General features: G+C 50.7%; 8 protein-coding genes across 10 annotated transcripts; 7 read left to right on the top strand and 1 right to left on the bottom strand.

Moving 5' to 3' along the window:
* The first annotated feature begins 5251 nt into the window (after positions 1–5251).
* HOXD13 (homeobox D13) lies at positions 5252–6995 on the top strand. The gene is made up of 2 exons (XM_036387055.1): positions 5252–5957; positions 6745–6995. Exons 1-2 carry the CDS (start codon positions 5252–5254, stop codon positions 6993–6995), a joined length of 957 nt encoding a protein of 318 aa, XP_036242948.1.
* A 5434-nt stretch (positions 6996–12429) lies between these two features.
* Positions 12430–13581, top strand: HOXD12 (homeobox D12). The gene is made up of 2 exons (XM_036387009.2): positions 12430–12991; positions 13343–13581. The coding sequence occupies exons 1-2, from the start codon at positions 12430–12432 to the stop codon at positions 13579–13581; spliced, it is 801 nt and encodes a 266-aa protein (XP_036242902.1).
* A 4467-nt stretch (positions 13582–18048) lies between these two features.
* LOC118689093 (basic salivary proline-rich protein 1-like) lies at positions 18049–19464 on the bottom strand. Its single transcript, XM_036387180.1, has 2 exons — positions 19256–19464; positions 18049–18523 (listed from the first exon to the last, which is right to left on the bottom strand). Exons 1-2 carry the CDS (start codon positions 19462–19464, stop codon positions 18049–18051), a joined length of 684 nt encoding a protein of 227 aa, XP_036243073.1.
* A 308-nt stretch (positions 19465–19772) lies between these two features.
* Positions 19773–21187, top strand: HOXD11 (homeobox D11). Its single transcript, XM_036386929.2, has 2 exons — positions 19773–20379; positions 20952–21187. Exons 1-2 carry the CDS (start codon positions 19773–19775, stop codon positions 21185–21187), a joined length of 843 nt encoding a protein of 280 aa, XP_036242822.1.
* A 7857-nt stretch (positions 21188–29044) lies between these two features.
* Positions 29045–31448, top strand: HOXD10 (homeobox D10). The gene is made up of 2 exons (XM_036386983.1): positions 29045–29786; positions 31171–31448. Exons 1-2 carry the CDS (start codon positions 29045–29047, stop codon positions 31446–31448), a joined length of 1020 nt encoding a protein of 339 aa, XP_036242876.1.
* A 4118-nt stretch (positions 31449–35566) lies between these two features.
* On the top strand, positions 35567–37053 carry HOXD9 (homeobox D9). The gene is made up of 2 exons (XM_036386949.1): positions 35567–36242; positions 36812–37053. The coding sequence occupies exons 1-2, from the start codon at positions 35567–35569 to the stop codon at positions 37051–37053; spliced, it is 918 nt and encodes a 305-aa protein (XP_036242842.1).
* A 4842-nt stretch (positions 37054–41895) lies between these two features.
* Positions 41896–43316, top strand: HOXD8 (homeobox D8). 3 transcript variants are annotated; one of them, XM_036386893.1, is made up of 3 exons: positions 41896–42015; positions 42292–42439; positions 43021–43316. In XM_036386893.1, the coding sequence occupies exons 1-3, from the start codon at positions 41896–41898 to the stop codon at positions 43314–43316; spliced, it is 564 nt and encodes a 187-aa protein (XP_036242786.1). The 3 variants fall into 3 exon arrangements, with proteins under 3 accessions (XP_036242786.1, XP_036242785.1, XP_036242784.1); XM_036386892.1 differs by having other exon boundaries at positions 41896–42439; positions 43024–43316; XM_036386891.1 differs by having other exon boundaries at positions 41896–42439.
* Positions 43317–59836: 16520 nt separating this feature from the next.
* HOXD4 (homeobox D4) lies at positions 59837–60967 on the top strand. Its single transcript, XM_036386934.2, has 2 exons — positions 59837–60254; positions 60663–60967. Exons 1-2 carry the CDS (start codon positions 59846–59848, stop codon positions 60965–60967), a joined length of 714 nt encoding a protein of 237 aa, XP_036242827.1. The 5' UTR covers positions 59837–59845.
* The last annotated feature ends 6556 nt before the right edge of the window (positions 60968–67523 follow it).

The following is a 67523-nucleotide window of genomic DNA, read 5'->3' as shown; positions in this document are numbered from 1 at the left end:
CTGGAGGCATCAAAGAATATTTCAGTACTCATTTATTAAATCTTACCCGGGGAAAAGGGGTCACGTAGTTTAATTGAACCGAAGTTTGCATTAAATGAGACAAACATCTAGGGCAACTTTTCACCAGTCGGAGCGTTCTTGGGAAGACGAGCGGGAATAAATGCTTCCCATCCCGCAGCGGGGCAGGCTGCCAGCAAGGCCCCAGGGCAGCGCGCAGGACACATCCGCAGTAGCGCAGGGACGCGGCCCGCGGGCTGGGAGAAGGCGGCGGTGCGGTGGTCGTGGGGGCGCGGTGGCCGTGGGAAGTGCGGGGGCGCGGGGAGCCGGTCCCGGCGGGGCCGCCCCGAGGGACCCGCGGCGCGGGGGGCCGCGCTCGGCCCGCGGCGGCACCGGCGGCAGGCACGGCGGCGACACCTGGCGGCGCCTCGGCGGCACTGCCCGCGCTGCCAGCCCGGCCAGCTCTGCCCTGCCCGCCCTGCCCTGCCAGCCTGCCCTGCCCTGCCCTGCCCTGCCCTGCCCTGCCCGCTCTGCCCTGCCCTGCCAGCCCTGCCAGCCCTGCCCTGCCCTGCCCTGCCCTGCCAGCCCTGCCAGCTCTGCCCTGCCCTGCCCTGCCCTGCTCTGCCCGCCCTGCCCTGCCAGCTCTGCCAGCTCTGCCCTGCCCTGCCCTGCCCTGCCCTGCCCTGCCCTGCCCTGCCCTGCCCTGCCCTGCCCGCCCTGCCCTGCCAGCTCTGACAGCTCTGCCCTGCCAGCTCTGCCCGCTCTGCCCTGCCCTGCCCTGCCCGCCCTGCCCTGCCAGCTCTGCCCTGCCCTGCCAGCTCTGCCCTGCCCTGCCAGCTCTGCCCTGCCAGCTCTGCCCGCTCTGCCCTGCCCTGCCCTGCCCGCCCTGCCCTGCCAGCTCTGCCCTGCCCTGCCAGCTCTGCCCTGCCCTGCCAGCCCTGCCCTGCCAGCCCTGCCCTGCCCTCCCTGCCCTGCCAGCTCTGCCAGCTCTGCCCTGCCAGCTTTGCCCTGCCCTGCCAGCCCTGCCCTGCCAGCCCTGCCCTGCCAGCTCTGCCAGCTTTGCCCTGCCCTGCCCGCCCTGCCCTGCCAGCCCTGCCCTGCCCTGCCCTGCCCGCTCTGCCCTGCCCGCCCTGCCCTGCCCGCTCTGCCCTGCCCTGCCAGCTCTGCCCTGCCCTGCCAGCCCTGCCCTGCCAGCCCTGCCCTGCCAGCTCTCCCAGCTCTGCCCTGGCCCTCCTACCCTGCCCCTCCTGCTCTGCCAGCTCTGCCCTGCCCTGCCCTGCCAGCTCTGCCAGCTCTGCCAGCTCTGCCCTGCCAACTCTGCCCTGCCAGCTCTGCCCTGCCCTGCCCCTCCTGCCCTGCCCCTCCTGCTCTGCCAGCTCTGCCCTGCCCTGCCAGCTCTGCCCGCCAGCCCTGCCCGTCCTGTCCGACCAGCCCGGCTCCTCCTTCTGCCCGTCATGCCCGCCGGCCTTACCTGATCTGACCGCTGGCCCTGCCCTCCCTGCACGCCGGTCCTGCCCGCAGGTGCTGCCACCCTTTGGCCCAGCCCTGCCCACGGGCCCTGCCCGCCCCTCCCACCAGCCGGAGGCCGCCTGGCAGGGCAGCTCCAGCGGCTGTCCCGGTGTCTGAGCACGCAGCACGCTCCTGCCCAGCCCCGACTGTCCCCTCTACCTCAGGCCGCCATATCAGCATAGGGTCAGTCTCCGGGCGTGTTCAGTCTATATTGTCTGTGAAATGTCACTGGCAAGTGAAGGACACTGGCACAGCGTGTCCCCGAGTCCCGCGGGCCCTGCACACCGTCCCTCCGGCGCTGCCCGGGCAGAAAGCCACGGGACGCTAGGCGAGTTTCGCAGTTGCATGGCTCTGAGTTTCACAGTTTCACAGTTTCACGGTGCCTTCTGAGGCTGCCTCTGCACACAGACGGGGCTTCACTCAAACGATAAAGCCCATGTCCGGTCACAAAGGGGCTCGGCCGGTGGTTCAGTTTAGGCTGCAGCCGCGGCAGGCTGCCGAGCTGGTCCAAGGTCAGGGTCCCGAGGTCCCCGCGCTGCTTCAGAGCGGAGAGGGCAGGCAGAGAGCGGCCAGCACCGGCCCGTGACCCCAGAGCTCAAGTTCAACGCCCGCAGTGCTCAGCCGCCCGTGGCCGCTGCACCGAGACCACGCGGGGAGCCCCGAGAAAACTTTCTCCGTCTCGAAACGGATCATTTAAGGCTGAAGTAACTAAAGAAGTGAGAGGCTGTGGGATAGATCTGAAGGGGGAAATAGTTTAACAATTCTCTACGTGTTGCTGTTCAATCTATTCGTTATCATAACTGGCTATTTTTTAAAGGCATGGGGGAAAATGAAAGTTCTTCTGTTCTGTTTAGCTATTAAAAGTTCATACAAATTAAAAGGTAACAATGGAACCCAGTGGAAACGGGATAAGGTTTGGGAGACATATCAATCGAGTGGTTTTCTTTGTGTTCTCTGTTTGTCCTGGAAGAAAATTTTTTTTCTTATACCGAACACTAACATAAGAAGCAGTTTCGTATCGACACAATTACCATCGGCAAATTCGGGCGAGGGAGGAGATAAAAAATCGGGGGGGTTCTGTAAGAGATGGATACTAGGCTGATGCCAAAAGCCTGTGCTAAAAGTTTGAGTGGAATCCTAGCTGTATTAAATCATGGTGAATGCACTTGTCTAAATGAGGTTGTTTCAGGATTGTAAATTTTTTTAAAAAAACCAAAACAACAAAACCCACAACTTTTTCTTCTGGGGAAGCACAAGCACGCCTGCAGCGCTGCTTTCTAGCTCATGTATTCTGCAGATTCCCATGCAATGTGTCAATGGAAAATGCGACGCGACTCCTCGGGGCGCTGGCCACCCGCGGAAGCGCTGCCCAGAGAGGACAAGGACGGCCTGGCAGGGAGGGAGACCCGGCCAGAGCGGCAGGACCTCCTGCCCTGCCCGACACGGCTGAGCCCCGATGGGAACTGCTCTCCCTGGGCAAAGGAAGCGCAGGGCTGCTCGGGGCCTCCGCTCGGCCCCCTGGACCGGGGGTGCGGGACCCATCCTGCTACTTGTAAACTGGGTGGGTGCTCTCCGAGCACCGACCTTTGCTCATGAGATCATTTATTCCTGTGTATAATATCCTGCCGTGCAAGGCAATGCTGTTTTCTACACCCTTCACAAAGCAGCTGATTATAGAATTGAAGTTGTTGGTCATGAACCCGCCCAAAGAGGTTCTTGGTACACCGAGGGGCTCTCGCTGGAGCAGAGGTCTCGGCAGGGCTGAAGACTTCTACGGGAGCCGCTGCGGCTGCACCGTGGTTTCCTTTGATGCAATCGACCTCAAAAAGCACCGAAACTCTGCTCTTTAGATGTTCCTTTCTTTCGCGGCCTTATTTAAAGGTCCTGACATGAGAGAAATTTTTACTGCATTTATTGAAAGAGGAAACACAATAGGACGTGGGAATACACATAGAAAGATGTCCAGAGAAATAAAGTCCTTCGTTTCTCTGGGCTTCTTTTACAGCAGCGTTTTCAGTAGAAAGTTGCTTGCAGCGACATAAGAGGGTGAGAAAATTGTTCCTCGACAAAACTTCCTTCTAATTACGGAGCGTTTAATGTCCTGAGAGTAAAAGCTGATTCGGCTTATAACTGAAAGAAACATGTAATCACGCCTGGCTCGCTCCTTAGCTGATTACGAAAGATTAATAGCAAATATGCGGTCAGAGCTAATGAACATGAACTCGTCTATGACATTCGGCTGTTCCGTGATTATGGGCACCCGTTTGTCATTCCAAACCCCCTTCCAGGTACCGTCGGCGATTATTAGACCTGCTACAAAGTCGGGCTGCGTGACGGGCGCTGCTGTGGGACCTGCGGCTGTCCCGCACAGCCCAGCGTCCGGGGAACCCCGCCACCACCTGCCCGGGCTGCTCGGCAAGGGCACCCCAGAGCCCCGCAGTGGTGCCGGCACAGAGTTTCACCTCCATGGCGGCTGCCTCTCCTCTCATGCGCCTGAGCCTCCGCAGGGACAGTAAACACAGCCTCAGCTCTAGGGTTTTCAGCGGCGCCGAGTTTCCCTGTCCTTCCCCGCGAAGCTGACACTTTTCCCAGCAACTTCTTGCCCTCCGCGCCCAAGAGAGAGCAAAGTGTGCAATACACAACTGCGGAGCGACTGGACTCGGTCCAGAGGGGTAGGGATTTGAGTTGTGGTTGAGGTTGTGGTTGGGGCTGGGGCTGGAGTTGGGAGTCGTCTTCGGAACTTTCTCCATTTCCAGTACTTCGCCCTCCTGCATTTCCATCTCGACTCGGTGTGAGTCGAGGGAGACGACAGAAGGATTTGCCACCGTCTTGGGAAGTGACCACGAGAACAGCCGTCAGCGTAAGCAAACTGCGTTTTAACTAGGCTGCCTTACCACGACATGAAGTGACACTGCAAGGGGAAAAAGCCACATCTAATGAGTGCCAGGTTCACCATCTTGCGCTGCACACAGCCCCCGTGCATTTTCCTAGCCGGGAGCGATATCGGGGGGGGGGGGGGGGGGGTTGGGGGCGGTAAGGGGGGGTAAAAGGAGGGTTCTCCCAGGGACCGACAGCTCAGTGAAGCCAGGGGACCCCTTTTCCCATAGAACAAAGCCCATCTACTCCATATATCGCCGGGAAGAAGGGAGGTGGGGAGGATGGAATACAAAGACTGTGTTGGGGTTTTCCCCCTCTTGCAGAGGCAACAATGAACTGGAGAAGGTCTCGCTGTGGATCCGGTGAGACCCCTGTCCGTGGCTGTAAAAAAGGCCCCCGCCGGCGGCCTCAAAAGGTCCAGTGGTACTCGGCTGGCCTTTTTGAAGCCGCGAGCAGGAGGAAGGGGGAGATGAAGCAACGGGGGCCTAGGTTGGTCCGGAGGGGCATCACCGCTGCTCGCCCGCGCAATCTCCCCCCGCTCCAGCGCCGGGGCCGTGGCGGGGCGGGAGCGCGGCGGCGGGGCGGGGGTGGGAGTGGAGGGTGGGGGCGCCGTCGGTGCCGACCGGGGGGCTGCGAGGCGAAAGGGGCAGTGCGGGCAGCGGGAGGGTCACATGTTCCGACGGCAGCCTATGAGCAGCCCCCCGGGCTGAGGCAAACTAATCTGAGGCCGGCCGCCCCCGCCCCGGTCCCCCCTCCCAACCTGGACTTCGTTTTTATAAACGTACCGCCAGGATCCAACCTGTTGGAGGCAAATAACCATCCGCATCATGCCCGGCCGGGGACCGAGCCGCCGCCGCCGCCGCCCGCGATGTGCAAGGCCATGAGCAAAGCAGCGAGCTGGGACATGGACGGACTGCGCGGCGACAGCAGCGGCGGCGGCGGCGGCAGCGGCGGCGGCGGAGCCCCCGGGCAGTGCCGTAACTTTCTCTCCTCGCCCGTTTTCGGGGCGGCGCACACGGGCCGAGCGGCCGCCGCCGCCGCTGCCGCCGCCGCCGCCTCGGGTTTTGCCTACGCCGGCGGAGGGGAGCGCTCGGGGGCGGCGGCGAGGCCCGACCCCCCGACCAAGGACTGCCCGGGCTCCACCGCGCCGGCCGCCGCCCCCGCGCTGGGCTATGGGTATCACTTTGGCAATGGATACTATAGCTGCAGGATGTCCCACGGGGTCGGGATTCAGCAAAACGCCCTGAAGTCTCCCCCCCACGCCTCCATTGGCGGCTTTCCCGTGGAAAAGTACATGGACGTCTCCAGCTTGACCAGCACGAGTGTCCCCGCCAATGAAGTCTCCTCCAGGGCAAAGGAAGTGTCCTTCTACCAGGGCTATACAACCCCCTACCAGCACGTTCCTGGGTACATAGACATGGTCTCAACGTTTGGCTCTGGGGAACCGAGACACGAAACATACATATCAATGGAGGGCTATCAGTCTTGGACTCTGGCTAATGGCTGGAATAGTCAGGTTTACTGTGCCAAAGATCAGACACAGAGCTCGCACTTCTGGAAATCGTCCTTTCCAGGTACGAGAGGGGGAGAAATGGTCTGAGCAGAGCACCCCCGCGCCTCCTCCGCCTTCCCGTCCCCTCCCCCGCCCCCGGGCTGCAGGGGCGGCCTGCCGAGCCGGACACGCCGCACAGACACGCATAGAGCAGGGTGGGGGCGGTGGATATTCTCTTTTTCTCACTCCCCCCTCGGCCGTCTACCCCCGAGAAAATCCTCACCCTCCGCTTTCCATACCCGCGGGACTGACCCCAGAACCTCCCGCCACCAGCGCCAGGGCACCCCCGGGCCGTGAGCCCCGAGGCAGCCCCGGTCTCCTTCTCCCGCTGCTTCCCTCGGTGGCCGGGTTTAGAGTCGCGTTTGAAGTTTGCAGGACGGTGGCTCGAAGGCTTGCTCTCCTCTGCCTCTCCGGCTGGCGACTGATCCGGCGGCCCCAGAGCACTTAAGAGACCGCGAGCAGTGAGGGCACAGAGGCACAAACCACATGCAAACAAACCCGGGGAACTCTCAGCAAAGCGATTTCTGTGTGTGCGCTGCCAGCGGCGAGCCGCTCTCAGCCCCCCAGCCAATGCCCCACCGCCCTGCATGCTCGGTTAGCGATGCATGCCTGAAAAGTGATGACAGTCCATCAAAGTTTTGGTGGGGCTTTACTAGAGTGCAAATAATGTGGCAGTGTAAATAATAATAAACTGTAAACAACCCGGCATTATTTATTTGCCCATGAAAACCAGTGCCCAACAAGTATCGGTTAAGCTTTAAAAGCCTGTAATAAAATTCTGATTTTTCACATAATGTCTTTTACAATAGGGGACGTTGCACTAAACCAGCCCGATATGTGTGTCTACCGGCGTGGGAGGAAGAAGCGAGTGCCGTATACAAAACTGCAGCTTAAAGAACTCGAGAATGAATATGCCATTAACAAGTTCATTAACAAGGACAAGAGGCGAAGGATATCCGCAGCCACAAACCTGTCTGAGAGACAAGTTACCATTTGGTTTCAGAACAGGAGGGTGAAGGATAAGAAAATAGTCTCCAAACTGAAAGACAACGTATCCTGATACATTAATTGCGGACAGTGATGAAAATATACACTCAATTTACCACCAGCTAAAGACTTTTGAAAAGACTTGAAAATATATTTAAATTTTTTGTCCTTCCAGCAGTGGCGAAATTTCGGGAATTGTTTTCCGTGAAAGTCAGCGTTTTTCTCTCAGTGTAAGGGAGTGTTGACAAGTCTTGAATTGAATTATAGTTTCTTCTTTTTGAAAATAATAATAATATTAATATTAATTATATTTTCTGTTCTTCCCTCTAGGCCAGTATAAACGAATTTAAATATGTTGGACGGTAAAAGCTATAATTTTTTTGATGCTTAAGTCTTTGGGGAGTATTCTGTGATTTTTCTTTTTTTCTTTTTTTTTTTTCTCTCTGAGCAACAGCCGGTGCCAGAAAGTGTCAGTTTTGATTTGGTATCGTAAACTTCAAAACACGCCGAGTGAAAAAAAAAAATCAATCGGAAATAGAAGAAAGCCGGAGTACAGACCCGTGGCAGCACCCGGCTTCTGCCAAACTTGCCTGGTCCACTGGGACCCGGAGAGAATTGAGTGGAGGGTTCCTGGCTGCAGCAGAGTTTTTAATTACTTTGTCGAGGAAGGGAGAACCTCTCCGAGCTGTTGCGGGGCGCAGAATCGCAGGCGCGTCCCACCGCGCTCCCCGCTTCCGCGGGCTTGGGGTTGAGCTTGGGTTTGTGCGTTTTATCCGCCGCAGTTTCGTTTTCAGTGCGAGGAGTCCGCGCTGCCCGGCTGGAAGAGGAGCCCCGGCTGGAAAAGGGAAGCTCTCGTGTCCCGGGCAGGGGCTGAGCGCTCCGCGGAGGCGCAGATGGCGATGCCCGGGACAGCGCTTCGGGCAGGACGGCTTGGGCAGCTCGGCCTGCAGCCAGAGGAGAGGCTGCCCCTGCAGAGGTGTGTATGGACCTGCACAGACCTGGCGGGGAATGTCCGCTCTGCCCTGTTTGTCTGGACCAGCCCAAGATTCTTCTACTTCCTCACGCCCAAAAGCTCCTTGATGGACAAGCGAAGGTCACTGCTAGGTTTTAATTTACAAAACTAAACGGGTGTTTATGACAGAAGCAATAAATAAAGAAATTCAAAAGATGCCATAATTTATATGGGCCGAAAGGCTAAGATTTTGTCGATTTTTTTATTATTTTAAACCTAGTGTGCATGCTATGATATACACAGGGTGATCAGACACGCTAATCAACAGCTAGGAGAGAGAAGCGGTATCCTCTCTGTTAATGTGCCTCATCTAATTATTAAAATGTGTTCCAAACTAGTATTATTTATTATAATATACTATTGCTCTAAACATTTTGATTATCCTTGTATGTGGTAAGACATACGATAAACCTATTTCTCCATAAACGATTTTTTAAAAATTTGTCTTAAAGTCAGCTTTTACTTTGTGTTGCAAATACAATCTGAACTTCCAAACTGTTAACGATGTTGCAAATCTTTTCCTGAACCATCTTTAATAAAACTATTTCTTTTCGCTGTATATAAAAAGAGAAGAAAGAAATTCGCCTTCTTTTGCCGCAGGGGGTTTCACGGGCTCCAGGTTTGCCTGGAATCCTCTCAGGGACACAGGACGCCGTTCCTGGCAAATGAGAGGTAGATAGAACGGGCATTAAAGGATGAGGGAGAGCATCGGAGGGTGCCTTGTCGGCAGGAAAGGGTTTTAGCGAGAAAGAAATGCTGCCGGTGAGAAGCACAGGGCGTGGGAAGCAGGCGAAGGGCTGTGTGTCCCCTGTCCCTCCGAGCCCCGCTCCGCCTGCCCTCGGCCTTTGTTCTCCCTTCCCAAAGCGTCCCGGCACTTGCTGCTTCCCCGGGCCGGCCCGGAGCGATGCCCTCCGTTTTCTCCGCAGCCGGCTGGCTCCATCGGGAGGTTATCTTCCGCCTCTTCCGCCCTCTTCCTTTCCCTTTCTACTCCGCTCGCACGTTCATGGCGTTTGTTTTCCCTGAAAGGACGAAAAAAGTCAATTTCTGAGCAGTTCAGATTTTATCGCAAAGCGCGTTTTTGTTTAATTCTAGTATAAAAGGACACTTGTGCCCCTCTTCATTTACGTGCCTGGAACAGCCCGCTCTGCTGATGCAACCTTCTTTTCTCCGAATGTTTTAAATTCTTGTCTTCTCCCCCTTGGCACCCCCACTCACCCACACATACTGCCATTAATTCTGCAGAGGTTTTCCTCCCACCGAGCCTCCCTGCAGACGGACGGCCGGGCACTGCCAGAGCTGTTTTGTTTCCCGGCCGCGGAGCCATCGCGGGCTGCTCTCTTCCTCCTTCCAGGCTTAACCTTTGGCTTTGCCGGGCTCCGCGCTTTCAGAAGGCGCAGTTTGCCGAGCCAAAGCCGCCTTCCTCGGGCAGAATGAAACCCGAACTCTCATGCAAATCGGTACCAGATGGAGAGGAGTAGCCTTTTAGTTTCCTAAGAACGTGCAGAATCATTAAGAAGCCAGCAGCTACAGGCGGGAGGAAGATGAGGCGCACATCTGCCCCCCTACCTACCGGCTGAAATTAAAAGGGTTTTCTAAGCTGGAGCTGGGGCATTGGTGAGCCTTGCTCAAAACCTCCTCGGCCACAGCTTGGGCTCTTCAGGAATCAGCTGCACGTGGGCCGGGACCGGGCTGCAGCCGCGCAGCCCCAGCCGCCCATGTTCAGAGAAGAGGATATGAAGGTTCGTCTGAAATGTAGCGCACGTTATTGCAGATAATTAACATGTACCTCGACAAAGCGAATTGCAAATGCACAGTGGCGCAGTGATGCATTGCTCGGCTCCTGTCAGGCAGCGCTGTTTCCCAGCCATGTCTGAGGCAATCCTGCCATCTCCTGGACAACCCCTGGCATAGGCAGGGGAAGCCTTCCCCTCGCTCCGGGCGCCGCGTTTCCGAGTGATAAACGAGCGAGGGAGGCTGCTCGGTCACACGCAGAGCACCCTTCGTCCGTAAACGGGAAGACTGTGCCAGTGAAATTACAGCGTGTGGTCAGCTCTGATGTCCAGGCCTAACCGGACGCCTGGTTAAAAACCAGGGCGGGGGGGGAAAGAGCGGAAAAGAGGAAAGGAGCGTGTGAAAGCAGGCCTCCGGGTCGCCCTGTTCCTCAGCGGTGATATTTCCTGTACAGACACAGGCGGGGGGACACCCGAGGCATTAACACGCCGCCCCCAAACCAGCAGCCGGCTGTGGCTGGAAAAAGCAGCACAAGCCCGTACGAGGCTCTCCTTCCACTCCACCCAGCTCCCCTCGGCTCCGAGGCCAGCCGCCTCTGGAACATGATGTTTCTGTAAATGTTTTTCCATGTAGATTTAAACAGTTTCCGTAACTGTGAGTGTCTCCAACCTCCATTTCAGCTTTTTATTATATTATCTTTTTTTTTTCTTTTTCTTTTTTTTTTTTATTAATTAGCAATTACAAATGAGTTGAATATTAATTGAAAGCTCTGTTTTCTCTAACCCCATAAAAGTTAGTTTGAAGTGTCACCTTTCTTTCCGGTAACTGGGAACTCACATCCATTCCTTGTGTTTATTGCGGACAAAAATATAGCCTTTGAACTGAATGTTCCTTTTCTCTTCCAAGAACCGAAAATAAGTTCTTTCGTAAAAGGCGATTATGAAAATAAATATATATTTCCCATCTTCTTAGGGAACACAAAGTTAGAATACAAGTCAGCTAATAAGAGGGAGATTCAATTGGTAGACATAATTCAAACAATAAAAATTAAAGGCAGTGGTCAGCAATATCCTCCAGCGGTGCTTGTGTGGTCCTGTGTGGTCCAGGAGAGAGCAATCATTTAAAGATTTTTTTCCAGGGCAATGAAATTACTGCAGAATTTCCCTCAATTTCCCATTAAACAGAAAGATGAATTTGATTAGGACAATGTCAAGAAGGGCAGCGTCTCTGATCTCGCCTTAGAAATAAAACCAAGATTAAAACTGTGATTAAGAGGATAATAACAGGGAAAATTAACCCTACATGCTAACTAGGTTCAAGTTTTTAACCGAGGTAATGAAAGTGGCAAAGCCCGGGCATTAAGGCTGCGCTTGACGCCGGACTCGCACACACCGGGGAGCCCATGGGAGAGAGGCCGGGGACAGAAACGCCCGCTCCGGGTGGCGGATCGGCCTCCAGAGCGTCCCGCGGATTTGTGGGTGGCGGGGCAGGGAGCGGCCGGCGGCGCGGAGCCCATGGGTACCCCGCTCCTTCCCCGGCCCCCAGCTCCCCGCCAGGGCTTCGGGTGAGATCGCGGGGCCTTCCCTCTTCTCTGTCTCCCTAACCGCACGGTTTGGGAAAGGACGCGAGCAGTCTCCTGTGAGGATGCTCTCAGATATGATTTTAACAACTCTGGGGTTGTGGGGAAATGAGAGAGAAATGGAATAAATGGGCTCTTGTTTGATCAATCGAAAATATAAAAATATGTGTAACACCCCAAAATAACACAGTAATAAAACAGTGAGGGATGATTTTCTTCTCATGAGAGAAAAGCTCCTCACACACAACCTGGGAGATGAGGCTGACTCTCCCCTTCCCCTGCCCGCTGCTGCATTCATACCCTCTCTGCTGAAGAGCAGACCCTGGCATTTTCTTTCTTGAAGTCTTCCTATTTTATTTATTTGTTTATTTATTTATTTAATCTCAGAGGGTTGCCCAAGCTATTCCGTGTCGTTGCTGTTGTTATTCTCTGTTTGTTGATGTTTGTTTGATTGTATTTCAAAGACGAAACAGATTCCGAGTTTTAGAAGCATTGTTCGCCAGAAGCGCTTCCAAGTGAAGATGAAAGGCAAAAGGGGTACAAAGGGCAGACGTGCGGACCTGAGAGAATGCTGGTCATTAGTGTGCCAGAATGACGATCTCGGTAATATCCCATCGATTTACACTTTATTGGCACGCATATGCAGATGCATATCATGCAGTTAGGGGCAGAAGTACATACGTGTGCCCTAAACATCCACATCTCACAGACATCACAAGTCATTTCCAGCCCTCGGTGCTCACTCTTACCGTGGGTATCTGGGTTCTGGCCCGGAGGGCGCTGCCCGCCGGCGGGCACCGCCGGCACGGGGCTGCACCGGGGCTGCCCTGTCCTCTCGGCAAATGTTTGTTTTCCGCTCATCCCTCCGCTGGCGCCGCAGCTCTGCCAACCCACCCCGGCCACTTTTATAGAAGCAGAGACCGTGGTTTCCCCTCCCCCTTGCGAGCTCGATATTTTCATATTTCAAGTGTTATCATAAGACTTTTTAAAAGTGGGGGTGAAGAGAAAGAAAAAAAAAAGGGTGGGGAGGGGGGGACTCTGTGGCTCGGTCGCTGGAGGCGGTGCTGAAATTACCGGCTTTGAAGAACCTGTCTGCAAAGTTTCGTCCAATCGTTTCAGGCTTTCCGCTTATTCCCTGTTGTAACTAAATACCGCTGTAAGAACAGCTGAAGTCCTTTGTTGGAAATGTGTGATCGCAGTCTCTACAGATCTGGCTACGTTGGTTCTCTCTTGAATTTGCAATCGCCAGATTCCTTTTATTTTCCTAATTTGCGGGCTAATGGCAGTCAATTGGCGGCTCTGCCCACCATTTCCTACCCCCGGAGCTCGATCCCCTGGACTTGCTCAAGTTCGTGCGCAGCCCAGCCGCAGAGCCACGCGTTCGGCGGCGCGGCGCAGCCTTACCTCCCCGGCTCCGTTCCAATCAACATCAGCTCCAACGGCAACAAGGAGTGCCTGGAAGACAACAATAAATATTACGCCCACGATACGAGCTCCAAACAAGAGGAGAGATGCAGGCAGAGGCAATCTTTTGCAAATGACCCAACTGTTACTCACACAGCCAACTCAAAGCCCGTAAAGTATGACCACTCGAGCCTGCAGAGAAGTTTGCATGGCTCGGCTACTCTTTTTGAAGTGAATTCCTGCAATTCAAGCTTAAAGGAGGACATCAAGAATCCCGTCAACTTGAACCTGACAGTTCAGCCCGCAGCAGTCCAGTCATGCCTCAGACCTTCAGTGCAGGATGGTATGCCTTAAATATCTCGCTTTAGTTAGGAGCGACCTAGCTATACGTTCTTTTTAAGAGATGCCTGTAATTACTTTGTAACCCTCAATGTAACTCTTTCTGAGCAAAAATCGCTTAATCTGACTCGGAGGTTACATAGAAATTGTGCTGTCATATGTGCTTTGCCCAGTTTACCGACCTAGTTTAGCTCTGATATCTTGCGGGTTTTGGTTTTTTTACTTTTTTTGATTTTGGGTTTGGTTGGGGTTTTCTGGTTGTATTTTTTTCTTCTTTTTAGTTTTTTTTTTTTTCATATTCCTACATTTACATACCCAGACTTAATCCACTAAATTATCGACGTGTTTGTTGTAGGTTTGCCTTGGTGCCCCACCCAGGGGAGATCAAGAAAGAAACGGAAACCATACACAAAACAACAAATTGCTGAATTGGAAAACGAGTTTCTCCTCAATGAGTTTATTAACCGACAGAAGAGGAAAGAACTATCAAACAGACTGAATTTAAGCGATCAGCAAGTTAAAATTTGGTTTCAGAATCGGAGGATGAAAAAGAAAAGAGTAGTTATGCGAGAGCAGGCTCTTTCTATGTACTAGAGCAGAGTCCACCCGTTCCTGCATGAACTTGTGCCCGGAGTGTTCACCCCTAGAGTAGAGCGTACGCGCCAGTGAATCGCGGGGAGTGTGTCTTTTTACCATTTAAACCAAATTCTCGAAACGCGTAGGATCCCTCCATAAATAGGCAGCGCTGAGTTCTTAGCCAAGAAGAAGAAGACGAGCCGGACCAGCACGGAAACATGTATTATCAGCTTTTTACCTTTCTTTCTCCACTTATATAGATTTTGTCCTGCATCCCACCCTCTCTTTCCCCGGAGAACAAACGGTGCTAAACTAAGATCGATTTCTTTTATCTGTATGTAAACACCATTTTGCAGCAAAATAAAGGAATAACGCCTAGTAAAGACGTCGGCTCTGTGAGTCCCGGCCGCTCCCTTCATCTGCTGCCCTGCCCGCCAGGGCGAGCCTGCGGCGCCGGCTTGTTTTGTGGTTTGGAGTAACCTGCTCGAGCAGCGATGGGGAAAGTGGTTAGCAAATAAACCTTTTTCTTTAGTCTTTTTTTTTTTTTCTCCCCTTTCCACCCTCCCCCCGCCAGCCCCCGGAGCCGCAGATCCGACCGCAGCCCGGCGGAGCGCGCACGTGACAGCCGCGCAAGGCCGCGCGTAACCTGAGCGCGCTGCCGGCTCGGCGTGGCCTCCCCGACGGCGCAGCGCGGCCGGGAGGGCCCTGTGCGCCCGCCGCCCCGGGCACGGCCGAGGGCTCCTCTGCCCGGAAAAGCGCCCCTCTGCCCCCCGCCGTGTGCCAGCCGCCTCCCGGGCAGCGCGGGGTCCCGCGGCGGCGCAGGGGCCGCGGAGTCGGGCGCGGTGCCTCCCCCGGGGGCCGGCCGGGCCCTGCCCTTGCGGCGCTCCTGACTTTGGCCTTGTCCGGGCGCTGGCCCGACAGGCGAAGGACAGCGGGCGGTGCCGGGACAGAGGCCCAGGCTCAGAGCGGCTGAGGGGAGGCTGGGGCCCAGTCTCACCCCGAGGTGCTGCAGGCACAGGAACAACACGGAGGTTTTGGTGGGACTGATTGTTTCACCAGCCAGTCCCCATGGCCGTTTCTGCATAGATTTGTATGAGGGAAAAGTGAGAACGTGTTCGGGATTTTGCCCAGACTTAGACCTCAGAGGATAACCCAACCAGAGGGGCTGGTAGCAGTGTCTAAGCCGTTTGGTCACTGTTTTGGGACGAGAATGAGATCGATTTTTCCCGCATCTTGATGGGAGGTTTTCCCTGCCGGGAGCTGCCGGCCTCTGCAACACCCGAGCAGCCAGACTGGCCAGAGCTCCAAGGCCTGAGGGAAATACACATTGCACTTAGTCTGATACCTCAGAATATGAATTCTAAAAGAAAGATCTCACGGATTTATAGGTCCGTATTAAAATGCCTTTTGGCTGCAGTTTCAACCTAAGTCTTCATTTCTTCATTTCTTAACGAAGAGCGTTTCCACGGCTCCCAACAGGAACAATAATTAGGCTGGCAGAGGCTGCCTTCTTTTCTGGCATGTAAAATAGGCTCAGATATGGTTGTTTGTGGCGTATACAAAAAGCCTGAACAACAGCAAGGAACGGCACAAAGCTGCTACCTTCCTACACAGGGCGATAGCCTTCTCAAAGGCAATAAACTGATTATTTCATAAAAAATCATATTTGAACTTTCGTCCTATTCACTCCTGTGCGTGCTCGAGAGGGCATGGTAGTCCAGATGAATTTGGAGGTAAATCCCGGATTCCTAGGCGGGCAGAGCCGCAGCCATTTTCCCGAAAGCTTTCCAGGGAGCCCCAAAGGTAACGCCTGGGTGGTGTTTCGGGGGGAGAAGGAAAACCAGCCCAAAGCGTTTGTCGCCACTCTTACCGCCCGCAGTGCCCAATGCAGACAAAACCCTACCTCGCTCATGGCGGAGTGGCTGCCAGGAGGAAAGCGGGGACGAAGCCTCGCCGGGTGACAGCTCCCCGGGGGCAAGGGATGCACACCCAGCCACCCACAGCCACAGGAACCACTCCTGGGTCCCTCCAAATCTTCGATACGTTCAGCCTCTGTGCTGGGAGTTGACGCATTGCGGACAATGATGGTCTCTTCATCCAGTGGCATTCCCTAATTAGAAAAAACTAGAAGCAACCCCAGTGATGCAAGCCAGGAGAAGAGCAAAAACCAGATAAAGTCCCTTTTCTTACCCTCTCCTGGAATACTACTCAGACGGCTACAGTCCATGAGAAATTGACCCATTGCTCTGTTCTTCCCCATCCTAGTCCTCCCCAGTACAACCCGTCCCTTTATTGCATGGGTGATATGAAATCCGAAGAGGAACCTCGGATGAAAATACGTGAAAGGCAATATATTATTTATTAAACGCATCTGATCCAAGATGATGGCTTATTGTGAAGCTCCTAGTCTAAATCGCCTACGGAAAGAGAAAAGGCAGAGGAGGTAGGATCTAAATTGCGGTTTGTTGAGAAAGTCTGTGTATAATGTGTCTCTGTGTGTGCTCGTGTATCCATAGATGCACTCATTTCAGCAGTGCCCGTTGTGTGTAACCGCGAGTGCACACTCAGACGTGCGTGTTTGTGGGCTCATACTGCGCGCAGACACATCGGCGGTAGAAAATGGTGCATGATTTCACTGGTGCCCACACTCCAGGGTTCATGCCTTCCTCGGCAGCGGTGGGCGAGGACAGCGGTTCGGTGTGGGGAGGCACACACGCGTGGCAGAGCTGCAGCCGCGGGGCGCGCCCTGCCTGTGCGGCTCTGCCTGCGCACACCCACCCACCCACCCGGGCTGTCCCCTGGGCACACGTGTGCACAAGCGTGTGCGACACGCCGGCTGGGCGCGCAGGAGATGCACCCGAGTCGGGGGGATGTACTCCACGCCCTTCCACTGGATTATTTCGGGTGTCTCATCAGGTGCCCCCCGTACCGGCTTTGCGGCTGTGCGCGGGGCGGGATGGAGCGGCGGGCACCCGCTTGCTGCGCCCACGTCCGCGCCCCTCCGCAGCACGCAGGCGACGGTTCATCCCTTTATTTACTCAAACATAAACATCTTTGCATTTCCACCGCAGCCTAAACGTGATAAAGCCCTTCGAGGAGGCTCTCCATCCCTCCTCTTTTGATAAGGCTGCAAACGCAACTTGGTTTGTTGGGAATGGCTCTGGATGCCTTTGTGCTTCCTAAAAGAGCATAAATAATAAAGTTTGGCAGAGAGGAAAAGCTTTCTTGCAGAACTGTAGTGGCAATAAATGAAATGACTCAGAATCTCTTCTCCAGTCGGTTTTTACGAGAGCTGCCAGACAGTGTCTGTTCACGTTCTCCAGATACTAGGGGCGCCATAACAAAGTTAAGGTCAAGTTAGTGTCTTATCTTGGGTGGCACAAAAATACCGCATCTTCTCCAGCCGGACTGGGTATATTTTTAAGCCCAAACGTTACGCAAGTCGCCTTAATTTCCACGGAGAGCATTTGGAAATGTCTCTTGGACCTGCATACTTGGTGATTCCAGGCAACGATTGCAGATGTTTCAAGACGCCTAACGGTAAAGTATTCGCCTGATTGTGTACATGATGTGCATTTATGTTTCGATGCTATTTAATCTGCGTAAGGGAAAAAGAAAAAAAAAGGGGGGGGGGGAAGGGTGTGTGGGGGTGTTATTGTGATGTTCAGAGCTGGGCTGGTACGGACCCCGGGGTGAAAACGCTCTGGCAGGCGGGGACCCCCAGCTCTGCCTTATTCCGGCGGGGTCTCTGCTGTGATATTGGTTTCACATTTCTCAAATTAGATCGTTTCTTAAAGGATTCTTTCCTAAAAGAGCTTTCGTACTAACAAATCGTCGCCATGTCTTTGAACTTGAATTAGTTGAAACCGGTTGGCTCCTGCGCCAAAATTTAACTGATGCTAGGCTTGTTGCATCGAAAAGAGGGTGAAAGATTCTGGCTAAGGCGCAGTTAGTTGTTTGAATGGTAAAGAAAATGAAGCTTCATAGGTTTCCAGAACCATCTCTCTTGACGAGATAGGCGATCAGAAACCTTGGGGGGGGGGGGGGGGGGGGCACAATCCGAACGGAGCCCTGCCCTGCTTTGCTGCAAGGTCCAGGGTAATTAGTGACACAGGAGCCATTTTAACTGCGCAGACATCATTTTTGGGAGGCTGTTTTTTTCTGTTGCAGCAGAACCGAGAGGGCTCGGAAGCCGATTAAGGGAGGGAGTGGTGGTTCTGTGCTTTGATTTCTAGTGATAACTTGCAACTTGCAAGAGTCTATCTGCTGAGAGCGATGTATGGCGTTTGAGGTATTTTGCGAGTGACACCAAAGCAAAAAAAAAAAAAAAAAAAACAAAAAAACCAACACCCAAAACCACCACAAAACAAAAAACCAACTGTACAAAGAAAAGAGAAAAGGAAAGAAAGAGGCGGCGGTGGGGGGATGTTAAGAATGAGCTCCATAATATCTGCCTGGCTTTGGTCTTTTTATTTTTAGAAAGGGCTAGCTGGGCTGCGGCATGGAAGCCCCTTGGGCAGCCCTGGACTGCTCTGGGGAGCCAGGGGATGCAGGAGGGGCAGTGCCGGTGCCGGTGGCGGTGGCGGGGGGCAGGCTGCGGGGCTCCCGCCCCCGGAGCCTCTCCGCATGGCGTAGCCGAGGGCGAGCAGGAGGCTCCTGGAGCAGCGGAGCCGAGTCCTCGGCGGGCACGGCTGCCTCGAGGAGCCGGGGAGCCCACGGGCCTTGTCGCTGCTTGCCCGGAGCTCTGTGGGGCCGGTTCCCCACCTGCCGGGCTCTCCGCTGGCTGTGGGAGCCGGAGGTGCCTTTGCGGAGGTGACACGGAGGTGACACGGGCCCTGCCGCCTGCCGGAGCCTCTGCCCGGACATTGCTGGGGAGTCCGGAGGCGGCCGTGCTCGGCCCGGGGAGCTCGCCCAGATACCGGGGTTATTTGGGGAGCGCCATGTGATGGAGCTGACCTGGCTATGCGGTACAGTGGCGGAAAAAACCCATTCCCATGGAGAGCTGGCAAATGTTTCTGGAATGAGGAATTGGTGGAGTATAGGGCTATTGCTGGCGCGTATTCGTTATTCTCCTCTGTTTTCAACCTTTGCGGCCCTGTTTGTGCTTGTCTGTATAAAATCATATTTTAAGGAAAAAAGGAAAATTGGCCAAAATGAGCCCTCGAAGGCAGGGCGGGAACGGGGCTGGCGGCTGCTGTGCGTGCCGCCAGCTCCCAAGTCTTGCTTTTCCCTTCCAATGAAAATGAACATTTTGGTGGGAGTTGGAGGCAGGAGAACAGAGGTCACTTTGTCTGCTACTCTGCTTCCCAAGGAAACCGTGCTTGGTGGACTACTTTTCCTGCCATAGCCCTCTGCCTTAAAGAGAGCCCGAAAGTATCTCCCTTTCGTAAATGCGGCTGCTGAGAGATGTTCTGTTTGCGTATTTCTCATTTCAGTTTGGCGCCCTGACACAAGTGCGCAGTGTTTGGGCTTATAAGCGAGGGAAAACGAGGTGATCGAAACTCAGGCTTTGAATTTCGTGACCGGTTTTGATGCCAACTGTGGATTGCAGGAGCCGGGCGGGCAGATCCGGTCATACACTCGAATGTGTGAATGGGACTTGGCTTTCCTGAGTGAACCATCACCCACCCGCTCATCAGCTGCTTGAGCGGCGGCCGGAGAGTATCGCTCGCTCTAAGGAGGAAGCGATCACGTTTCCGAGCCGGGGGTGCCGGTCCGTGAGCCCCCAAGGCTCGCTCCGGGGGCTGCCTTCCCCGGCGGTGGCGGTGCTCCCCCCTGGCTGCCCGGGAGGCCGGGCGGAGATGCGGGCGGGGGGCTCCGCGCCGGGCTCCGGCGGTGGGCAGGCGCCTGCCCGGGCGGCGCGGCCCCAGGTGATCCGCACCACCTACGTGTGTCTCGCATCGCCTGCTGAAAGGATGAGACTTAAAACCGGCTATATTTGTACAAACGGCGCGCTCGCCTCCCCGTGCTGGGAGGGCTCTTTGGAGAGATCTTAGGAGCCTTTCCGAGGGGCTGATATAGATATAAGGACATTTCTACATCGCGTCACGTGACATAATTACCACTAGAATCAATCAAGATGAATTGCACGTCAGCACACGGTGGGGATTTTTTCTTAGTTGATCCTGTCCAAACCCTCTTGTGCAATAGATGGATCTTGTTCAATGCATTGAAGCCTCCTGGTTGCTTGCAATCGCAAAAAGGAAGACATGACTGAGTTTGACGATTGCAGTCACGGCACATCCAATATGTATCTGCCAGGGTGCGCCTATTACGTCTCACCCTCAGATTTCTCGACGAAAACCTCTTTTTTGTCTCAATCGTCGTCCTGTCAAATGACTTTTCCTTATTCTTCTAATTTACCTCATGTTCAACCTGTGCGCGAAGTGGCATTCAGGGAATACGGATTAGAGCGCAGCAAATGGCAGTATAGGGGCAGTTATGCTCCTTATTACTCAGCTGAAGAGGTGATGCACAGAGACTTTCTGCAGCCTGCGAACAGGAGGACGGAAATGTTGTTCAAAACGGACCCTGTCTGCGGCCACCACGGACCGTCTCCCGCCGCCTCCAACTTCTACAGCTCGGTGGGGAGGAACGGCATCCTGCCGCAAGGCTTCGACCAGTTTTACGAGACAGCCCCCGGACCCCCGTACCAGCAGCACTCCGAGAGCGAGGGGGACGCGGAGAAGGGCGACTTGAAAGCCCAGAACAGCACTTGCAGTAAAACACCTTCCAGCCAGGAGAAGAAAGTGACACCAGCAAACAGCGCCGATTCCCCTTCTGGTGAGGCTGTTGCAGAGAAGAGCAACAGTTCAGGTAGGTATCAGTAGTAAATTGGGGGCAAGAGTACAAGGCCAACACTTTGTCAAGCCGCATTTTATGTGCAATTTTATAAGCATCCAAAGGATTTTATATATCCTATAAGATTTCCTTTACCGTTGTAAAGCGTGTTTACGATAGGAAACCAATTTAGGTGGGCTTAAGGTATTCTTGGAAGAGGATATTAATTGTTATTAAATTGTTGATTCATCGGGGGGAGACGGAGAGATTTCACAGGTAGTGCTCAGAGCTGCCTTCGGTTTAGAGCTTAAGATCTTCGTTTGTTTGGGGCGGGGGATGTGTGGAGAGGAGTTTGAGAAACTTGGAATTTTTCCAGCCCATTTAAATATCTCTCTGTATTGCTCGAAGAGCTCTCTTTTAAGGAGAAGATGGGAAATATTAGCTTTTCTTGCTAAGTCACCCGGAGATTATAAGCGTCAGGAATATTGTTTGAAGTGCTAGAGGGCTGCTTTGCAGGCAATGGGATATTATCAAAGTCTCTGATCAAACCCTAGATGAGCATGTTCGTAGCAACAGCGTGAATCAGTTTCTTCTCTCTTGAATTTCAGCAATTCCCCAGCGATCGAGGAAAAAGAGGTGTCCCTATACCAAATATCAGATAAGAGAACTGGAACGGGAATTTTTCTTCAACGTGTACATAAACAAAGAGAAGAGACTGCAGCTGTCCAGAATGCTCAACCTCACTGACCGGCAAGTTAAAATCTGGTTCCAGAACCGAAGGATGAAAGAAAAGAAACTGAACAGAGATCGACTCCAATATTTCACAGGGAATCCCTTGTTTTGAAAAACAAAACAAAACAAAAAGAAAAAAAAAAAAGGAAAAAAGAAAAGAAAAGAAAAGAAAAGAAAAGAAAAAATAATATTAAAAAAAAAAAGCAAGAGAACAGGAAGAAAGAAGAAAAACAAAGAAAACATCGGTCTCTCTGACCTACCATCTGAATGCAAAAGTTAATTTGTTTACTTGATACATCCACCCTGCGGAACTCAAAGTTTCATTTTCACGTGCAACTCCCCACACTGAATGGCCACTGGAGATTTCGGGGCTTGGCGGAGCAGATTCCTGATAAGGGGAAACTAGGGTAAATCCAACTGTCCACTCTCGAGTGTTTTTCGCCAAAGGTGCTTTTTTTTCCCTCTCCCACAGTGCCAGCAATGGACCTGCAGTGTGTCTGGTAGTTGTTGCTTACAATTCATTGAGTTCGGGGGGGGCTCTGTTGTTGCTTTGAGCTAGGATAACACTTTCCTCCCTTTAAGTGAATGCGGTTTATTTAAGAGATGGTAAATGTACGCTCGCTATATATAAAATATATATATATATGTTTCTATTGTCATCCAAAAGCATGGGCCACTGTCTTTTTCATGTGAATAAATGGTTTCTAGTAAAGTTAAGGTTATAACTTCCGTGCACTGTATGGATTTCCATCTCCGAAGAATCCTAGCGTTTTCCGGGCTAGAGCCAAGTTCAGTTAAATAATAATGTGAGGAAGCCTACCCGGGTTTTTTAAAAAGCATTTTAATTAAGGAATAGTTCAGATGGCTAACTCTCCTTTGTAGGTATGCGTACCTTCCCCGTTCGCTGTGAGACAGAGCCAACATGGCTGTCTGCAGACCATCACTTCTGATGGTGCTACCATTACTATAAACAACGAAAAAGGCTTTTCGTTTAACTGGTCAGGCTCCGAATAAGCCCAGAATCCCCAACGTCAATGACTGTTTACTTGTTAGTGAAGAGCAAGGCAGAAAGACTGAGGGCTCCAAGCTAGTCAGACAAGAGGGAGCTATAAACAATTGGCACTAGTTGGGAGGAAAAAAAAAAAAAAAAAAGAAAAAAAAAAGAAAATTAAATTAAAAAAAAAAAAAAAGGAAAAAGAAAAACCCACCGTAAACCAAAACCACAAACCACCCCCAGCACTTTTGGGAGCAGAGGGGTGGTTCTAAACGTGCTTGCCGGGCAGGGCGAGCGGAGCGCGGCGCTGGCGGAGCGGGGCTGAGCGCGCTGCCGTTCGCGGCGGGCCCCGCCGGGGGCCGGCACCCGGAGGAGATCCGCTCCGCTCCTCGCCGCTTTATCTTGCGTGACCTGGCTGGGCTGTTTACAAAACCTTGAACTGTCTAGACAACACCATAAAACCCGAGGTTCTAAACAGCTTAATTGGGTTATATTATACACCTTCTGGTGGGCGAAAAAGAGATTTCCGCAATGTGCAATAAAGGCGACGAGTGAGAAAAGAATTTGGCTTTTTTGAATAGGACGAGGTGGCTCTCGCTACTCTCGCAGGCAGGGAAGGCAAAAGTGCCAACTAAGTCAGGAAAAAACGGAGAATTCAAAAAATAGAGAAATAGAAGAGGAGGGAGGCATGACTAAAAAAAAAAAATTTAAAACACTTTAGCAAGAAAAACATAAGTGTATGCCTTTGAACTTCCAAAATGTCAAGGTCATCACCTTTAACCTTTCTGAATAATTAGGCGCCTTAAGGTTCCTCTGTTATTTTCAACCACCACCCACTCTCTCTCTGTCTCACTCTCTCCCTCCCTCCCTCGCTCTCTCTCACACACACGCACAGCCACACACACACTTTTTACCGCATAGCTGGCCATATTAGCAAATGCATCATAACGCAAAGAAAATCCCGGCTGGGTCGAGGTGAGCTCTCGGCGTCGTGCAGTGAGCGTGCCCTGCCCCAGTCCCTGCCAGCTGGAGCACAGGGAGCTCCTCACCTCCCTCTCTTTCTCTTCCGTGCCCTGGGAATTCGACCCCCCAAAATTTATTTTTTTCTTTTTTTTTTTCTTTTTTTTTTCTTTTTTTTTCTTTTTTTTCTTTTTTTTTTTCTTTTTTTTTTAGCTCATAAGAAAAAAGAGAGGTTTGCTTAGAAAAAAATAGTAGGAAATGTCTCGTAATTTAGGCACAAAGACGATATTTCTATGCGGTCTCCCCACAAAGCCCATCAATTAGAAATGCGCGAAGTCGCGGGGAATTCCTCACGGCATTTTGCCTGACCTTATAGCCAAATTCTCGCGTGTCTCCCGATCCTTAATCCACAGGGCGAGAACGAGCCGTTTGGTTTTCTGTTCCCTGCAGTGCTTTGACAGTCTATCTCAGCCTATTAATGCGCCTTCAAAATGCCAAGACACCGCAAAAGCGGGCCGCGGAAACCGAGACACCCAGCACTAATCTTGCATAAATGCTCAATGATAGCGGTGTTAAGTTTCTATTAAAAAGGAAAGGAAGAAGCCCATGACTGGGACGGAATTGAGCGGAGGAGAAAGACCGGGAGAGGAGGAAATTCCCGGTGTCTGGCGGGCAGCGGCCACAGGAGGGCGCGCCCAGGCGCTGCAATGCCGCAGCCTCTGCTGCTCCACTCTCTTTCCCCCCTAATAATAATTCCACTGCTAATAAAATATCTAATATATAAGTAACGATAAGATTTCAGGGCCTTCCAAATGAGAAAATAAAGCATCAAAAAGATTTATTAAACAAATAACCCATAACCGTGACGTGCTGGAGAAATATGCCACTTTAAAAGAATTTTTTTTTTGGTCGTAATCTTTTATAATGCATCCGAGCTTTAAAAAAAATCCCATAATTTTAAGAAAGGAAAAAAGTCAAACCCCAAAGATATTCAGAATTCGTTCCCTAGAACGAAAATCTATCTACTCTTTTAAGGACAGCCTTAACGCTGGTGGAACAAAAGTAATATAAAAAACATACATTTCCACAATTTATCTTTGATTCTTACTCGCGGATTTTCTTAAATAAACCTCTAGGTACAGAAAACATAATGTTAAAAACGTATTTTATTTAAAGGCGAGATTAACATTAGCTCTTGAGTGTGCTTATTTTTAAAAGAAAGACAGAGAGACTAAAGAGAAAAGATATTTTTAATATCCTAACATCACCTTTCCAAGGCATTGCTGAATGAAGTCCCTCTCTTTAAAAGTGCTATGGAGATCTATTAAAATGAAAGTAGAGCTTACAGAATTAAAATAATTCTTATGAATTTCTTGGACGTTCTCCAGCGACCGAGCATGTTCTGTCTTTCTGAGATTTTTTTGTTTTGTTTTAAGATTTTTTTCCTTCCAGTGTGGACTTCTGGTCAGAACCTCAGGAAAGAAAGAGTTTCGCTGCTTTCTGCTTATTTGCAGAATTCATCGAAATCTATTTCATGTTGGCTTTGCCATATTCCGCATTTTTTAGAGCCCAGTCTCTCGCGAACGCATTTGTTGGCACTTTTTCTGCTGGATTGTTGGTGTGTGGTTTATTTTTCTTTTTCTTTTTTCTTTTTTTTTTTTTTTTTTCCTTTTTAGAAGTTCATTGTTAACACTTTCCTAGAAATAGCTTTTCCGGCGGTAATAAAACGGCATTGTACAATCCAAAATCCTTGGGATCCCTGACGCCAGAGGTAGCCCTTGCAGGCAGAGCCGTATCCCGGAGGAAAATGCCCTGGTCTCTCGATGGACCTACACTTTCCTAGGGGGAAATGTTTAGCGAAGTTTTGGTGTTTGTTTTTCTTGGCATGAGAGGGCTCCTTGAGAGAGCCCGCACCAGCCCCGAGCCCATCAGGCTTCATACGAGGCTCTTCAACCCTCGCAATTACAGTGAGGCCGAAGTCAGAGAATGTGAACGGGTGATGGGAACCTGGGTGCGCTGTTAATTTTGGAAAATTATATCTATACAAAAGAACATGGAAATGCCGCTTTCTTCCTTTTTTTTTTGAACCACTGTGTAAATGTGATGATTCTGTGCGAGTCTGTAACCTCTTCTATTTTTCCTTTTTACCCTTTTCTCAGTTAAATTCCTCTAGATAGAAAAGATTGTGAGCTATTTCCAAATGTCTTTGGGCTTGTCCTTTACAAAGAACGAAAAGGGCATTTGCTTATTTTCTGATTAAAATATAAATGCGGCAGGAATCCGCCGAAAGACAAATATGCAGCACAAATACCGAGGCTGAAGGCGGAACTGGCCACCAATATACACGCTAAAATCTCATCACGCTCAGGCACCTTTGTGTGCACAAAAATATGGAAATTCAATAGGAGAAGGGCTCGGGTTTAGGGCGAAGCTGAGCGTACGGTCAGCGCTAGTGTGAGATCCTTACGCTCAGAATTAACACCTTTGAAGAAAAGATCAGCGTGCTATTTTATTTTATAGGATTTCATATTTAGGAAAAAGCATAAAGTCACCAGTATGTCGTGTCTGTCCCCTTACCTCGGTCAAAAAAATTCTAGAGAATCTGAGCCCAGACGCCGACTCTTTCTATGAAAATACGGCACAGAGAAATCTTTGCAACGTGACAGTTGCTTTATTAAAAGAAGAAAGATCACAATATCGTACCCAATTTTCTTTTTCTTAAATAAAACTATTCTTCAATGTCCCTGCGATTTAACAGCGTGGCATAAAATATACAGTCAGCGCGTTTAAAGACACCCTAAATAAAATGGTGAAATCAAGTAAATCAAAGGAAATTTACTAAAAGCTTCCGGGGTTCCAGCCTATTTTAAAAATAAGACATTTCTCGCAATACCTTTGTTACTGAAGGCATCTGCAAAATATCTGGCTTCTTCCGTACCCCTCTCCCATCCCCCTCACATAATGGGACACAAACACAGCAAATTGCAACTATGAGAATGCTCGGCACAGCCGAGACAAAAACATAATCATATCACCAGTAATAAGGTTCAGGGAGATAAGGCAGTGAAAATTAAGCCCTGCTGCCACGTCTGGTAACCTCCAGTTTTTAGCCCTGACATTTGCTAGAGGAGAAAACTGTAATGTCCACCTATGCTTTATTACAAACAGTAATTTACATCTGCATGGACCCATTGGTTGGGGCATTTTTTCACCCTCGTTCTAAAAAATATGGGGCTCTGAGAGCAAAACCTTTATATTAATGTAGATTGTATATCTCATTTATTGCACAATATTGATTTATTTATTAATGTTAATTACTTTATTCCATTTTAATATGATTTAAAACAATAGTGACATTAAATGCCCAGAGCCTAAGTCCCCAGTTCCCCAATGGCTCTCGCATGTTTATTCAACTTCTATTTACATCAAACTTAAACTTTCTACTGTTCATTTTCAATAAAAAATTGCTGCCCGTTTTTTAAATCCCTCATGATTTACCGTGAGCGAAGGGTCTTATGGAGCCGTGTGCCAGTCCTGAACGCAATATTTAAATTACTATAATCACAACAGTCATCTGAGTTTCCGTGTAGTGACATGCATGAAATTAATATTTTCAATTACAAAAAATCAAAGAGCCCTCATGTCTAATCAGGAGCCCAGAATTCAGCTCCTCCAGCAGCAGCAGCAGCAGCAGCAGCAGCAGCAACAGCAGCAGCAGCAGCAGCGAGGCCGGCGTGGAAAGCAGCTCAGCATTTGCTTATTGTTTTAACTTTACTGTTGGGCGAAACCCGCCGCAAACCTCTGGGCTGATACTTTCAGCCGGGATATTTCTGGGACCCCTTTTCTTACAGTGTAAATAAAGATTATGAAAGAACCATTTGATGGGCATAAAATTCCTGATTAGATTTAATAGTCAAGTCTTAAACTGCGTCAAGAAAAATAGTATTTTGTTTCTTTAAACTCTGTGGGTTGTCCAGGCTGTTGTTGAAGAGGAGGAAATTGCTAGAAGGCGAGGAGGGGGGGGACGCGGCGCTCGGAGGGAGCGTCGTGGGCTCCGCCGCGGCTTCTCCCCGGCGCAGGCGAGTCTTAGCCATGGCTCTGATCATGATCTTACGTGGCCACCGCGCCCGCCGCTCGGCTCAGCCCGCGGCGCCGGCCAAGCGTGCCCGGGGCGGGCAGGGGCTGCGCCAGGCGCAGGGGATGCTGCCGAAACAGCCTGCGAGCAGCGAATATTACGAAGGTAATATTTAAACTCTCCGGCAACCCAGGAGCTGGAGACCGCAGCTATAAAAGACACTGGCTCTTAACCTGACAATGATGTTGTATTTGAACAGCTGCGATAAGGTTTTAAAAGGTCTGTCTCATTGCCACCACCGCGAAATTTTAAATAGGGTTATTGTTTCCAGCGGTCTAAAGTGTACGGTAAAGTACAAAAACATCCAAATGCCAGGAAACAGAGGAAAATTCAAACCACGCTGGTGGAAAACGCATGTTTGTAAGTGTGCGAAAGACGCATTTAAATTTTTTAAAATTCTTTCACGTGCTGCTTGCTCTTGGGGATCTGAAAGGGTGTTTTGATGGTAGAAAGGCCCAAAATAAACAGGCGAACGAGTCCCAAACAAAAATTATCAACAAGTTCACTTTGTGTGGATGAGGGTCCTTGACAACATTAGTCCCAGATAAGAAATACCCCAGTTTGAAAAAAAAAAAAAAAAAAAAAGAAAAAAGAAAAGAAAAAAGAAAAAGGAAAGAGAAAGGAAAGTAAAACGATAAAGAGTAATAAACAGTTTCTACCGCCACTATTTAAAATGTAGTAGCTGCGGGTGCAAATACGGCTAAAGAGTGGGAGGAAAAACAATAAAACACGTTTAAAATGTTGGGACGGAAAACTCTGATCTGCCATGTAGACAGTTACTGTTGCCTTCTGTTGGTTGCTTTCTTTGCTGTTCGTCTGCTTTATGATACAGATGCATTCATCATTCTTATAAAAAAAGACAGAAAAAGTTGCTTAAAGAAGTTAAAGGAGTTGCAGTGAGGCTATGAGTTTCTGCATGCTTTTTTGACGAGCAACTCTACAGAAGGAGAAATTTCCTTTTTGATGCTTTTGGTTTGCAGGGCAAGAGAAAAACCCACTTTTTTTTTTCTTTTCCTTTTTTTTTTTTTCTTTTTCTTTTTCTTTTTTTTTTTTTTTTTTTCCCAGGCGGTCGGGAGAGAGCATTGTAAAATAATTTTAGGAATGTGGCTTCCCTATAAAATTCGAGTTATGACAAAAGTCCACCTTTTAATATTTGACGATTTGTGTTAAAACAAAAATTGACCTTCTCGGTTAGCAGCTAGGAAAAAAATCAATAGTATAATTTTCAATAATTCATAACGCGAACGCCATTATGCTAAATCTTAACTATTAATCTTATCCTTTACAAAGTCTCGATTGATTTGTTAATAAAATATCTTCCCGTGCGCGGCAACAGAGGGTATAACTCTTGAAAAAGCTTCAGAAGCAAGAAAATTACCGAGTAGCCCGAGAATGTAGATGAGGGTTTTATTGATCGCCCCTGATTCTCCTTAATACGCATTAATAAATCCCGCAACCTTTTGTCCCCGCACTTGTCAGCGGCGGGGCTTTTACAGGAGCCATGGCGGGCGGGCGCGGTTCCGCTCCGCGCCGGGGGTTCCGCGGCCGGCCGGGAGGCCGGGCGGGCGGGCGCGGAGGTTGCGCGGCCGGCGGCGCAGCGCGGGGGGGCGCGGTGCGGGCCGGTGCCGCAGCGCGGGGGCGCGGCGCGGTGCGGTGCCGGCGCGGCGGCGCAGGGGGCGCTGTTGACCGCGGCGGGGCGCGGCGGGGCGGCGCGGCGGGGCGCGTCAGCGGCGGGGCGGCGGCGCGCGGGGCGGCGGGCGCTGCCATTGGCCCGCCTGTCATGTGGTCGCGCGGAGGCATCCGCAATTACACGGGAATGTTTTCCTAGAGATGTCAGCCTACAAAGGACACAATCTCTCTTCCTCAAATTCCGCCCCAAAATGTCCTTTCCCAACAGCTCTCCTGCCGCTAATACTTTTTTAGTAGATTCTCTCATCAGTGCGTGCAGGAGTGACAGTTTCTACTCCAACAGCGCCAGCATGTATATGCCACCTAGCACAGACATTGGGACGTATGGGATGCAAACCTGTGGACTCCTTCCGTCTCTGGCTAAGAGAGAAGTTAATCACCAAAATATGGGTATGAATGTACATCCTTATATACCTCAAGTAGACACTTGGACAGACCCGAACAGATCTTGTCGAATAGAGCAACCTGTTACACAGCAGGTCCCCACTTGTTCCTTCACTACAAATATTAAAGAAGAAAGCAATTGCTGCATGTATTCCGATAAGAGATCCAAACTCATTTCTGCAGACGTCCCTTCCTACCAGAGGCTGGTGTCTGAATCATGCCCCATTGAGAACCCCGAGGTTCCTGTCCCAGGATATTTTAGACTGAGCCAGACCTACGCCACTGGGAAAACCCAAGAGTACAATAATAGCCCTGAAACGAGTTCAACTGTAATGTTACAGTTAAACCCTCGCGGCAGCTCCAAACCGCAGATATCTGCTCAACTTCAGCTGGAAAAGAAAATGAATGAAAACCCGAACAACCAAGACAGCACCGCTAAAGTCTCTCAAGTGGAAAGTCCCGAGCCCAAGTCCACGTTGCAAGAGGAGCGGAGCTGTCTGCCCGAAGGCTCCGTGTCCAGCCCAGAAGTCCAGGAGAAGGAGAGTAAAGGTCTGTATTACCGAGTTTAAGCCGTGCCGTGGTGTAACTCCAACACGCCAGCACCATAAAGCACGCTCGAATATACTAACGAGCATCACAGCCATCACATTTAATGCTAAGGAGTATCGGGCTGCAGGTGCTGTCTCTCTGAAGATTTTGGCAGGCAAAAATGCTACACAAAATGGTCCAAAGATTTTCCGTAGAGTTCTGCCTCTCCCGTGCACGCAGACAGCCTCTGTGATGCGGGGAATATAGCCGTGTGCTCCGTAATGCGCTGCAGCAGCCAAAAGCAGCCCCATACCTCTAAAAAAAGCGGGTCTGGAGGTTGTAAAATACGAGCAGCTCAACTTTTCTCTCGTAGTATTTCGCCTTTTTTTTTTTTTTTTCCACTGAGCCTTACTGCGGTTTGATTGCGTTTAAAGTTAATTACGATCCTCTTAAAATAGGTGAGGAATAGGTGCTACCAGACTGGGTAAAGTTGGAAAGAAATGCACAATGAAAGCAGCAGCCCGCTATCTGCCTGGTCCAAGGGTGGAATATTTCAATGTGGTGCTTTAGATAACCTTGGCTTGGTCTCCAAAAGTGCACCAGTATTTTGAAATGTTTTTGAAACCTGAAAGTGGTGGCACTCTGATTTTATTTTCCCTTTTGAAGTGCACTAACGCCTTTCTTTCGAACGGCGTGTATCGAAGAATCCCAAAACGAGAAATTTTCTGCTATCAAAATGTACTTTGCAACCTCTAGGTCAATTTTTACCCTCTGTGTGTATTGAGAATTTCTTTATCTCAATTATGTTTAGTAGTACAGGTCTAGCTTCGTGTGGGGGAGATTTCTTTCTGGTGGGGAAAAGAAAACCCAAAAGGAAAATGAAAAAAAAAATCCAAGACAGGGGGTCGTAATTTCTTGTATATCATTTTGCCTGGGAAATGTCTATATCTGTTTATAGGTGTGCTTGCGTGATTCAGCTGATGTGTGTGGGGATGCTGCTTCAGAATACAGTGCGAGACTATTTTGTAATTGGAATATTTCCGTGGCAATTGTCGTGGGAGCCCGAGTCGGCCATGGCGAGGCTAGACCCGTTAAGATGTGTCCATGGGGCGGACGGCAGGTTAAATATTGTTGAAATGTTAAACGCCGGCCGAAAACTTGAGAGACCCTTACTGGCAGGAGCAGGAGAGCGGGGTGGCCGCAGGGCAGGGTGCCGGGCTGGGGACAGGCGAGCCCAGCCTGGCAGCAGGTCCCCTGCCTGAGCCCACACCTCAGCCGGGCGCTGTTTAATGCCCACATCCACCATATCTGCCAGACGCTGCAGAGGAGGGGTCATGGCCAAGGGTACACTCTAACAGTCTGAGGTATTTTTGATTTTTTTTTTCTTCTTCTTTGATTTTGATAGAGGAAATCAAGTCTGATACTCCAACAAGCAATTGGTTAACTGCAAAGAGTGGCAGAAAGAAGAGGTGTCCTTATACTAAACACCAAACACTGGAATTAGAGAAAGAGTTCTTATTCAATATGTATCTCACTCGAGAGCGCCGTCTAGAGATCAGTAAGAGCGTAAACCTCACTGACAGGCAGGTCAAGATTTGGTTTCAAAACCGCAGAATGAAGCTCAAGAAGATGAGCAGGGAGAACCGAATCCGGGAACTGACCGCTAATCTGACCTTCTCTTAAACCCTAACCCCGGGGGGGGGCACCAGTGAGGAATGGGCACAGCACCACCACTTGATAAAGGCAGGAGAGACTCTGGCAAAACCCGGCATTTTCCAGTTTTGTTTTGTTTTGTTTTGTTTTCTGATAGAATGTGACTCTTCGTCCTTCTTTTAGCGCTGCAAGTGAATATGTATTACTATGATGAGTATATATAAAACCTAGCACGTGTAATTTATTTTTGTTCTCATCGTAATGCAGGGTAACTATTATTGAATATTATCATTTGGTCTTAACTTATTGGAACTGTCGAACATCCAAGCAATGTGACTTTTTCATGTTTTTACTAACAAAATGGTATTTATGTGGGGCTGTTACACGGGCCATAACATTTTGAGTACATTCAATACTTTCAGAAAAAGAGTGGGGGGAAACTGTGGGGGCGGGGGGAAAAAGAAGCACATTATAATGTAACTATCCTCTCAAATGAACTTAGAGATTGTCCTTCGTAAAATGGAATATTTCCTTCTTCTCCATTGTAGACATTTCCTTGTGGTGCATATGTGGAATAGTAGTCGTTCAGCAGCAAATTGTCCTTCTTGTGCATGTTCTGTTTGCATGTATAATGCAATAAACTCTGTAAACTACTGCGGTTCCTTTGGTTTTCTACAAATGTTTGAAGCACGGATACAGGTTGGTCTCCTGATCTCTCTCTATCAGCAGCTTTTTGGACTGGTGTACCTTTTTTACCATATTCTGGTATTTGTGTGTGTCTGCCTGGCATTCTTTCTTTCTTTTCCTCCATTTTTTCTCCCTTCCTTTCTTTTTTTTTTTTTTCTCTACGGGGTGGGGTGGAGACTGGGCCGGAAAATGATGTGTACCCAATTAATTTATAAGTGTGTCTGTAAACAACTGATTACTTGATAAAATGTCGTGTGATGTTCGCAGTCTGACAAACTGAATGCAAAAAAAACCCAAACAAACCAACAACAAAAACAAAACAAAACAAAAAAACCCCAAAAACAAAAACAAAAAACACAAACAAAAAAAAAAAAAGAAAAAAAAAAAGAAAAAGAGGACGGATAAAAAAAGTTGTAAAATATTATGACTTAAGTGGACATCCTCATCCAATCGACTCGTACAACTCGTAAATGGTAAGTGATAAAAATATCTTTCTACTACAAGCTGTCAGGAATATGTGTGTCATTTTATTTGATGTTCATATGTTGATTTAAAAAATATCACTCCCTGCGTGCTTACAATGTGCAGACTTTGATTTCGTGTCTTTGCTCACTAAAAATAAAAGAAGGAAAAACCAACAAAAAACCTCCATAATGATTGCAAAGCTGGGCATAAGTAAATGTTAAGGAGCTCGGTTTTCGGTCGGCTCAACAGCTTTCAGAAGACCGTGGATGGAAAAAATATTCCCTCAAAACCTTCCCAGCATCTGGCGAGGTTGGCTTTTTTTGAGCAGAAACCCTTCCAGGCGTGCTTACAAAAGTACACCAGCCTCTTCAGACCCACTTTTGTCACCGTTTCTGTTTGCTCAGAGATCGTTTTATTTCGCGCAATTCCATTTTAGTAGCACACATCCAGCTAATGACGTTCACGACTCTTAACCCTTTCTGTACATAGCTGAAAAATAGTATTAGCAGGGCTCTGCGCTGGAAGCTGAGGAAGGGTACGTGTGCTGAGAGCGGGCGAACGCCCGTGCGAGCACATATACTCAGTAGAACTGCAAATAGCTTGCAAATGAACATGACTTCAAATTGAAGTGCAAATACTTGGGCATACTTTCACCTTCAAACGGGTACTGCAAAAGTAGCGGCTACTGCTGGCGCTGGGAAACCAGCTTGCTCACAATCAACGCCCATTTCTCCCCTAAGCTCTTTCTAAATCAAGAAATTAAACTCAAGATAGTGCCAATATTGTGCGACTTGGTGACAGATACTGCTCATAATGCTGTTGGTGGCATTCTGTTTGCTCTTTCGTCGCTGATACTTAATTTAATCCAGTACTTCCTCATGTGCACATTTACTCAGAGGGAAGAGGCTAAATATTCCTCCAACCAAGGCATCATCATTTTGGAGCTGCGAGAGCCGCAAGCACCTAGGTACTTCGTGCTTCTTCCTTTTTCGAAAACAAACATCAAAACGATGCTTTAAAAAAATCTCCCCCAATAACCCCAAACCAACAAAACAACCCCTTAAATATTGCATACATTCGCACGGCCTTTTCTTTTCCTTTAAAGGCACTCGCTACACCACCAAAGAAGTTTCGGCAGTGAGAAGTAAATAGCTGGCTCCATATCAAGAGTTAAACGTATGTAAAAATGAGGCTCACTCTAATCTGCCTGCTTTACCAATTTATATCTGTTTGAAGCGAGAGGCAATTCTTTGCCATATCACAAACCCTGCTTCTAGAAAACAATGTAATAGAAATTATAAAATGGCAGAAAAAAATGCTAAAGCCAAATGACACACACAAAAAAAAAAAAGAGTAAAGGAAAAGGAAAAAAATTAAAAAGAAAAAAAAAGGGGAAAAAAGGAAGAAAACAACCTAGGAGAGCAATAAATCATTAAATAAACAGGAATTTCAGTCCCTTCCTCATAACGGCCCGCGAGTAGGAAGTGTTTTCCCAGCGCTGCTGTCCGTGCCCCCGGCGGGCTGTGCTGCGGGCTCGCCACTAACTCTCTGCGTTTCCTCCAGATCCCGACACAGCCACCGTCCCTCGCCCGGGGAAGCAGGCGTGGGCAGAAGACCATGGGTAATCCACTTTTCAGTACTAACGGGGCGTCCTTTCGCTCGGGGAAGAAAAACTAGGCCGGGAGGGAAGGGTGGGGAGGGAAGGCATGCAAAAGAAAGCGAGGGGGGCAAAAAAACCCTCACGTAGGCATTGAACGTGGCTCCCCCTGAACTAGGGGCGGAGGAGACAGCTCTGCCGGCGAGCTGGGGTCAGCGACAGCCCCGCGCCTCCGCGGCCCGGAGCCCGCCCGCCCGTGCGGCCCTGCCCGCGGCCGCGCTGGCAGCTGCGGGGCCGGGCCGCCTCCTGCGCGCTGTCTTTGCCCGCGTCCCTCCCGGGCAGCACTGGACACCTTAAAGGGGGGCTGTGTTAAGGCTGTGTAGCCCCAAAGTTCCGCAGATAGAGGAGCATGTGTTCAGCCACACGTCAGTCGTGCTCGGAGACAGAGGCTTTGCTGTTTCCATCCGTCCATTTTATTAGGGACACATTAATCTATAATCAAATACACCTCATAAAATTTTTATTGAAAGGCATAAAATCATTACAGAGGTCTTCCACCTGTTTTAAAACAACACAATGGGCATCTCTTTTTAAAAGTGTATCCTTTCCAGGGAAACTTTCTGTCCGGGGGTGGGGGGAGCGGATAATAATACCCGCACATGCTCTGAAATATGGAAGTACCGCAATGTGCTTTTACTGTAACATTTTCCTGTTTTATGAGAAGTCGTTACAGTCCCAGCTTGCGATGGTTTGTTTTTACAGGCAAGAATCCCCCTTTCCCAGCGGGTTCCCTCAGCAGCTTGGAGTGTGATTAGCAAGCCAAGGCTGTTGGATTTATTTAAACACCCTGCCTCTCATTGATTAAGAAATGAATGGCAGAAATCGCTCAACGAAGGTGAAGAAATAGTCCGCACCCGCCGCGGCCGTGGGCAGCCAGCGCGGCCACGCCCGCCGCGCCCGGGCCGGCAGGACAGACAGGCGGACAGACAGGCGGGCAAGTCGGGCAGGCAGGCAGGCAGGCAGGCAGGAGAGCGGGGAGGGCCGGGCAGGACGGGCAGGCAGGAGGGCAGCGCGGGCGGGCAGGGGGCACGCCGGGCGGGCAGGGCAGGACAGGGCAGGGCAGGGCAGGGCAGGGCAGGGCGGGTGGCCCCGCGCGGTGCGGGGGCGCGGGCGGTGCGGAGCGCTGTGCGGGGCCGCTGTTGATGATGATTTTTTTTTTAATCACAGCAGCCCCAGTTTAGCGGATTGATTTACTCGCAGTATTGGTAAATATGATCACGTGGGCTCCACAACCAATGGTTGAGGGTTGCAGTCTGCAAAATACTACGATTGTTCTCCGGGAGGGTATCATATACAGTTAACAGTGTAACCTTTTATATGACTAAGAGGGGAGCCTAAAATGTCGTCTAGTGGCACCATAAGTAACTATTATGTCGATTCTCTCATAGGCCATGAAAGCGAAGAAGTTTATGGGAGTAGATTCGTCCAGGGAGGTCACAGTGCGACCTCCAGGCCATCAGGTGTTGCAGAGAGTTCAGATTTTTCCTCTTGTAGCTTTGCACCAAAATCCACCGTGTTTTCCACCTCCTGGTCCACTGTTCACCATCAGCCGTCTGCGGCAATGACCGGGATCTACCACCCCTACATGCACCAGCCCCACTTAGGGGCAGCCGACGCTGGCCGCTACGTGCGCTCCTGGATCGAGCCCTTCCCGGGCTTCCCGGGCGGCGGCGGCGGCGGCGGCGGCGGCGGCAGCGGCAGCGGAGGCAGCAGCAGCGGCGGCTCCGCGTCCAGCTCCGGTTCCTCCAACGGGCGCCACTATGGGATAAAGCCGGAGACGGGAGCAGCCACCTCCTCGTCTTCCTCCTCCTCTTCCTCCTCCTCCAAAAGGACTGAATGCTCCTCGTCTCGGGAGTCCCAGGGGATCGGTGTGCCCGAGTACACGTGCAGCTCCTTCCTCCAGGAGTCCCGGGAGAAAGCGCCTGCCGGCAGCTCCAAGGACCCCGCCGCCTGCAGCCACAACCCCAGCCCGAGCAGCGATCTGAAAGAGGAGAAGCAGCAGCAACTTGACCCGAGTAAGTAAAAAAAAACCAAAAAAACCTCAAAAAAACCCAAAAAAGGAAGAAAGAAAGACAAGAAAAAGAAAATAAAAGAAAAAGACAATCGAAACAAAATGGGGAGTTGGGGAAATAGAGAGGAATAGCGGCAGAGAGAGAGAGAGGGAGAAAAAGAAAGAAAGAAAAAGGAGAGGAGGAGAGAAGGAAGGAAGGAAAGTAAGAAAGGAAGCAAGCAAGGAAGGAAGGAAGGAAGAAAGAAAGCGAGAGAGAGAGAAAGAAAGAAAGAAATTGCCCCTTTGATTTATTGCCGAAACCTGTAAGGCTCGAATGTGCAAAACTGATAGTTTTACTAACCTATAAAAACGTCTAGACGCCTACCCCAGCGCAAGCAGCAACAAGCACCCATAAAAGACTCCACATAACCACCTACCATCAAGACATCATTTGTACAGTAAACAGACTGGGGCATTAAGGCTTTTATGATAATTCCTCCAAAGTTGTGAAAACAGTCCATCCTTCGTTAAATTAATTTAACGACCTTTCTCTCCCCCCCCTTCCCCGTTCCCTATATACTTCCCTTCTTCCAGATAACCCTGCAGCAAACTGGATCCACGCTCGTTCAACGAGGAAAAAGCGTTGTCCCTACACAAAGTATCAAACTCTGGAACTGGAAAAGGAATTTCTGTTTAACATGTACCTCACCCGAGACCGCCGTTACGAAGTAGCTAGGATTTTAAACCTCACAGAGAGACAGGTCAAAATCTGGTTTCAGAACAGAAGAATGAAAATGAAAAAGATGAACAAGGAGAAAGGCAATAAAGGAGACTAACGCTGGGGTGGAAACGTAGTTGGAGACTATTGATTTAGTTCTGAGTTTGGATTTTTATCGGGGGAGTGTGGGGTTTTGGTTGTTGAGGTTTTTTTCTTTTTTTGGTTTTGGGTTGTGGCTGCTTGTTTTTGTTTGGTTGTGTGGGGGTTTTGGGGGGTTTGGTTGTGGTTTGGTTTGTCCTTTTTTTTTTTTTTTTTTTTGTTAGTTTGGTTTTATTCTTTCTCTGCACCCTTAGCCCCCCCATAAGTTCCTCCTCCTCCTGCGCCACTCCACCCCAGGGATTTTAAATCAATCGCGCTTTTTTTTTTTCTTTTCTCTTTTTTCCTTTTTTTTTTTTTTTTTTTTTCCTTGGTAGAAGTGAAACGTGGTCTGTGTCAGGTATTTCCGGAAATTTTGTCTTGCTCGACAACGTGTTTTTCAGTCTCTTGATACTCCCCTCCTCCTTCCCAGACCATTTAGATGACAATATTGTGAGTGCACGTTAGCTTTGGGAACTCTATCTGATGTTAAATGTTTGACATGTTTCTTAAAAGTGATGTAGACTAGATAGTTATTTTGCCAAAATAAAGGTAAGGAAATTAATTATAATTACGGTAATAAAATACATATTAAATTACAGCCGCTTAAATCAATGGGGGTTGCTGTGCTGTCCACGACCTACTAAGAGGAAATCTTTCCCCAAACTTCTGCTTTCTAGGTCTGAATCCTTCGCAATAGATGCCACAGAGAGGCCACGAGCTGCTTCCCCCCCCCTTTAGTGCACTGTTAGGAGCTGTCTCACCCTCGGAGCCGCTCGCCATAGGCCTAGCCCTGCCGGTGCCCCGGCAGCTGCCGTCCCTGCCCGCCGTGCTGTTGTATTCATTAACCGCTCCGTGTCTCCAGCCACGGACCTGTTGTAATTGTTGTCACTTATTACACAATAAAGTCTGCCGTGACCGAACGACAGCGCTGCGGTGAGAGCAGAAATCTGTGCGCCCCTCGCGATGCGCCCCGCGCCGCCCGCCCTGCCGCGCAGCCCCGCGCAGCCCCCGCGGGCCGGGCCGGCGGCAAAGGCCGGGCCGGCGGCAAAGGCCGGCCGAGCTGCCGGCCAGCAGCACCTCCGGCACCTTCCCCGGCCCCCTGAGCCGCAGCTGCTGCCGCAGGTCAGCGCCGAGGGGCCGGGTGGGCGCGCCCGCCGCGCCGTGCGCGGGCCTCAGGTACCAGCGCTCCTACAAACAGCAGCGATCCCTCGGGCTCGGTCAGGAAATGCTTCCACACCAGTCCGCAGGAGCCAAGGAAACACAATGATGCCTATTCGGTTAAACATGGGTTTTATTCCTGGGGTTTTTTTCCTACTGGGTCGCTTCTAACCTCTGCTTTCTTTAAGTGGGAGGCTGGAAGCTCTGGAGGGCACACGGCTGCTGCCAAACGCTCGGCTTTGTTGGCGAGAGCTCATTTAGCGACGCGCCTCATGCCTTCTGCATTTATAAACACACATGACTTTATCAAGATAATTGAGATGAAGTTCATTGTAAAAAATGCTTTGTTTAAAGAGCAACCATTAAAATGAAGGACCCGTAAATATTTACGAGCAGTTCGGTTAATTCAAGATTAAGGGGAGAGCTGAGAGACCTGGTGTTTAATGTTTTTTACCTCTGTGAATAAAAAAAAAAAAAAAAAAAAAAAAAAAGAGCAAGCAAAAGCATGCACCGCCAGGAAAAGGTGTTGCATTGCTTCCCATCCATTGTCGAGAAGATACCTATAATTCTTTTAAAACAGGAAGAACCGTGGTATAATAAAACCATTGAGATGGCTAGACGTCTGGACCTAATGAGTTTACGATATGCTATGGCACTTTTCTTTGAAAGCACCTTATTTTGATGTTTGTGTTTGTTAGGGGGGAAAAAAGGCAAAAAAATGCAGACAAACTAGGTCTTAAAACCTTGGACTATAAATTTCAGTATGTCAGCATTGGGCCAAGGCAACAGACTCAAAAAGGACCTGAAGGTCATGAAACAGAGATTTTACGAAGTCCACTTATTTGTTGAAATGTATTTTATTGGATATTTTGTTGCAATGAATCCTATGATGCCAGCCTCAATATTTTCGCAAATACCCATGGCGGGGGGGTAGGGGGGTGGGGTGTGTGTGATCTGTAACAACGCATAAACAATATCCTTGTACATAAACTGCATTGTGTTGATCCCAGCAGAGGCTCTGTTAAGAAATTTTCACCAAGCCCACACCATCTTTTAATATTTTATATCAAGCAGATTGACACATTTAACCTCGTATATTTTTTTTCTTTTGTTTACCTGCGTGCATTTATTTCAAAATGGCAGAAAGAAAACCAAACATCTCGATCGATGAAACGTTGTTCATCTATGGAAATTACTTTTAGTGTCAAACAGAATAATTTAATTCCTACCCGTTGGTTGTGTTAATATATGTTTTCACATATGCACAGTCTCGTGCACACGCATTATACCGAATAATTCACAGGCATGTGTGATGAAGGAGGGGGTGAACAAAGATTCATCTTTACTTTTGTTTACATAAATCAATCCATAAATACATAAAAGCGCGGGCAAACAAAATAACATCTTCAATACAAAAACGTATAACTCTGAAACTACCACACATGGAGATTTCATGCTGTAATATGTGGGGAAACATGATCGAAAACGCGATAGCAGTCGTCTTCAAAGCTCAGGCCTCTTTCCTGGCTGCCATGTGTAAACGAGGCGCATTCTTTGTATGCAGTTAATTATAGCTCTGGCAAAAAAATAAAAGAGGGTCACCGAAACGTGCTAAGAGAAAATGGCACTGTAAACTTGGGGGGGGTTGGGGGGGGGGGGGGAGGGAGGGAAAAAACAATCGGAGAAAAGGAAGAAAAAGGAAGAAAAAAGAAGGAACCCAAGCCCAAACCAGGAAGCAAAGGAAGAGTCGGTCGCACTGGCCCCGCGGTGCTCCGCAGTTCGCGTTCCTGGCGAGCGGCGGGGCCGGGGGCCGCGGGCAGCGCGGGCAGCGCGGAGCGGGGGCGCCGCCTGCCTCTGCCGCAGCGCACCGCCAGAGGGCGCCCGCGCTCCACCCTTGCGCGGCCGCCGCGCCCGCTCTGCGCGCCCGCGGCCCGGGCACCGCGGCTCGGCCTCGGCACCGCAGCCCCGCGGGCACGGACGGGCTGCCCGCGGAACCAACGCACGGGAGGAGGGGCGAGGGTGTCTGGCGCGGATGCGGGAAGCAGCCACTGCCCCTCTGTGCCCGCGCGCAGGATGAGGCAGTGTCTCTATGCTGCCGCTCAGCCCCTGCCAGGCCCGGCCTCCTGCCTTCCTGTGCTCTCTGGCGAAGGGCTTTAGCTGCTGTCTGTTCGTGTGCGTGTGCGTGTGCCCGGGCCTTTCCCGCCTTTCCCGCCTTTCCTTGGGCTGCACGGGGGTCCCTAAGCCTCCCCGAGTTCCTAAAGGCTGGGGCCCGGGCCGCCTTTAGGGGTCCCTGCCCGGGCAAGGCTGTCCTTGCGGGCACAGGGCCCGTCGGGGTGCTCACATGCGGGGCAGCCGGGCTGGTCAGCGAGACAAAGCGAGTTAATCGGCCTGGAGGCGGGGGGGTAGTGGAAGAACGGGGTGTGATGGGGAAGGAGCCTGAGATGCCTTTTATGTAACCACAAGGATTTTTTTCTCAGTTCGCATCAGACGGTCACACGTGGCTCTGGCTGGGCCTGTATTATATTTCACCTACATTTTTCGTCTCTCTCCAAAATAGGGCGGACTCGAACTCCTGAGCGTTTCTCTCCAAAAATCTGATTCCCACTGCAGGACGAAGCGGAAAACAGAGGACTGGAGACGACGCTTCTTGGGGCACGGGGGCCGGCGGGGGTGGCCGGCCCGGGCGGGGGCAGCGCCGAGCCTGCTGGGCAGCGCTTTTCTTCCTTCCTTCCTCCCGGAGAACAGGGCTCGTTTATTTCGAACCGAGTCCCCGAGCGGTGCTAACCGTTCACCCACACATTTTTATTTTTTCGCCCCCCTCCCTCTCTTTGCCTCGGTAATGACGTCCACCAAGGGTGAAATGATGGAAAGTATATTCATAGGCATGATTTCCATTAAGTATCAATTAACCTGGAGCCTCAGCCATGCGTGCAAGGCGTCAAGGGTAAATGTGCATCTCATTTCCCAGCGATCTGCTCGCCTGGAAGGAAATGACCCGGAGGGCCCGTTGGCAAGGGGGCCCTGCCGCTGCACGGTACCGCCCTGCGGGCACCCCACTGCCTTCGCCTGCACCCCGGAGCCCCTGCGGTGGGCATCGGCTCTCTCTGAGGGGCTCTGACCTCGCCGGCCGGCGGTGCAGGCCGCGCTCGGGGCAGTACAGCCCCGGTGAGCCGGGCGGCGTAGCCCCGGGCAGCGCGCCCGCGGTTATCGCGCGGGATCTGCGCGGCCGCCTCGCCCCTGCGCGGAGGGGGTTTCAGCGGCTCCTAGCGAGCGCACACCGGAGGGGGGAGCGGGGGTGCCGCGGCCGGGGTGGATCCGGGCAGGGCTGGGCCGAGTTTTTTTCTTGCCCGAGGAGCGGCACATGTAAACTGAAGCCAAAAGTCCCCCCTGAGCTCATGAGCGTGTGTGTGTGTGTGTGTGTGTGTGCGTGCGCGGGCTGCTGTGTGCCTAATAGGAAATAGTAAAAGCAGTGAGGCAGGTCATTTTGGGAGCGATTATAATCCAGTCCTGGTCACCACATACACGGAGAGCAGGAGCGGGGAACGCACGGGCCAGCGGCGGCGGCGGCGGCATGAGCGCGGCGTAGAGGCACCGGCAGCGGCGGCGGCGGCGGCGGCGGCGTGAGCAGCGCCCCGTGCCCCCGCCCGCCGCTGCCCCCTCCCCGATGAGCTCCTACTTTGTCAACCCGCTCTACTCCAAGTACAAGGTGGCGGCGGCCGCGGCGGCGGCGGCGGCGGGGGAAGCCATCAATTCCCCGTACTACGACTGTCACTTCGCACCCGAGGTGAGCGGCCGACACGCCGCCGCCGCCGCCGCCGCCGCCGCCGCTCTGCTCTACGGGAACGGCGCGGCCGCCGCGGGCTTCCCGCACCCCGCGCCCGGCGGGGCGGGGGGCGGCGGCGGCGCGGCCCCGGACTTTTACCACCCGGCCGGGGGGAGCCCCACGGCCGCCTACCAGCCGCCTCCTCCTCCCCCCGCCGCGCCTCCGCCTCCTGCCCCCTGCAGCGGGGTTACCTGTCACGGGGAGCCCGCTAAATTTTACGGATACGATAACTTACAGAGACAGCAGATTTTTACGACACAGCAAGAGGCCGAGCTGGTACAATATCCTGACTGTAAATCGTCCAGTGCTAATATTGGCGAGGAACCAGACCACTTAAATCAGAGCTCGTCTCCTGCTCAAATGTTTCCCTGGATGAGACCACAAGGTTGGACGCAGTCAAAAATTTGCTTCCATCTCACGTCTGAGTTTGAAACTTTCTTTTCCTCCTCCTGCTTCTTTCTCGCTGACTCTCGCTCCCTGCCTCTGTCTCCCTCACTCCCTACCTCTCTCACCGCGATTCCTATCACCGCGGTGGCTTGCGATAATAAAGAGATGCAGTGAGCAAGCAGAAACCTCTGCAGCAGGCAGCTACCGACCCAAGAGTAGCCTTTGAGACGCCTGTCGGACGCTGAGGCGCAGCTGACGCGCTCGCCTGTCTCCCGTGGCCGCTGCCTGAGCGGGAAGGGTGCGGGGTCGGGAAGGGGGTGGTGTGCAAGATGATAAAGTGACCCCGCAGCATCCTATGCAGAAGGACAGCTGAGGCGCTTCGTGCATTTACTGTCGCTGTGTTCCTCTCACTCAAGTGCAAAGCTCTAGACTCCTCTGTGCCCTCCGCTTTCTCTCCCTGCCGTTCTGTGGGGCTTTTCTCGAGGGATTCCGGGGGCACCGGAGTCCTCTCTGCCTGCCTGCGCCTTGTCTTGAACGGCCACAACAACCTCCAAATCCCTGTGTTTTTGTTTTAAACAGCAGCGCCGGGTAGGAGGAGAGGAAGACAAACATACAGTCGATTCCAGACTCTAGAGCTGGAAAAGGAGTTCCTATTTAACCCCTATCTGACCAGGAAGAGAAGGATCGAGGTGTCCCACGCACTAGGACTCACCGAGAGGCAGGTAAAGATCTGGTTTCAGAACAGGAGGATGAAATGGAAAAAAGAGAACAACAAGGACAAATTCCCCGCTTCCAGACAGGAGGGAAAGGAAGGGGAGGCCAAAAAGGAAGCACATGATCTGGAAGAAGACAGAGCTGAAGGCCAGACGAATTAATTTTTGCCCCAAATGTCTTTGTGAAAGTCAATCAAAAATAAGCAGGGCTAAAGCCCGACATCTCGGCTCATCCACACCACTACGTGATCTTGTCGTGGGACGACTGACCCCATGTCCCTCCGTTTGACATTTCCCTGCTTCGGGTGCTTCACTTGTTTGTGCTTTTATTTTGTTTATTAGTGTATCCAGAACAATCTCTAGATTTAACATTTCCTCTACTTATTTTTTCGAATTTGATACAGAGTTTCTAGCAATAAATTTCTAATGATATACATATATATATATATATATATATATATATTTGCAATCTTAAAAGACGGTGATTGTGGGAAAAGACATAAACTTCCTAATAATAAATATTAATAAGTAAAACATTTAACAATGCTTTATTAATCAAGACAAGTGCACTTGTACTATTTTAATTCTTGTTTTTATCTTATGTTGAATAAATTAAATTAATAATCTGGAAGAAAATATCATAGGAATATATTTAACCTTCTTCTATTATATTTGATTAAAATAAACTGAATTTATTCAATTATAAAATGTATTGGCCTCTCTATATTCCTTTTGTAATCTACTCCTCAAGGAACCTTCTGAGTCTCCCCCATCTCTCCTCCGATGCTGGGTGTTTCTGCGGGGTCTGGGACTGGCACATTGTGTATAAAACCTGCTATTTGCTCTCTGCACCGAGCGCTGCGGTGCCGCGGTCCAAGCAGCGGCCAGCGGGGACCGCAGCCTCACCTGCGAGCGGAGCGCAGGAGGCGGGCCGGCCCCGGTGTGTGCCCGGGCCCTGCTCCCGCCTGCTCCTGCCCCGGTGTGTGCCCGGGCCCTGCTCCCGCCTGCTCCTGTTCCTGCCCCGGTGTGTGCCCGGGCCCTGCTCCCGCCTGCTCCTGTTCCTGCCCCGGTGTGTGCCCGGGCCCTGCTCCCGCCTGCTCCTGCTCCTGCCCCGGTGTGTGCCCGGGCCCTGCTCCCGCCTGCTCCTGCTCCTGCCCCGGTGTGTGCCCGGGCCCTGCTCCCGCCTGCTCCTGCTCCTGCCCCGGTGTGTGCCCGGGCCCTGCTCCCGCCTGCTCCTGCCGCACCCCGGGCTGCGGGCCGGCCGTGCGGGAGAGCGCTGCCGCAACCGCGGCCCTGCCCTATGGAGCCGTTTGCTGTCAGCCCGGCTGCAGGGAGAGCCCGGAGAGCGTTCCGGCCCCACGCCATCCCCAAGGGCTGCTCCAAGCAAACCACGGCCAAAACGGGCCCAGCCTCCCCGGAGGATGGCTGATAAGCAGAGAAATACAAAGCTTTTGCGACCTTGCGTGGGGGTTTCTCGAGGGCTGTAATTCTTAGGAGTCCCAAACCATGCGTAGACAGAGAGAAAGATGTTTCTGCCCCTAAATATTATCATATGATGCGTTTCCCAGCGGAGGCCGCAGCTGAGGATAGAGCCTGCCTCACGGTTCCCGCAACCACGGGAGGAAAGGTCCGCTCTGATTAACAAAACGATCTAATTTCTCTCTGCCCTCCCTCCTCTTGCTCCCGTTCCCGGCAGGGTCCCGCAGAGCGCGGTATCAAACAGGACGGCCGAAAGCAGTCCTTTTTAGGAGTAGCAGGCAGAGGGTCGAGGGATGAGGTATAAACCTCTACCAAGATTTTTGCGTCATTTTTTTCCCTACCGGCTGACGCTCCCCTGAGTAATGGCTCCGTGAAGGAAATCGAATGGACGCGCCAGAAACTGCGACAAACACGATATATAATTCTATTTTCTGCCCAGAAACGAGGGTGATTCCGACGAGGCCGGGGCTGAGCCGAGGCCTTGCTCGGAAAATCCCAGCCCGGTTCCCGAGGCGGTGCCGCCCGCCGCTCTGCCCGCCCGCCGCTGGGCCCTTCTCTCGCAGGCACCGCTCCGCTCTGGGAACGCACCCGGCGCGGCGGGAACCGCCGTCCACGGGCATGGGACCTGTGGGGCTGGTTTGGTTGATTTCGTTTCCCTTCCTCTTCCCCGCTCCCCACCACCGAGGCAGGCACGTTTCCACTGCTGCAAAGCGCCAGCTCTGGAGGGAGGCACGAGCGAACGGAGCTATTGTTCTCGGTTTTATTTTAATCGCCTAGTTGGCTTAAGGTTGTAAACAAGGGGAAGCTGCAACAAAGCAGTGAAATAATCATTTTTGCTGCATGGATTTGCATAAATACACCGGCATCCGTAGTGTCAAGGGAGGATGTGGGGCTGGTAGATGCGCGTTTAAAGTAACCCGGTGGCCCGACGCGCAAAACCCGCTGGCTTTTCAAAGCACTACTCGTGCTAGTGGCACCGACATATTTGGTCTGCGGGCAGGAAAAGCCTCTCGCTTTTGCTGCGCTGGCGGCGGAGGCTGGACTCAACACGGTTCCGGCGGCCCTGCTGCGGGAAAGCCGTGCCGGTGCCGCCCGCTGCCATCCCGGGCTGCCCGCACGTCGAGGACCTTCACACACCAGCGGAGCTCTGCTTAGGCTGGTGTTTGTCCGGAAAAGAGCTGCTGCGGTAGTTGTTTTTAATTATCAGACAAAGAATAAAATTAAAATACTCCTGAAGAAGTTTCCGTTGCGTTGCTCTCCTAGGACCGACTGGGAACGCAGCCACGTAGGCAAAAACTGACTTCCCTGAGCCCTCAGAATTAGCCAAGGCCTAGTGGTAACTGGAATCGCCCCTGTCTTACTCATTAAGAATAACAAAACATCGCTATAGTTGTTAAGGCATTTACCCTCATAGCCTGGCATCTGTATCTCTCCCTCGGTTTCACTTGGAAACTTGCTAAGAAAAAAGATAACGGAGTCAGGAATTGACCCAGGCGGCCACCGAGTCCCCTGTAAAACCAGAGCCATCGGACTTTTGGCCAGGAAAAGCCGTAGCTGCGCGGGTTGCGGCGGGAGAGGCGGCGAGAGGCCGCCTGAGACGGCCGCGGAGTGGATATACCGCGCCTTTGGTTTCCGCGGAATTTCTCCGTTCCCTTGAGGAGCAGCTCAGCGCGGTCGTGAGTGCCGCAGAGACACCACGAGAGTTGCCATAGCCTCCGCCGAGGCGATATTCAAAGGTGTGCAACTGCCTGAAGCAGCGTGTTAAAAAGATCCAGCCTCGATCCTACATCTTTAGGCGTGTTTACTTTTGTTAGCAGTTACAACCAGCACGGAGGTCACGGATTGAGGGCTCTGGCTATTCCCCGAAACAAAACTTGAGCAAGAAACATCCACACTACTCCGTCTCCGAGCCGAGTATTCCTAGTAGACACAGGCCCATTTGATTTTTTTTTTAGAATACTTTCTAGGAATTGGATTTTCCCTGTTGGTGCCCCGGGAAGGTTTTATCGGGGGCGGAGGCAGCCTGCCCTGGGCGCGGTGACAGTGCCCGGCGCAACCTGCGGGAACCGCACACTGCGGGGTGGGGAAGAGCCTCGGAACATTTTTATGTCGGCGACGGCTTCCGCTTCAGTAGTGGGCGCTAAAGCAGATGTGGTTTCTTTTAGTGCCCGGCGGAGCGGTGGGGAGGGGTGGGAGAAGAGGGTGGGGATGCGGGTTAAGCCCCCTTTCGTTTGGCAAGAAACGGATCCTTCGGCACAGTGCCCTGCCCCTCTTTATGCGGTTCCGCGACCGCTTGCCCCTCTCTCCGCGGCCCGCGCGGATCTCCCGCGCCCCGGCCGTGCTCGTGGGGCTCCGCTACCGCGCCCGTGGCGCGCAGGCCGAGGGCAGGCGGGACCGAAGCCTCAGTAAAAGCGCAGCGCGCAGGCGAAAGAAACATGGCGCTGGGAAGCAGTATGTGCAAAATCCGCAAGGAATTGCAGTAAATTCCTTTTTGTTTGAAGAAAATTTACAACTTGGTAATAGACCTTTTTATGACCTATTTGGGCTCGTCATTGGCTGCGGCTGGTCATGTGCAGGCAGCGAGCGCTTTCATGGCCTTTTCCTGATTTCCCTGGCGAATTTCCCCCCGCATTCTGCCTTCAGAGAGCCTCAGCCCCTCTTTTTCTAACCTTTGTCTAGGCTGAGGTGTATGGCAGTCGCCCTCATATTTGTGCCCCGCTCCCCCAAACCCGCGGCCGGTCCCGCCGCCGCCGCACTGACGCTTCCCCGGCCCCGCGCCGCCTCCTCTCCCGCGCCCACGGAGGGATGCGCGGAGACCCGCGCCCGCCGCCGCGCCGCCCGCAGCCCCTCGCTCTTCTCCCACCGTTCGATGCCCCCGCTGCCGCTATCTCGTCCGGCACACGGATTGCTACACGGGTGCAAAATGGATTACAGCGACCCTCCCGGGCTTCTCCGCAGGCGGGCAATGCCGCGAACTGGTAAGCACTGAGTTCCCCTCGGGCTGCTGGCCGGTACTCCGCGATATGCGGCACGGCGCCGGCTCCGCTGTCCTCCTGTCCCTCTTCATCACCTGTCCCTCGAAAACCCTTCTTCTTCCATTTAGTATTGCTATTACTATTATTACCGCTATGATTGCTGTTGTTGTTGTTGCTATTGTAATTGTCGCTGGTGTTATTATTACTAATAGTGGCTGTGGGCATGCCACACAGTGAGAGCGGCTGTTGCGCGCCGTCTCTCGCGGAAAACGCGCCGCGGGCCGCGATGTCTGGGTGTTCCGCGGTGAGGGGCGGAAGGCTGGGGCGCAGTGCGCGCAGGCAGTGCTTCGCCTGCCGGTGGGGTTTCTCCCCATATAAGGCCCTCTGCTTTTGGGATAGTTTTTCGCCCTGCCAGCCTGAAGCATGCTGTGGTGATGCTGTAGTTTGTTTCCCCCAGGGCGGAAGGGCAGTCGAGTAACTTTAAAGCCTAACAGGTGTTTTCTCAGGAGAACCGGGGTCAGAGCTCCCGCGGGGGCGGAGGGCGCGGGGCGGCTCCGCCGAGCCGGTCGAGCCGGGGGCTGTGCCCGGGACCAGTCCCGGGAGCCCTCGCCTGCCCCGCAGGGACTTTTTGTAGCATCCTTGTCCCGCTGCAGCGCGGAGCCAGGGCTGCGGCTCCGAGCTGCTCGGTGGGCGGCACACGGGCCGGGCTCGGGGCTGCCGGAACGCGGGGGCGGCTGCGCGGAGACACGGCCAGGAGGGCACGGCCGCAGTACGGTACTACCCACGTGGAAATCATCGGGGGCTAGATGGAGGACAAACTCTCGGAAATAAACCCAACAACAAATCCTTGGGTTTATTTTAAAATGTGTCGAGGAGATAGAATAGTTAACTATTCCTGCGTTACCCATATATGTATATACATCCATATTCACCTTACCTATATTCATACATATATATGGTATCCACACATCCATTTCTCTCTGCAGAACACATATTCTTTGGGACTACGTTGTTGTGAACGTATATATGCTTTACTCATTCCATCTTCATTTTCAAACTGCTAGTGCACGGTGGAAAAGCCGTCGTTTGGTATTTAGCGTTCACATCGATGCTCGGTGGCTGCAGTGTACCGTGCTGTTGCACTGCAGGAATTTACCCACTCGCCATTTACCCCGAAAGCAGCCAGTTAATCAACGGCAAAGCAGAACGCCCGACTACACAATACACGGTGAGGGTGGAAAGGTGCCAGTCCTGCCCCGAGTACATATTTTGAACCCACAGAAGAAATTGTTCTTTAATCCACCCCCGAGCACGCCGCAGCCTGCTGAGCCCGAGCCCCGCTGCAGTCAGCGATAAGATCCCTGTCCCCCACGCTCTGCCTGTTTGCACGAGCCGGCCGCCCTGCGCTCCTGCAGGACTTGGGGATTATTTGGGACGAGTCGTTTTCAACATAGCAACAGTCTTCAAGAGTAACGTGGAAAATATGCGCTGCGTTAGGTTTCACTCTCAGAATCCCTCCTAGGTGACACAGTAATTATAGCTACTTGACTATAAATCTCTCCAAAAACTTCGGAAAATCTCGTCCTTGAGTTGTTTTGAAATTATTCGTAGCCTGGGGAAAAAGAAAAAAAACAAAAGCAGGATGTTCTAACGAATTCTAATGTGTATGTGTGTGTCTGCGGGTCCATCTGCTGACACATACGGATATACACATGCATTTATGATTCCACTGGTTCATGTGGGAATTCAGCTTTTTTTCTAAATGGCTTCCTTCCTGGCTTGCTTTTGCTCTTATTCTTTTCCTTATCAGATGTATGTATGTATTTATGTATTTATTTATTTATTTATTATTAACATTCAAGTACACATAGGTCTGTTCATGTTGTTAAACATACCTATGGAATTGTAAGTACTCATAGCAAATAAATACGCATTTATATATATTATGGCACATATATATTTATATGTACATGTTTATATATACATGGCACATATGAGGACTGTATTTTTGTATCTATTTATACACCTCTAAAACATGGTACGAGTATAGATGTGTTGGTGTGCTGAAATTTTTGGAGTACAAGATTCACAGTCAAATGTCTTGCACTTGCTTCGTTTCCTGATGTGTTTGACAGAATTTTACTCTTTTTTTTTCTTTTCTTTCCTTTTTTTTTTTTTTTTTTTTTTTGTGTGTGTGTGTGTGTGTGTGTCTGTTGAAAGGAAACAGCCGATCCCCAGTGCACCCTTTACTGACGCACGGGCAGTGTAAAAACACCATCATCACAAAGCAGCTGGCAGGAAGCGGCAGCCCCCTGTCCCTGACAGTGCCGGGGTACCGCTGGCACCCGCTGCCATTCGGGAAGCCAGGTTGGCTCCCGCTTAGCTGCTGCAGGTTGCATGGAAGAGAAGTGCAGCCTCTGTTCCCCCAGCCTGGCAGGGCTTTGGTGCAAGGAAGGGGATGCGTTGTGAACTGCGGGGCCGGGAAACCCGATAAGACTAGGCGAAGATAGGCACGTTGGTTTTGCGTTCTTAAGAACTGAAAATCCCGTCGATTCATTTTCTCGTTCCCCCCAAAAATATGATTCCCACAGGGTGTTTTATGTGCGCTTGGGACAGAAAAAGAAACCCGAACAAAGACGGTATTTCACCCCTCGGTTGGCAGGCAGCTGTTAAAGGTATTTACTGCTCTACTGCAGTGCGGCACTCAATGCTGCTGGAGCGGGAGAGGAAAAAACAGGAAGCGAAAGGAAAAGATGAGGCGCAATAAACATTGCAGCAGGTCGCGGAGGCCGGGCGGGGCGCGGAGGAAGGGTCTCTGCGAGAGACAAGAGGCAATAAAACTGCATTCAGCGGCAGCAGGCTCTGCCCGAGCCCAGCGCTCGCCTCCCATCACCCGCGGGGGAGGGTGCGGCGGGAAGGGGAGGCGGCCCGCAGCGCCTGCCCAGCGCCCCACGCCCGGAGCCATCCGAGCTGGAGCCTGCCGGAGTGCAGCGAGGGGCGGCGGGGGGTCCCTCAGCCGCCCGCCTGGCCTGGCTCCGCCGCATCTGTCCGCGTGTGGGCGCACGCCCCGACGGAGCGGGACGCGGTCACCTGCCCGCGGCTCCCCCTCAGGGCCGCCGGGCCGGGCCGCGGAGCGACCGCCGGGGGCGCGACAGGCCCCGGCCGCAGCCACCAGCCCTTCTGTCTCACGGCCTCTTCCAGGAGAAGGCGCTGTAGGACAAGCCTGGCCGCTCTCCCCTCCGCGGGGCGAGGGGCCCACCGCCCGCCGCCGGCCCCGGGACCCGTACCCTGCCGCCCGCCTGCCCGCGGCAGAGGCCCGCCGGCGGGCGGGGGACACGGGCGGGGCTCCACCGCCTTCCTCGGGCGCCTCAAGCCGCGACCCGGTTGTCCCACTCCCTCCAGCGCCGCGATTTCCCGTCTCACCCGGGTCCGCAGACCCCGGCGCGCCCTCGCTCTCCCTGCCTGACCCGCAGTGCCGCAGGGCTCCCCCCGTGTGCCCCGCTGCCCTCCCGGTCACCACCAGGCGCTTTGATGTCGGGCACCCGCCTCTTCCCTCCCCGTTCCTTTGATGCGGGTGCCAGAGCACCCTCCTTCCCGCCGGCTCCCTTCCCGCGGGCACAGCCCCCGGCCCCCGCACACCCTCCCTTGCCTCCTGCAAGCCGGGGCCCGGCAGAGCTCCCTGCCTCCGCCTCACCTGTTGCCTGCAGGCTTCACCTTCCCCAGCCGTGCCCGGACACGACCCTGGCGGCACCCACCCCCACGGGCCGTGCCTACCCCGGCGGGACGCTCCCACGGCCCACGGCCTCCCCTCCCTGCCCCGCACTCCTCGCCCTCTTCCCCCGCGGACCCGAGGTGTCGCCGCCGATGCCCCCGTTTGATGTTGAGGCGCGGCTCGACGCCGCCCTGCCCGCTCCGGGCCTCCGCTGCCGCCGGATCTGCCTGCGGGCGTGGGGTGCTGCAGGCAGGGGACTTTGCATGCCCACATCCTGCTCTGCGAGGGCATGGGCGACGAGGTGACTCTTGAAAAGTCGGGGTTATGATAAAAGCGAAGGAGCAAAATGCGTTGGACGCTATCAAGGTGCTTAGTAGGTCTTCAAAGTCAGAGATGGAGCCTGTAATTTTCTGGCAGTGTGGTCCTCGGGGTAGGATGCCAGTCGTCATGTCTGTCAAGTCGCACTGAGAGCGATGGCGGCATGCACATGTGATTCTATTCCCCCAGCCTCTTTATCACAACTACCAGAGGGAAACCAATTGTTACTGTGTTGTGTCATTACACCTCTTATCTGTCTCCAGATCATCAGCCCCAAATATGAAAACTTGCATAAAACCCTAGAGAATGAACTGGCCAGAGCTTCAAAGTCAAATTTCACATCTGCATTTTAGAATAGGAAATGTGAAAATCGTTCTAATTCCCACTTCAAAAATCTCATGGCTAGAATTACTCAGTTACTGAAACATTTGTCTTGTCCTTAACTGAGAGGGAGCTGTATCTCAATCATCAACTCCTCACTATCTCACAGCCTCATCTTTCACAGCCCCATGTCCTGGACACGTGTGTCTGAAGCACATGCCCAGCCCGGGCCACCCCATTTGCCAGGGGCTGTCACTTCTGCAGCCTGGCTGCCATGCCACCTGCCTGTCCATGGCTCCTCTCCTCTTGCACATTCCAGGCAGTCTCTCATCTCCAAACTGTGGCCTTCTCTTGCCCACGAGACAGGCCAAGAGAGCTGAGGCAATCACAGACACTGAGGGAGGGATGTGATGCTCGCGGTACTGCACAGGGCCTGGAGCCCTCCCATGGCTGCCTGGGGCCTGACCTGTGCCATACCCAGCACTCAGTGCCAGGCCTGGGGCAAACACACTTGACTCTGCATCCTACTTCTTGTCCCAAACTATTTTCCCCACATTTTATTGCACTTTCTCATTACACCCTACCCCTCCTGTCCCAGCACACAGCCTTTTCTTGCCCCTCTCCAGGTGTGGCCGCTTTGGCTCCCTGCAGCTGCTTGCTGCTGAAGCCCTTCTTCCAGAAGCCAGTGAGGGTGATGTGTTTGGGGAGGAGGGCAGCTGGAGGCCACCACAAAGCCTGATCCAGGGCCCACTGTGGCCAGGCCCAGGTGCCTGAGTAGGGCTCAGGGAGCTCCAGAGAACTTGTCCCTCTGCCTGCCCTGGACTGGGAGCACAGGCCATGCACAAGCTGACAGAGACCCTGCAGTCAGCCCCATGCAAGACAGCCCACTGCTCTTTCTGAGATGGCTGGCTGGAGCCCCTGAGCCCGATAAAGCTTCTCAGACCATGCACTGTGTCTGAAATGCTACCTTGGGCACTGTCCCTGCCAGCTGTCCTGGGCAGGAGAGGGGGAAAGGGCTCTTCCACAGCTTAGGGCACTAAAAAACCACGAAGGCAATGCCGTGTGAGTAAGGGCTTGCAAAGAGCAAGAAAAATAGTGGAATGCAAAGCCACTCTGGATCATAAAGAAGGAGCAGGGAAGGACCTCGGGATGCCTCTTGTTGTCTGAAGGAAGAGGAATTGTTCAGCTGTGACTGGAGACATCTAAAAAATATAGCGAGAGCTGAGCTGATCCTTTTGGGTGACTTCATAAGAAGTAAGACCAGACTCTAGTGTTAAGTAGGCACCACTCAGTTGGTGCCACCACCCAGCAGGGAATTGCATTTTGCTCGTTTTTCAGAGCTGAGCCCCCGGGCGGAGGCGCACTCTCACCCCCGGACCGGGCGAGCGGCCGTGTCCCCTCTGCAGGCGGCCGGTCCCCGCCGGGGCTGACACAGCTCCCCGCCCTCTGGCGAAGGCACGAACCCTTCCTGGGATGCACCAGGAGCCGCTGGCCGCTCCGACGTCTCCATCTTAGCCATGATAGATTGGGAGCTGATGCCCGAGTTTCTTCATGCTGTGTGACTGCCAGGGACATTTGACTTCCTGTGCTCGGGCTCCTTGAAATTCTCATTTGCGAACTCACACCCTGCTCCCTTCACACCAGGGCTCTTTTATTGCTTTATAACCGTCCTTAAACTTCCAGTCCTCAAAGATCTCATTGTGGCAGGCTTCACACTTTCTCCCTTTCCGAAGCCCTGTGCACTCACTGTTGGCAGCAGTTTGGTCACTTACAAAGGTCCCTCGGGTGCCCGGCGAACCTGCAGCCCCTGGCACAGCTCTCCCAAGTTTTGAGATGAATGACTCAAAGCCGTTTTGCAGGGGAGCCTCACCAAAATGCCATAAACACCCAGGGAAGGGAAAAAGGTTCCATCTTTCAGTTGGTTTGGGTTTTGTTGTTGTTGTTGTTGTTGTTTTGGTGGGATTTTTTTTTCTTTCCTCCTAAAGATGTGCTTCCTTGTACCCCAAGAGCTATAAAGAAAGGTTTGAACGGGTACCCACAGAAAACACGCCCGGCTCCTTTCCCAAGAGCACTTTGGGAGCGCTAAGTCCCCTTTGCAGCTTTTCCTAAAACACGCTCCTCAAAAAAGGCCGGCATACTGCCATGCAGCTGAGCTTCCACCCATCCCCGCTATTTCGACCCGGTCCCGTTTTATAGGACAGATTCAGAGAACCTTTATTTAGCGAATAAAAGTTTAAAGCTGAAGGTTATTTATGGTTCCACAGAGATAAGTCCTGAGTGGCTATTTAGAAGCACGTGATTCCAATAAACTTTGTTTTATGGCTTGAGAGTTGACAAGCCAAAATATAATTCCCACCATAAATTAGTTTAAGAGCATACAAGTGCAGATGCTTTCGTTCCTGGAAGCAGTAATCGGGAAAGTGTTAGCAGGGAACCGTCGGCGGAATGCGACCGCGCAGGCACCTCTGCTCCCGGGTCCCCCAGGCCGCGGGGGGAGCGCACAGTAAGTCCGCTATCCGCCTCCCTCCGCCGCCGCGCTCGGGCTCCCGGCCCCGGGCACTCGCCGGCAGTGCGGCGGCAGCGCTGCCCGCCCGGCGCGGCTCCGGGGGAACGGGCAGGTACCCTCAGGTGGTGCGGCTGCGCCGGGGCCAGCCGGCTGCGCTCTGGCTGAGATTTCCGAATTTAATGGCATTTCTTAAATGGAGATAAGCTTCTTTTTTTTTTTTTTTTTTCCCTTTCTTTTTCTTTTCTTTTTTTTTTTTTTTTTAATAAAAAACATTTATTTTAATAAAAGGAAAGGCTTCGTAAGGGGGTGCTTAGTGCCAAAATGCTGATAATTAATCCACTCTCCTCGCAGGCTATGAATGTTACCTAGAGTGGGCAGAACTTAAAACAACAAGAAGAAAAAAAAGAAATAATTAAATTAACAAGAAAGGTCTTGGGAAGCTCTATGCAGTGAAGTATTGATACGGAGGCAATTGCTCTGTGTTTAATACAATAACTCGCCAAGATATCGTAGGAAGGCAATACAGGAGATGAAAAATCGCTTACAGAAAAGAACCCCCCAGTAGTATTTACTTTTAAATATATGACGAGTTTCAGGAGAATTAGACTAAACGTGTGGGTTTGTTTCTCTTATGTGATCTTTGAATAGATTTAATAAAATATTTGAAGGAAAGTTGAAGTCAAATCTATCCTTCTATAATGCAAACAAAGGCGCATGTCTCGTGGCTACTGAGAGGTTAATTAGGTGATCCTAAAAGAGAACTATTTTGGAGTAATCCGATATTTATTTATTTACTCTGATAAAATTATAGGTCTTTCTGTGTTTAGCACGGATATAATGCTGCATGGCGTATTTTGTGGGTGATGATTTGGCAAAGGTGATCTGAATGTGACTGGATTCCCACAGAACAAAAAAAAAAAAAACAAAGGCCTTTGTTATTCTTTTCCATTAGTGAAAGAAGGAGGTCTGGCTCTTTATTTCTTTAGAAATTATCCCGTATAAAATTTAGACTATGAATATTAAAAGTGAAAGATCACACCCCAGGCACAGGGAAAGCGTGTATTCATAAAAAACTGCCTGAACGCAACGTGGTCCTCATTTGGAAGGGGCTTCCATCCCACCACTCCTCTGCTTGCAGGATTTACCACCAGCTCCTCTCTGCCTTCATCTATCAAACGTGGTTTGTAATTGTTCTCCAGAAATATCACCCGTATGTGGAATACAACAGTAACAAACGTTTTTATTGCAACAGGTTCTGCAGCATGGAAGAACATCCACAGTAAGTAACCTTTTATTTCTTGTAGTTTATGTTATTCGAAAATCCTGGTTCTTCCCTCCAGACCTAAAAAAACCCGCAAACTATGATTCCTGGTGGATATTTCTTCCTTCTCCTCCTCCACCACCCCTCCCCCCCCAAAAAAAAGAAAGAAAAAAGAAAAAAAGAGAAAGTACTATGTCAGCATGGGAAGGTTCTTGTGGAGTCAGTTTGTGGTACCATGTCATAATCCTGGCTAGCATTAAAAGCAGAGGTGCAGTCTCCTGGGGGTTTATTACAGGGCTGTACAGGTGTCGTCCTGCTTTTAAGCACTCCAAAGCAATTAGCAGCGTTTCCATTTTAACTCGGCGGGACTGTACAGCGCCTCCCTGTGCAGAATCCAGACGGATCACGTTGTATCCCAGCACCTCATAACCTTGGCTACTCCCACTCTTTTCTGCAGACGGGATCCCAAGCAGAGCTGTGCCTGCTTTCTGCTGTTCCCCTCGTTTGGCACAGACGGGTGGCTGGGTGAAAGAGGCGGCAGGGGCTGGGGGCGGTCAGCGCTGGCGAGCCGGGGCAGCCCAGATGCAGCCCGGTTCTGCGGGCAGTAGAGCTGATCTGCTGGTGCGAGAGGTCTCGGGGCAAGGGAGACTCTAACGGGGATTTAAATGCTGTGAAGGCACGGAATAGAATGGGTATCAGAGCTTAGCAGGGCAATCTTTTACTGTAGGGGTTTTCGCATCCCAGATGGTCCTGCCTGAGCTGCGCCAGGGGGACCGAGGGGAGGGCAGAAGATCAGTGTGCATCAGGAGCTGCTGTTGAACCTTTCTGGCCCCAGTGAGGAGCTGGGTGCATTGGTCCTGGTCCTCCAGGCTGAGACCGGCTTGTCTCTCAAAGAGAGAAAGAAAGACTGCGGTATTTGGAGATTCATTAGGTTGTACATCGCCCTTCCCGTTTCTGCCAGCCCGGCTCTGACCCGGAGCATGTGAAGGAGAGGAGTGTTTGCGTGTGTGTTTGTTTGCGTTTCCCCGCTTCCTCTCCCTGTTTCCTGATAAATAATCTATTTTCCCTGTGTGTGCCAAGCTTCTCCCGGTCCTTTTGTCTTCCATTGCAATATTGGTTTTCGAGTCCTATAAATACGAGCTAAAGAATCGCCTTCAGCGTTGCAATTTTAATTGTGTTCCATAGGTAACTTTCCTCCCCCATAGCTCAGTCCTGTGCTACGTAGACGCCCTTGGCATTTTATTACAGGGTCGGCCCTAAATGTATGGATTACTTGTTTTCTGCCAACGTACATTTCGCATACTGATTATGAACCAGAATACAAAAAGCCTGATAGATCAAAAGTATTTTGTATGGGCAGTTGAACAGGAGGTGAATATATAACGCTTTTGTTCATCAATAACTCTTTGGCTTTGACCTGTCTGAGCAAGTCGTGCAATAAGGTGAAACGCAGGTCACAGCGTCTAACAAATATGAAAATGTGTAGTATTAAGCAGAACGGGGAGCTGCTGCTCCCCCAGCTCCATCGCTGCTCCCTGGGCAGCCCTAGGCGGGCTCGTCCGCTCCCGGGGGCTGCCCCAAACGACAGCTCTCTTTGGGGGGCGGAGGGGAGTTACCCTGCCAGTTCAGCCGGGTGCTAAATAACGCCCGCGAGGGCGGGGGGGTATCCCCTCTCCCCTCAGAGAAAGGATGCGAAAGCGGGAGAGATGCTGAAAATAGCTGGGTAGGGATTTGAAGAATCCGGGGGGAGATTAAGGATATAAAGTCGTTTTGAGGTGCACTTGCTGTGGAGGAGGCACCGCCGCAGTGGTCAGAAAGCAGACGTTTGAAAATAGCATCTCCCAGCTCAGGCACTTGGGAGCTGGAGGCAGCCAAACAACCCGGTACACATCGCTCGGATAAGCGCAACACCCCCAAATCTGCCCTCCGCAGTGGTTGGATGTATCACACCCGCACCATTATTTGTCCTTATGGTGCCTGTTTTAAATAGTGGAAGGAGAAGAGGTTGACCGCAGGACAGCAGTGAGGAGCTGGGTCAGACACAATTCATGAACTTTTGTACTCCTGTGTGCCGCTGTCGACAAAGTAAAAATAATGAAACTTTGTGATATGTTTGTAAATGATTTCGGCTGACCTCTCGCCCTGCCCTTCACCATAAACGCTACGGCAGGGAAAACCTGGGAGGGTGCGAGGCTAAGGCTCGCAGGCAGATCGCGGGGATAATAGCTAGACCAGCATAATAGGATGAAGGTAAATTTGGAAACTCTCTTTTTCCCGAGAGCAACTAACTCCAGCTTTTAACCTCATCTTTTTCACCAACCGCTGTTTCTGTTGTCGGCTGTTTTGCTTCTGTTTCGATTTTTCAGAAATTCTTTTTTATTTTGGGGGAATTTCTAATTATGGAGAATCTTTTCAGATTCGTGTTAGCCTAAATATTTAAAGACTCCTAGCTAAATTACTTTAACCATTATCATTCTAAATAGCGCAATTTGACTGACCACGTCCATTTTCCATAGCGAGGACGTAAGTGGCAGAGAATTTAAAGAAAGCGGCAGGTCTTTCTGAGAATTTGGTAGGCGAAATTCGTCGCTATGAATTGGTGGAGGGTCGTAAAGCTCTATTGCAGCAATAATAACAAGCGTGAATCTTTTCTGAAATCCCACCTTCCTGCAAATCTGTGTTTCAGAACTGAGTCCCAGCAGAATAGTTTGCATTCCTCAGAAGACAGTAAGAGACTAAGAGAATTGCAGAGACCTGCTATATTGTAGATGAAAACAGAATGTTATTACGTTGTCTATATATACCCTGTAGAACCGAATTTGTGTGATATTCATATAGTCACAGATTCGATTCTAGGGGAATATATGGTCGATGCAAAAACTTCACCTTTCTGCAGATTGTTAGAAGTTAAAATACTGGCGGAATCAAGAGGCATGTGCGTGCTGAACACTCAGAAATTATAAAAGTTTTGCTGCCTCGCCCCTATTCACTAGGTTTTAGGACGTTTCTTAAAACTTTGGTTGTCGTTCAGTCCTAACTCTCACTGACAATCTTTGAATTTAAACAGTTAAATTCACCAGAAGTTACAAAATTTCTGGAAAAAAAAAAAGATATTATATACCAATCAGTGAATGAGTCTTTTATAAGATACTCATAAATTAGCTAGATATGCCAGACGTTAGCAAAATTTCCCTGTCAAGGGTCCAGATCGCATCAAAATATTTACGACAGCAGCAAAAGCAGCATTCGCCTCGCTGGAATGTATTTACTTGTGCTCCAGGAATGATATTGATGAATGAAGACCGAATTTATCTCATTAAAGCCGTGATATTTTTAACCTAATTAAATGACGTCTCCAGTTCAATTGATTGAACTTTAGCGGTTAAAAGTGAACTCTTTCTTGCCATCTGTACGATTTTATATACATACATGTGTAGATTTATAAATATACGTTGGCGTTTGCGTCTGTGCACGCATACGTTTGCACACGTATATTTTGAGGCTTGAAAGTGAATGAGAAGTTACTGATTGCCTAATTTTATTCAGCAGAACTAAATTCTGGTAACTTTTGGATGACCTCTGCTAGACAAAGACAGGACAGATCTATTGTACATCATATTACCCTCTTCTTTGATGGCTTTTCTTTTCCTCGCCTGCTTATCAGTTTCTTCCCTTTTAACCCCGCTTCAGCTCATCGCTCTGTATATTCCTTTCGATTCTTTTTCTTATTTTATTTAAAGCGAGGTACCAAGCCCCGGTGGCGATCCTGGCTAGTAGCTCAGACGGCAGGGCAGCATCCCCTGGGGCTGGGGGAAGCCGGCTCAGACAAAAGGCTGTGGGCAGGGCAGCGGCCGCCGCCCCGGGGTACCCCTACACCTCCGGTACCTGGTTTGCGGGTGCGGCCCGCCGGAGAAGGGGGGTCATTCGGTTAGAGGGATGTTATTGAGTGGAATCGCTGGAAATGCGGGGAAATGCGGCGGTGGGCGCCCGGCTCCCCATTGGCCGGGCCGGTCACATGCCCGCCTAACTTTATTCAGTTGACAGCAAGTAGGAGGGCTCTATAGCAGGGGAAAAAAAGACAACACGAGAAAAATTAGTATTTTCTACCTTCAGAAATTAATGGCCATGAGTTCGTATATGGTGAACTCTAAGTATGTGGATCCCAAATTTCCTCCTTGCGAGGAATATTTGCAGAATAGCTACTTAGGCGAGCAGGGGGCCGAGTACTACAGTGCCTCGCAGGGCGCTGATTTCCAGCACCAGGGACTCTACCCACGGTCAAACTACAGCGAGCAGCCCTTTAGCTGTAGCAATGCCCAGGGCTCTGCCGGGCAGCCGCGGGGTCACGGACAGGAGCAATCCGGCCCGGCGAGCCACTTCCCCGGCCCAGCAGAGCATTGTCCACCGCCTCCAATGTCCAACTCGCGAGCCTGCAGCCAGCAGCCGGCCCTCAAACCCCCAAACGGCTCCGCAGTTAAGCAGCCGGCAGTAGTTTATCCCTGGATGAAGAAAGTCCATGTTAACTCGGGTAAGGATCCTCTTCTTACTTTGCTCTTCTCCCCTGCTTCCGATCGGCCTCAGCGGCGCTCTGCCGAGTCCCTGCCAGGCTCGTGGGCGAGCTTTTTAAGCCGAGGTGGCCAATTACACTCGCCATAAATTTTTATTGCTGAGGAAATAGGCCGTTGGCCATGCGGGGCTTTGGCGTGCAGGAGAAAACTCCATTTTAGGAGCCTTCTAGAGGCTCCCAGCCTACCTAGCTGCGTGTGCCCGTAGTGCCTGCCTCAAACGAGGGGGGAAAGCAGCAGCCCGGCCATTGTAAGCAACTGGGACGAATCCAGCTCGGCCACATGCTCGCAGCTCGTAAGGTTTTCTTTTGTAAAGTCGGACCGGCAAGTCAAGATTAGCTTTGTAAAAGTTCTCCGTATTTTTTTCCCAGTGAATCCCAATTACAACGGAGGGGAACCTAAACGCTCCCGCACAGCTTACACCAGACAGCAAGTCCTAGAACTGGAAAAAGAATTTCATTTTAACAGGTACCTGACCAGGCGCCGCCGTATCGAGATAGCCCACACTTTGTGTCTCTCTGAGCGCCAGATCAAGATCTGGTTTCAGAACAGAAGAATGAAGTGGAAAAAAGATCACAAACTGCCCAACACGAAGGGCAGATCTTCTTCCTCTGGTTCAAACCCCCATTTACAAACTGGTTCCAAGGACCATCAGACTGACTTGACAACTTTGTAGAAGAGGTGAAATTTTCCATTTCATCCTTCGCTTCTGACCAGTACTGTACATAACTGACACTGCCCAAGCAGAACCTGCATGTAGCAGCTAAGGACACGAGAAACTGTCATCTTTCTGTAAGGTACTGTTGTACAAAGGAGACAAAATGACGCTACTTTGGACTTTATTTTATTTGCCTCTGCTAGCACAACCTAAAAAAGGAAAACAAAAAAAAAAAAAAAAAAAGGAAAGAAAGAGAGAGAGAGAGGGAAAAACAAACAAACAAACCATCATGCAGGCAGTGGGAATTGGGAAAATATTAAATGAGACCTTCTGTCCTTAAAAAAATAATAAATCATTGAAAATGAAACTGTCCTGTGTTTCAGTTTTGAATTCTGAAGCGAAGATTGGATGCTTTATTCTGGGATTTATACTTTTAATTGTCTTTTTATCCCATGCAATTTCGGGAGAATGCATTTTGGGCAAGTTGAGGACAGGAAATTCATAGCATAGTCTTTTATTCGAACATAAAGACTAGTAATTGTGAACTTTTTTTTTGTGCTGCTTTACCTTTCTCGGTGTAATGAAAATTCTTGCTCATTTCCATAACGTCTCAGAAAGTGTGCATAGAAATGAAGTGAAAACGGGTTATTTTATGTTCTGGTAATGTTAGTGTATTTATTTATTTGTTGCATAGAAGAATGAAGACAAAAAGAAAAATAGCCAAACCAAAAACGAGGAAGGGGAGCTGAAATGCAGCATTTTTCTTCCCAGTCTCATGAACACATATGTAATGTTTACTTGTCTTGAACGTACACAACTTTCTTGTTCCCCCCCACCCTTGTTTTTAAATTTCCATCTTTGTGAATAGGAAAAGTGTCCCTGCTTCTTACCGTGTGCCATCCAGAGCTAACAGGCTTGAAATCTGTTTCCAAAGTCTGCTCTGTTCAGCGCTGTGCTTTAAACCATCGATACCTCATTTAAAAATGGAAAGAAAAAAAAAGGAAAAAGAAAGAGGCGAGACCACCAAAAAAAAAAAAAAAAACCCACAAAAAACAACAGCAACCCAGACTGAAAAATTAATGTAATTTCTGATATAAACTGAGCCATTCAAAGCTGAAAGCTGAACACATTCTTTCAACCAGATTTTAAATTTCTTTTCTGCTAGAGAGACATAGTCTATGTGGGTTGCTGGTTTGTTTTGTTTTGGGTTTATATTGGGGTTTTATGGCTTTGGTTTGTTTAGTTTTTAGGTTTGGGTGGGTTTTCTAAGATTGGGTAGGGTTTTTTTTTGTTTTGGTGGATTTTTTCTGGTTTTGGTGGGGATTTTTGTTGCTTTTTTTTTTTTTTTTCCTTTTTAGAACAGTGATTGCTCTTAAGCAAACCATGACACATGACTGCAATGGCTGGAAATCTCAGCAAGTTGCTTTCAGGAAAGATGAAAGGCTTGGATGGGAGCAGAGCTGGTCTAATACCCACGAATTTGTCCCTGACTGCTGGTTGCCAAAGTTTTAGTGCTCTGTAACTACCAAACCAAACCAGCTCCCTGAGCCACTTACACCTCTGCTCAGGCGGTTTTAAAGCTCAGCCCTTATCTCCTGTACCCTCAGGGCAGCCTAGGAAAGGGACCACAGAGCCAAAATTGTAACGAGGTGATCCTTTTATTAAAGAGAAAAGTGGCGAGGAAGGAAACTCAGCAAACACTGAACGGAGGTGGAAAGAGCAGGGGGTGAGTTAACGTGCCCTTCTCCAGGCTGGATGCTTCCCACTGAGAACGCACGGCTCTCTGGGCTCGCTCGGGAAAACGCTGGCCAAAATGGGCTTGAATTAATTCGAAAATAAAAGGCGAGCTTTTCAACAAGAGTGTATTCGGCAACGTTAACTGTGGCCAGCAGTTAATTTCTGCCCTTTTCTCATCCCTTGAAGTCCGCAAAGTGTCTTTAAGACTTGGTCTTTTGTTTTAGAGCCTGGAGAAAACTCTTTGTTCTTCCTTAGGGTTAGCCCAGTTCTCAGACTTGCACATGGCAATACTTGAATATCTCCACGTCGTGATATTAAAGATGGATATTCCCGCATTATTCGCATCATTGTTTCTATGACAAAAAGCACCGAGTTCATACATAGTAAAGACGTCTTTTTTCTGACGCCTTCACGTTGAGAAGCTGAAAAGGTATTTTACTGAAGTTCGGCTAAATTGCAGGAACAGGTTCACCCAGAGGACAAATTTTCTATTCGATTAGTTGTATTTCAGCCGGGAAGAGTGACCTCTAAACCCTTAACCTTTTGGACCCAAACTACCCTTCCCTTTCTCTAGCATGGAGAGCAGCTAGCAGCAGCGCTTGAGGAGGGAATTCCTGAGCCAAGTTTTCAAGTTTTGTTACACCAGGTTCCTGCAGTAGTGGCCTTTCCTCTCCAGAGCTGCTCAAAGCCATCCTTTTGCTCTTCATACGTAGCTATTAAAATAAAGAAGAAAAAGGGGTGTGGGGAAGTAAAATCCCTCTAGCTACTCTTGAAAATCCTCCTCCCGGACCCCCGCTGTTTTCCTAAAGTCCGATAAGTTGGCTGCGAGCAGGGCAAAAGTGTTATTCGAGAGAGAGTTACCAACTTTGGCATCTGTGGTACAGTCCTGGAAAATACTGGCCTTGGATAAGCAAATCCTTGCTTTGTGCTTCTAATCAACCGAGATGGCTCCCGAAGTTAAAGGACCAACTTCTGCTCCCAGATTTCCTTCCCCCGCCCACTGAAGTCAAACAGGCATGTAGCTGCGAGCAGAATTTGTCTCATTGTCTTTTGAAATGTTAATAACTCCTGGACGAGTGTTGGCTTCAGCAGGCACAGCTCTTACAGCTCTGTTTGCACGTCCCCTTTGAGCGGGGCTGGAGCACTGTAGGTTTCCATAGGTGTGATTGCACCCTAAGACAGGACAATATGTGAAGTGGAGGCAGAGAGTACCAAACAGAAATAGTTTCCAGCTGCCATTGCTCTGAATGGTCGGGAATGTCTGTAACAGTGACCAGCAGCACCCACTGGTCGTTATCTCCCATGCTAAACGAACCTGGGTTGGTTTTTTTTTTCTGTTCAATGGTTGTAACCCTCCTCCAGAGTTATTTTTTGTATGAAGGGAAACTGATTATTTTTGTTTATCGCGGATAAACGTTGTGCATTGGAGCCTTTGTTAAACGGTCGCATTGTCCAGCACCGCTCTCATCTCTGTTAAAGTGTGATGCTTTTTATAGACTTTGCTGATGTTTTGCTGCCATTGATTAAAGCGTTATTTATACTAACTGTCGCCTGTAGTTTTGATGTAAGCCCTCCACGTACTTCTGAAATAATAAAAGGTGTAGAGAAATAGATTCTGGTTTGTACCTTGAACAATCAGTCCTTACAAGGTGGGTCTCTCTTCTGTGAAAATGCTGGTCCCTCCCATCATTACAGTGTTAAAAGATGAGTGACTCTGCATAGCATCCTTCCAAATGTCCCTTTGAACAGGTTTGCTGTTTGCCTCAGCCATAATGGTGTGACTCTAGGCCAAGCTGGAGTCTATATTTACTTTTGGGCTACAGTTAAAAGTGCCTGTCATCCATTTGCTGCTGCTTTGCATTTAACAAGCCCTCCTAGAATGACTCGTGGATTTCTGCATGTGTGGTAGGAGGTGAGGAGCCACACCTGAAGTCACCTCGATGCCCACACAGATGTGTCTCTTTTAGGTGAGTCCTAGAAAGAATCAATTAAATAAAGAAATGGAAATTCGAAATTGCAATGCAGACAGTAGTTTTTCCTGAGCAGTAACTCTCACTTTGACAGCGGATACAAAAGAAAGATCACAAGAAAACACAACTTGGAGACTTTAAACTTTGCCATGCACCTATGGCAAGCTTTGTTTTTTTTTTTTTTTTCTTCCCAGCGTGTCTCAGACGATAACACAGCCAGGAGAAGTCGATTGCACTATTTTTGTCATAAGTGCTTGTCAGTGAGGGCTTGTCCTCTCCTGGAGCGTGGTCAAGGCACGAGTCCAAAAATCCAGTCTCTGGCTCAGGCCGGGCAGGGAGCAGGGTGCCCAGCAGAAACCATGCGCCCTTACAGCCCAAGCGTGCCCAGGGGAGCCTGGGGTTGCCTTTCCAAACACACACTCGCTAAGTTTAAATATTGAGGCACATCTTGTGATTATACTTTCTCTCTGTGCTGTTTAATGGCTCCTCCTGTTACTCCCGATACATCAATACAGTTCTGTATATTATATCACCACTAGTCGTTAAGGTAAGAATGAAGAGGAAAGGCAGAGTCAATAGCAAACCCCACTCACTGTACAGTACAGTAAATAGGGACCTCTCGGTGCACAGCCACACCGCTTCCAACGGCCATGTTTGTTAGCCCTTTCCCCTGATTCTTTTTTCCTTTTTTTTTTTTTTCCCCCTCCTTCCCCCCAAGCCTAGAGACCAAAATAATCTTGCTAGGAACAGTCATAACAGGCAGAATTTCAAAGTGCAAGGAAGATGATAAGAATAGATTTCTACAAGTCCTGACCACGTGATTTGCGAAATAATTAATTCAGCACGTCCCTTAAGAAACACGGAGTCGTCATTAATCTGCCAAGCAAAGGACTCTATCAGACTTGAAAACTGAAGAGATCCCAAGAATATAATATACAAAGGGTGCCGTCCCTCTCCCTGCACACCTAGCTCTTGGGCAGCTGCTGAAAAAGAGACTCCCGGTACGTAAATATTTTTTACTTTTATTCCTCCTTATTTAAGCCTTAATGAACTCAGCTGTCAAACACTTGACAAATAGGGCACGCTGCTTCCTGATTTCCAGCGCGGCAGCGGCCGGGAACCGGACCGGGCGCAAGCGATGACCTTTGCTTCCCAGGGAGCGGGGGAAAGGGGACGAGCGCGGAGCGCCGCGGAGCAGAGAGGCTGATGGCCACACCGCCTCCCGGAGCGGCGGCTCGGCCGCGGCTGCCTGCGCGGGGAGGCGCGGAGCGCCGCGGAGGAAACAATGCGGCTGTCAGGGCAGCGCTGCCCGGTCCCAGCGGCGGGGAAAGGCCCTCGGCTCCCTCGCAAGCGGGGTCGTAAATTTTGCCGTGGGTCTGTGACAGCGGGGCCGGGCGCGCCTTCCCCCGCCGCCCGCACAAAGGCCGGCTCCGGCTCCGGCCCCGCTGCCCCCGCCGCTCCTGCCCCGGCCCCGCTGCCCCGGCGCGGGGCTGCAGCGGAGCCCGGCCGCATCCAGCCCCCGGAGCGGACACGCCGGCTTGCAAGTCCCCGATCAATAGCTCGGACTGGGGAAAAATAGCATTTTTGTTTTTATACAAAGCCACTCTCGATAAAGTCCATAGGATACGGACGAGTGTGAGATTTCTCTGTGAAATCCCAGTCAGCTGGAAATGCCTCCTGCAAACAGGATATTCTTTATTATCCCTTGCTGGAGTAATTTCTAAAACCCCTAGATTGTAGCTTTTTATTGCTTCCGTTTCGGTGGCAGGACAGAGACAAAGTTTCCTATGTTATGAATTATACATTCAAACAATAACACATTAATTCAATTATTCAAAAATGACAAATGTTTATGTGCTGTGGTAGTGACTAAGGAACAGATTCGCTACTTCACGAGAACTCCTACATTTTTATCAATGAAGTTTTATATTATCCTATTGGGCCGGGAAAGAAACCAAACTCCACCAAGACACGCAGTAAAATGGACCTGAACATAAATCGCAACCCTTTCATAAGAGCGTTTATTCTCGCATATAGCCCGGGCTATTTTATCAGTTTGACAATTGCCGGAGTTGTTGTTATAAATCATCATAAGTAATTCCTGAAAGGGTGCGAGGCTGCTGGGGGGCGGGCGGAGACTGTAAATCTTTCTGTTTTATTGCTCTATGAACATATGCTCCGATTGAAGAAGTCTTAGATCCTTTACTGGAGACAAATTCGCGCAAAGCTGGAGTCCCACCAGCCAAAGGATTAACAGTTCCTTAATACTTTTTCAGTCCCCTTTACCATATCTTAATTCTGGCGTTGGTGGCAAAGGTGCTCCTTTCTTTCAGCCGTCCTCCATTTTCACGTTAAATGTGCCTGTGTTTTTTTTCTTTTTCTTTTTCTTTTTCTTTTTCTTTTTCTTTTTCTTTTTCTTTTTCTTTTTCTTTTTCTTTTTCTTTTTCTTTTTCTTTTTCTTTTTCTTTTTCTTTTTCTTTTTCTTTTTCTTTTTCTTTTTCTTTTTCACTAGACTCTGAAAAGGCACCAAAGGGCTGTGAGGTTTTCTCCGAGGGGTTCCGAACTGCCCTCCAAAAAGGCATTTTCTTCTGAATCCTCTTCGTGTTCTTTGCTCGTGTCCAGCTTTTCCCCTCTCACTTTTGTGTAGGAAGCTAAAGACCTCTCCGTCATCCAAAATGTCTAAACAGCGGCCAGAATTATGTTCGGCTTTGTGTGCATGTACACAAGTATGCAGAACACGCTGTGCGTGTAGGGGTTCTGTATGTACACACAGACACGCGAGCGCGGGGGGCTCGGCAAAACTACCCAGACACCAAAATATATGGCTGACTGCAAAGGATATAAAGAACCATTACCTCTTACTTGAG

The sequence above is a fragment of the Molothrus ater genome, chromosome 7, assembly GCF_012460135.2.
Source record: "Molothrus ater isolate BHLD 08-10-18 breed brown headed cowbird chromosome 7, BPBGC_Mater_1.1, whole genome shotgun sequence".
NCBI lineage: Eukaryota > Metazoa > Chordata > Aves > Passeriformes > Icteridae > Molothrus > Molothrus ater.
This window is presented reverse-complemented; position numbering and strand designations above follow the sequence as displayed.

Bases quoted from the DNA above. Each gene is read 5' to 3' on its own strand.
- HOXD9 (XM_036386949.1), top strand. From the start codon at position 35,567: ATGTCGTCTAGTGGCACCATAAGTAACTATTATGTCGATTCTCTCATA. The intron at 36,243-36,811 runs GTAAGTAAAAAA...CCCTTCTTCCAG, and splicing joins GCAGCAGCAACTTGACCCGA to ATAACCCTGCAGCAAACTGG.
- HOXD4 (XM_036386934.2), top strand. From the start codon at position 59,846: ATGGCCATGAGTTCGTATATGGTGAACTCTAAGTATGTGGATCCCAAA. The intron at 60,255-60,662 runs GTAAGGATCCTC...TTTTTTTCCCAG, and splicing joins GAAAGTCCATGTTAACTCGG to TGAATCCCAATTACAACGGA.
- LOC118689093 (XM_036387180.1), bottom strand. From the start codon at position 19,464: ATGCGAGACACACGTAGGTGGTGCGGATCACCTGGGGCCGCGCCGCCC. The intron at 18,524-19,255 runs GTGATCGCTTCC...TGTACCGCATAG, and splicing joins GGCACCCCCGGCTCGGAAAC to CCAGGTCAGCTCCATCACAT.
- HOXD13 (XM_036387055.1), top strand. From the start codon at position 5,252: ATGTGCAAGGCCATGAGCAAAGCAGCGAGCTGGGACATGGACGGACTG. The intron at 5,958-6,744 runs GTACGAGAGGGG...CTTTTACAATAG, and splicing joins CTGGAAATCGTCCTTTCCAG to GGGACGTTGCACTAAACCAG.
- HOXD11 (XM_036386929.2), top strand. From the start codon at position 19,773: ATGACTGAGTTTGACGATTGCAGTCACGGCACATCCAATATGTATCTG. The intron at 20,380-20,951 runs GTAGGTATCAGT...CTTGAATTTCAG, and splicing joins AGAGAAGAGCAACAGTTCAG to CAATTCCCCAGCGATCGAGG.
- HOXD10 (XM_036386983.1), top strand. From the start codon at position 29,045: ATGTCCTTTCCCAACAGCTCTCCTGCCGCTAATACTTTTTTAGTAGAT. The intron at 29,787-31,170 runs GTCTGTATTACC...TGATTTTGATAG, and splicing joins CCAGGAGAAGGAGAGTAAAG to AGGAAATCAAGTCTGATACT.
- HOXD12 (XM_036387009.2), top strand. From the start codon at position 12,430: ATGTGTGATCGCAGTCTCTACAGATCTGGCTACGTTGGTTCTCTCTTG. The intron at 12,992-13,342 runs GTATGCCTTAAA...TGTTTGTTGTAG, and splicing joins CAGACCTTCAGTGCAGGATG to GTTTGCCTTGGTGCCCCACC.
- HOXD8 (XM_036386891.1), top strand. From the start codon at position 41,896: ATGAGCTCCTACTTTGTCAACCCGCTCTACTCCAAGTACAAGGTGGCG. The intron at 42,440-43,020 runs GTTGGACGCAGT...TGTTTTAAACAG, and splicing joins TCCCTGGATGAGACCACAAG to CAGCGCCGGGTAGGAGGAGA.